The sequence below is a fragment of the Xiphias gladius genome, chromosome 19 (assembly GCF_016859285.1).
Source record: "Xiphias gladius isolate SHS-SW01 ecotype Sanya breed wild chromosome 19, ASM1685928v1, whole genome shotgun sequence".
NCBI lineage: Eukaryota > Metazoa > Chordata > Actinopteri > Istiophoriformes > Xiphiidae > Xiphias > Xiphias gladius.
Genome location: NC_053418.1, coordinates 25,706,367 through 25,778,455, shown reverse-complemented (window position 1 = coordinate 25,778,455; position 72,089 = coordinate 25,706,367). Strand labels below are relative to the sequence as shown.

Here is a 72,089-nt window from a genome sequence, read left to right as displayed (position 1 = left end):
GTTAATACTATTCTTCCTGTTGACATGAATGTCTAAACCCATTCTCATAGCAGTCCATCCATCATTTGTCGTGACCTTTCATTCAAAACCACAAATATCAACCTTATTGTGGTGCGAGTATCATCAGTATTCATCTTCTTGGGAACCATGAAAGTCTGTACCAAAATGTTCTGCTAATCCATCTTGTTGATGTTTAGATATTTTACTGGATATTTGTACACTTTGACCTGCTTGTAGCACTAGAGAAAAGTTCAGCGGATCATTAAAGTCAGCATTCCTCTTCCTCCGGGCACCAAAGACATCTGCAACAAAATGAATGGCGTCCATCCAATAGTTGTTAAGATATTTCACTCAATACTAAAAATGTCAATCTTTGGTAGTAGTAGAGGTAAAATCATTAAGATTCCTCGTCTTGGGACCAATGTCTGTAAATGTCTGTATAAAATTTCATTTCAATCCAATCAATAGTTATTGAGATACTTAAGTCTGGACCAAAGTGGTGGACCGACCAACTGATGAAATGGCTAATAAGCACATGATGACCTTCCTGGTTTAGTACCACAGCTATTTATCTGCAGACAAGACCTTTTCTGTCTACACTCAGTCTCCATTAATGTTTGTGTATGAAGACAGCCAGAAGGCTTTCAGCCAGCCATATCTGATGTAAGATATTAACCTCTGTTTTTGCTCATCTTTCACTCCCTTTATTTATCCCTGCAGGCTTAAGGCATGTGAGTGCTACAATATACACTACTGGGCAAAAGTTTTAGAATACCCTCATTTCTCCAGTTTGTAATGAAATTTCAGCAGTTTGATCCCAGCGAATAACCTTAAATGGAACAAAGGCATGGTTGGAACAAACTGTGTTACTACATTTTCTGATGCATTATTAGGACAACACTGCACTGCAGGAAGTAGTACTGTACATTGGTATCAGAATGTTGAGAAAAAGGCAGGGGACAAAGGAAGACAGACTGGTTGGTCAGGGTTCATCCTACAGAAAGATAATAATCCGATACATCAGAAGAAAAGAACCAGACGGTGGCTTCACATGATGGAAGACCAGCACAGTCTCCAGACCTAAACCCCATGGAGCTGGTTTGGGATGAACTGGGCAGATGGTGGAAGCAAAGCAACCTACAAGTGCAACAAATTCGTGGGAACTTCTGCAACAGTGTTGGGACGAACTTTCGGAATAATATTTGAAATGGAAGAACAAGTGTGTATGGCTGTGGAATAAGTCACAAATTTAGGATTTCATCTAAATTCTAATCCCCTTTAAAAAAAAAAAAAAAAAGAAAATCTTTATTATTTGTCTGTTCTATGCTTTAATTTCGAGACACTGAGACATTACACTAAAACTTTTGACCACTAGTGTATGTGTGTATATTCTAGGATTCTGTCTATTTGTAAAAAAAAAAAAAAAATTAAATTAAATTGAAAAAAAAGAGTCTCCACAGTAATGATCATGGAGGAGGCGGCACAGTCGTGCAGTGGTTAGCACTGTCGCCTCACTGTCGCCTCTGGGCCTTACTGTGTGGAGTTTGCATATTCTCCCTGTGCCTGCGTGGGTTTCACATAGACATACAGGTTAGGTTAATCGGCGACGCGAAATTGCCCGTAGGTGTGAATGTGAGCGTGACTGGTTGTTTTTCTCTATGTGTAAGCCCTGTGATAGACTGGCGACCTGTCCAGGGTGTACCCATGGAGGTGGATCACTAATGGTACTGTAGCACTCTACTAGGAGCAACTAAGTCTGGTGATTACTGTTCATAATGATGATAATGGCCATGGAATATGAACATTTTAGCGGAGTCTTTCGCTGCCTCTCTTATAACCCTTCATCAGTCGGTGAACTTGTGAAGGACTTCTTGACTAAAGATAGGTCCACTACCCAGTACACATAGATAACAATATTTCTCAGGATATCTAAAATGATCGAAAGGCAACCAGTAGACATACTCCCTCTTGTTTAGATGTTCACATGCATTAAGATTTCAGCAGATAAAACCCAAACTACCTGCATGGTTAGATAAAGTGGGTAATATGTTTTTTGTGATTCGGATAAACTGACCTTTTAAACTATGAACCATTCTTGATCATCAATATTGATCTTCTTCCTGCTGAGCAGACAGACGGTCACGTGGCACTTAGGCAACAAACTCATCACAGCTGGACTGAGGAGTTTGGCTGCAAAATGAGACAACTGTTACCGACAAATAGTAACGTCTGCTAGGAAAACAGCAAAAATACCAGCTGAAACTAATGCTGCTAGGCCCGTGGTTGGCCTGGGTTTAAGATTAGAAGAACTTCCATGTTTTATAAGCTTTAGGTAAAAATATTCAAAAGATGTATGGCGTTTTCAGTTCTATTCTTAAATTATCTCTCCAGGGCAGGATTAAACTGTCACTCCACGGATTTATCCACACGCTGTCTGTAATGGTTGTTAAATGTGTAGCCCCTCAACCCTGAAGTCGTAGGGACACATAGCGTAAGGGTTAAGTTTTCAAAATGACAAATGACATCAACACTCTTTGTTCCTAAAAACCTCCCAGCTCTTAAGAATAAATCAACTGAAGCTTGCTCAGTTGATTGTGTTGATGATAATCCCCCTGATTCTCCTCACATTGTACAAATTCATAGAGCGAAGAAGACTAGAGAGAGGCTATTAAAGGTAGTCTTTTAAAACCTAATAGAGTAGGACTGCAGATCCGAAGAGGCGCAGCTATAAAGAGCGCTGAATCCATAAACAGGTTAAGTAGGAGGAGGAGACAAAGGGAATACATATGACAAGAAGCCCTGTGTAACCATCCAGTTGAAGGAATACAGTATGATACGCTGAGGGAGAAGCCGCTGGTGAAAGAATGAAACCCACAGCACATGGAGCGTATAGTGTGAAATTGACTGCAGACTCATTGCGCAAGCTTCCCCTGTAACTGAAGCCAGACACGTAGGTAATTCAATCAAGGGTACACACAGCCATAGACACTTGTCTCTCCTGCTAATGTTAAGAGGGAGCCAGAGTTACCGCACACACACACACGCCAGAGACTGATGTCAGTGACAGTAAGTTCCTTAAACAGGCAAAAATAATAGTAGGAATAACTAGAGCTGTACAAAACTACTTTTCACATTGGGAACATTTTGCAGAATCCTACATTTCCATGAACTGAAACCTGAACCTTCTATTGGGTGTTAATTGAATAGGTCTTTATTCAATTACTGTGTTTAATCCCTCACTCACAGTCTGAACTCTGGTAGCCATTAAGAGGCATTGCAGTGTTTACGAATGTAAGTAAGCATTTTTACTCAAGTACTGTACCTAGCAGTTTAGAGGAACTTGTACTTTGCTTGAGTATTTCCATTTTTTTGCTACTTTACACTTCTACTTCGCTACATTTCTGAGGCAAATATTGTACTTTTTACTCCACGCCATGTATCTGCAAGCAACTGTAGTTACTAGTCTCTTTGCAGATTAAGATGTCACATACAATACATATGATTATTATTGTAGATTAAACTGCCTAACAGAGTACAAAGCCGTCAAAATTATGCCACCTTCACCAGCTACAGCATTAAAATGCTCCTTACCATTTGAAAGAGGGAGGAAAAGCACAAACTACAGGAGAGAGAAGACACAAAGTTAATGACATGCAGTAGCGTTAAGCCTCCTCTTAAACGTGGAGAGGGGGGTCTGCCTCCTGGAACCCAAACTGGGAGCTGGTTCCACAACGGAGGAGCGTGTTAATTGAAGGCTCTGCCTCCCGTTCTACTTCTGAAGACTCTAGGAACCACTAGTGAGCCTGCATTCTGGGGGCGCAGTGTTCTAGTGGGGTAATAGGTACTATGAGCTCTTTGAGATATGATGGTGCCTGACTATTAAGGGCTTTGTAGGTGAGGAGGAGGATTTTAAATTCTATTCTGGATTAAGTAGGATTTTGAATACAGGACTTTACTTGTAATAGAGTATTTTTAATCTATTGTGTTGGTACTTTTGCGTAAGTGAAGGGACTGAATACTCCTTCCACCACTGGTTAATGGGTTACACTGATTCAGGATCTTTCCCTGTGTCTCTGCTATGTAGAGTTCTTTACATGCAACACTTTGAACCACATTTTCTCAAATAGTGTAGTATTTACATTTTCTTTCTACTTTTACGCCACTATATTTGTGAGCAATATACTGTATTTTTTACCCGACAACATTAATCTAACACCTTACATTTAGTATTAAGATTTTACATATAATAGAACAAAGGAGCTAATAAAACATTCAGCAGATAGATTGCACTGCCACAGCAGCCAAATCATACTTGAATCGCAAAACAAAAGATGAGGATGAGAAAACAACAAAACGACAACATAAAATAAATAACACTTTACTAGAAACTGAACTGACACTAAAATAACTGTATATATAATATATACAGTGACATCTTCACACGGTTGGTGCAAATCTAGTATATACTGCATATTGTCTTGTATTGCTATAGCAAGGGGCTTTATTGCAATTAGATAGACGAGGTATAGGAAAACAGTGAATCTATATTTACCCATATTTATGTACAGATGTGTGAAATACAGGAATGTATGCAGATGTAAAAGACCAACACTACGATACTGGATAATTTGGATAAAAATAAACAAAATCTCATTGTTATGGTTATGATTTGAAAGTCCAAACAGAATATAAAATACAAAACAGCTATGCATGAAAATCTGATGCATTGGTATAGATTAAACTCCCGTAAGTAATATAACAGTTAAATTAGCTCCACCTCGACCAAATACAGAATTAAAGTAGCCTACTTCCTATTTGTTAATGCATCATTAGTAATGATCAAATAATACAATACCAACAGGCCCCATTCTGCATGAGTACTTTTGACTTTTGATAATTCTGTTTTATTGAAAACACTTATGCACTTTTACTAGGCTAAAATTTTGAATGCAGGACAGAAACAGAGATCAAACAAACGTGATTAGAAGAATCACAGCCATGTTTTTAATTTTTTTGATTTTTTTGTGCTTATAGTTTGTTGTCCTGTTTATCTTCTAGTTTATCACTTGACCAGATAATACATTTTTGGTCATCATTATCGTACATTTTTTGAGGTTGTGCTGATCAGTGGTGGACGACATTCAGACACACTTTAGTGTTCAGCGAGCTTTGCTTCTCCTTGTGCATTCAAAGAAACATGTTCTCATCTTAATATCACGAATACTGGGAAAGATGTAATGATCAAAAACAAAATTATAGAACCTCTCTGTAATTCTGCTGTTCACCAGCTTTCACAACCACATGCCTGTGGGTTGTTGAAAATATGTGTTTGCGGCTGCTGCAATGACCAGTGTAATTTCAGCCACTTTACTCCTACTAAGGAGACTCCTGGAAATGGCATATCATCTGAGCTGCATACATGTGCTGTTTGCAACAAGTGATCTCGGTACTGGGTCTGCAAATACCCGAGCCTGTTGTCTGACATATAAGGATGTGGAAACTATGTGTGTTTCCTGCGCTGATTGTAACGGCACAGCTCAAGTCCATATTATCATAATAACGGCTTGATTGGATGTGCGCACATCCTGCACTCAAGCCATTGTTTTTTTGTTTTTTTTTAGCTGACGCAATTCATCTCCAGACTAAAAAAGAGATTTCAGTTTTTCAATTTTTACTACATTTGCAAAAATCTAAAAACACCTCTGATGCTCACTAATTAACATGTTGAATCCTGTTTGTTTAATCCATAAAAAAAACAGTGTTAAAAAGATAAATTGTAGTTTCACAGGGGGTTATGTGCCGGACTATTTCTACCAGTCTCCACTGGTTACCTGGGAACTGTTCCTGGCCATGAAATAATATAAGTCCTCGGATCTAACTCTCGCCAAGGAACTGAGTAAGCCTCAAAATATTCTGCCATTTTTAAAATTTCTTTGTTGTTTCTCGCCTAAATTATTGGCTACACTTCCCCCACGATATCCACTGGTACTGCTCCGTTTCGTCTGTACCTGTAAGCTTTCAGAAAACACGCAAAAATACAGATGAAATTAACGCAGAATACGGTCACAAGGCTTTGTCTGTATCGGTATCTAAGGTTGAGCATAAATGTGCCGTAAATCTGTGTCTTTACCAAAACTATGAAGTGTGAAGAAGTGTCTCTTAGTTACGATACTGTTCTTTCGTTAACTTTACAAGACAAAATCAAAAATAGGTGGAAAGAGACAAAAAGAATGGAGGTGCAACTTAAAATGGTGATTGGCCCCATGAAGCTCCGTGTCCTGGGCTAATGGAGGTAGTTTTAACTCTACTTTTAACAATTTTTGTGGTCCAAGGCTGGATCAGATCCTGGCAGTGTGCCCTTCTGCAAGGTCCCTGAGCCTGCCCAAGCATGTGACAAATGTTTAAGTCACCTATTTAAGCTTTATTCAGCGATACTCTTGGCTTCCTGAACCTCTGGTTTCAAACAGTGTCGGGTGCGTGGATCCCAGTATACCTGCCCACAAGTGTAGTTAAAGTCTGGATTTCACAGCATTCGGATTGCTCACTTCCTGTTACTTTTTAAAGTATGACGGCAGTCGTTTCACCCTGGGGTTGTTTTTCTGAGGTGGCGTTCTGTGATTTGTGTCAATGTTTTGTTTAAATGATCAATTATTTTCTTACAATATATACCAACAGATTTAAAAAAAATGTACCATTTAGCAATTTCCAGTGAGATTTCAAGCAATTAAGTTCCTTACTATTGCAGAAACACTGCTGTTGGCAGGCCTCAAGTGTGAGCGAGAAACTGGCGGGGGCAAAGAGTCCTCTGGAGGCTGGAAAAATGTTGCAATTTTCAGTTGAAATTTACGGCATTCTTCATTAAATTTACATGCAAAGCAGCAACGCGTAAAAAAAAAAAAAAATAAATAATCAGTAGACAAATTCAGCTTTATTGACAAGAACAGTAGTGCTGATACAAGGCAGGAGCTTGGGGGAAGCTCAAAAGAGTGCATAACTCAGATACAAAAAACCGTCAGAGTAGCTTTTTACTGAATTTGTAGTCTAGATAATCCCTTTAGTTGTTTCTTTAAAAGATGGAAGGAATAAAAAGTTTAGTTTAAAAATGGAATAGACTGAAGTCCCCCTGATGAGAGCCTAATATGTAAACCATTTTTTTTAATTTTAACTTCATATACAGTACAAAACATGCATCCCATGTTATTCCACAACTATCAGTCTTACAATGTACACTGATTGCGCAAAATTAAAATTGAAAACATAATAAAAACAAATAATACACAAACTGTATACATCCGTCACAGACGCTACACGCAAGACATACTCGACTATTCCTATATCTCCGACACTGAAAAACTTCTTGTCAAGCTACCATTAATTTACACACCAAATAGTACTGTCCTCTGACTACTGGGCTATTTTCAAAACAGCCTGAGGTAAGCTTTAGCACATGAGACATTGCTCAATTTCAAAGGCTAAAAAAAATAAAATGTGACATAATGCCATTAATTTTTGAATATGAACTGTCACAAACAAGACAAATGAAACTTTTTTATAAAAGCCAATGTTGCATGTTGTTCCTTCAAAAATTTTTTGTTGTAAACAAATTCATCAACAAAGTGCCAAAGTACCACTGATCCCTTTAGCTGACCAAATTTCTCTTGATCCATTGACTGCCATGTTCAACCATTAAGTAGTGCAACACAACTCCAACAAATGCAATGAACACAACGACAGAAAAAAGGCAAAAAACCCAAAAGGCAAGAAAGGGCAGAAAGACCACTCAGTGTTCCCTTTTCTGCTTCCGGCCAACGTCTACTTCGTCCAGCCCAGTGGCCGATCTGGACTGCTGCAGTTCTCGGAGCTGAGAGTGTGTTCGAGGCTGCTGCTTCTTGAGCTTCTCCAGGTGAATGTCAATGGGGTCGAGTTCGGGCTCAGCGGCGGGGACGGGCAGGTAGCCGCCATCCCGCGGCAGGCACATACACCAGCCGGCGCCAGCCAGGTCCAGGTCGCTGTACTCAAACTCAGCCTTCTTCAGCTTGAAGTCCACCATGTCAGCCGACTCGCTCATGTCCACCAGCAGGTTCCAGAAGACGCAGCTCAGGATGATGCCCAGCAGCTGCAGGGAGACATGGGTACTTCTTCATACAAATACAGTCAATACATCTAGAGTCAATTTTTGCCTAAGAAATGTCCCAAAAAAAAAAAAAGAACGATAAATGACTTAAATGATTTTTCAATTATCACAATTTGTCATCACTTAATTTTTCTGTCACTGGGTAATTTATTAACCAATTAAACATTTCAGCACCATCACTCAGTCATCCAGACAACAAGTAGGTGCAGGAATAACTGCAGTTCAGGCACCTCTAGTTCTGGAAGTAAAAATCTCCTTCATCTCTCCATACACAGTGTCAGGTGACTCATAATTAAAGCCCTTATATGGCTTGGTTGGACATGAAACTCCGGAGTGAGTCATAAGTACAAAAAAAAAATAAAAAATAAAAAAAATCAACAACTGCGTTAGAAAATATCTGGTTCTTTATTAAAAAGTACAAAGTACAACTTATGTGCATTAAAAAAAAAAAATGATTAACTTCAACACCCAGTGTGCATTTCAGCAAGAAACATCCAACCACTGAGGTTAAAATTCTGACATATGCCATAAAGCTGTGTGGAAGCCATAGATGACACTGTTGAGAAAACTGAAAACACAATCTGCAGCTTGAATCAATTACTTTTGAACTCTGGGTCAATTTTGGATGAATTCAGCAATGAGAGCACTGCGTTTTATTCACAAGGGAAGAAAGAAACCTATGGGATTTGTAAATCGGAATTTGTAGTTACTTCTCTATGAGGGGGCCGCAACAAGTCTAAATTTGTGATTTCAATTTGTGGACATTGCGATGTATAGTAGACAATTTCAGATTACTCACAAGGTATAAAGTAAACAAACTGTCAAAAAATGAGTCAGTGAAGCCGTTTTTTGAAAAGACACCACAATCAATTTAGTTTGTGCTAACAATCACAGAGCACTAGATCTGATGGGAATTACTTTTATTAATTTTTATGTTTAGGCAGTATTGTTAAGAAGACAATTAAAATGTGATTTAGCTTTAAGAGTCTCTCACAGTAAGGGGGGAGTTTGCATTTCAAATATCAAGGCTGATGTGGAAAGGTGCATTTGTTTGGAAGGAGTTTTTAAGCACAGTTTAGTTTCAGTTTCAATTACCTGTGGCAGCCCAATGGCACAGCAGAGTGCAATGGTTATTCCAATGTTGTCACTCATCCAGAGGTTGACTGCATGGATGCAGCCTCGCACATGGATCACCTCATGCAGGGTTTCACGCTGATACACAGACCAGAGGAAGACAACAAGAGGAAAGTTTTCAATTTTGAACTCGAACTTAACAGCCTCAACGTGACGAATAAAAAAGCGTCTTCTGACATCTTTGCTGCTAAAACAGACTGGGACCAAATCAGCTGTCAAGGTGCCAAGAATTACCGGTGTCAGAGAGGAACTCTGATAGTCTGAAAATGTTAACTGCCAGAGAATATCAGTTTGAATACTGCCTGACAGGGGAGTGTCTAAGTACCGTTTGAGACTAACTGACAAGCTGCATATATGAGGGATTTACATTCTGTTTCAATGTAGGGATGCACCAGTCTGGCTTTTTTCAGTCCCGATACCGATATCTGGCTTTGGGTGTCGGCCAATACCGAGTGGGGATCCGATACCAGTGTTTAATTGATTAGCTGTATGCCTCATGGTGTGGAAGAGACTGGGATCATTCTTTTACGTGTAAGGCAATGTCAGGTTTGACTTAAACATTGTTTTCCTAACTTTGTAAAACAGAATGTAACAAATAAGTACATATAAATAAATTTACTGAATTGGTATTTATTATTAAAATAATAAATAATCGTGCACCAGCAACATTAAAACAAACTTCAAAATGAATGGGAATTACAATTCAAGTGTAAACTTTTTAACTCAGCAACAAACTGGTCAGGAATTAAACTTCCAGTATAAAATAATACAACTGCATCAATTGAGAACAAAATGTAAAGATTAAATCACAATTGTCACAAACTAGTGTAAAGAAACTTGATAAATTAAATCACAGTTCACACACGTAGTGTGTAAAGATCTAACCTGGTAAAAACAAAACATTCAAAATTACCAGGCATCAAAATTCTGCTGACCCTTTGTTTTTATGCAATGTTAGCTCTCCTCCTAGCAAAATGTACGGGTCTACCAGCGCACTGCTGACGCATGACATAGTACGTGCGAGTAAACATAGAACAACGTACAATTGAATTGAATAGATTGGCCCCATATATCGGCCCTATTGTCACTGATAACTGATTCAGCCGTTTGAGTAAGTATCAGACCGTTATCTGATATCAGTACCGGATCGGTGCATCTATACTCTAATGTCATGATTAACTTTTACAAGTGAAAGGCTTCAGAGGGGAGTACTCTCTTCTCCTTGGACTGGCTGATTCTCAGGAAAACCTTCCCTAAAAAGCTAGTCTGGAAGTGTGGGAAAAGAGGGCACCGTCTTGTATTTGGGCAAATATGATAAGTGAATTCCTTTCCCTATATTGTAACAACAGTCTCTTTGTGTTAAGCAAGAATATTTTGCCCATTTGATTTCCATTATTTAATATAATGATAATGAAAAATACACTGATTTAAAGTTATTTTGTACTGATCAACATACACTGCTATTTGGATTTTGTTTTCTCAACATTTTTACACTTTTTATAGAATTTTGCATCAATTTGATGAAAGTGCCTTGATTTGTATACACATTTCCATCTGGTTATTTGATATATAAAAGGGGTTATGGATTAAAATTCTAGAAAATGTGTCAATCTCAAAATAAGATACATATCCAAGGATCATAACTTCAGCATAAGTCAATGTGATTGAATAAAACCACAGTTAAACATAATAATAGTGAAGATTTGATGAAAGAATAAACACGAAGTTCACTCATGTTGCGCAACAAGACATTATCCACTCCGTGGGTGTAACATGTCAACAAATGAACAGCTTTCTAATTAGGTCTAAAAATGTAATCATAGCCTTCACTGCATGATGCATCTGTGCTGTATTGATAGTCTGAGATACAAAAGCCAATGGACAAAATTTGTCTACAATAACCAGGAGTTCCTCTTACCTGTTGATCCAGAGTCTTGTAACCACAGAGAGTGTTGATGACCTCTCCCACCTGTGCAAAAAAAGAAAAAAAAAAAATCAAGATTTGGAGAGCAAGAGACAAGATTTTAACTGATCTAAGAGACAACAACATGGGAAAATTTGTGAAAGTCATGTCCCTCACAGGGCTGTGTACCTGTCCCCTGCCAGCCAGGGCGTGAACTTAAGTGTTTTCAAAATGCTTCAGCCCTAACAGGTAGGAACTGATAACAGCAGAGACCTAGCCAATGTTCAGCTTTTCTAATTAACTCCTCCATCTCTGGTGTGTGTGAGAGTATTGGATGATTCTGTAGTAAATTTCTCTGGCACAGCTCCACTGCTTCCAGAGCCAGCATCAGTGCTTTCAGCCGAGGGTTGGGAGTGCTACCATATGAAGGGTGGAGGGGGCCACAAGGGACCAGCATTTCATTTCAAGAGAAAATATCTCCCAAAGGATGTATACCTTTGAATCGCAGCACTGCTCCTGTTAGCTGGACGAGGCACTTCTCTCACAGAGAGTTATGTCTCTATAGTGTAGATAATAGGTGTCCCTTCTTACTGTGATAAAGTGGGAGGCGTCACTAACTCAGTGGGTAATTTCTGGATCTGAACCATCTATCAGGAGGGATTATCTGACAGGACGGATGTCTGCAGCAGGCCCATGTAACATCACCGATACTCTTTCTGGGTCACATGGTATCAATACTTGCTAATTAACTGGCTTAATTTGTTACTAAGAAATGGTACTCATCTTAAAGTAGAAATCAAAGGTCTGTGCGAACAGAGAGAGATACAAATTTTATCCATTTACAGTCTACGTAGTGCATATTTTCAGTCTGATTCTAGCCGTCCAAGCAACCAAATATGCACTAATTTCATGGAAAAAGAAGTTAAAACAAATGCGTGTTGAGCTTGTGTACAACTCTTTGTATCGAAGCAGTTCCCCAATAAATAAAAAAAAACGAGTGAAGCAAAAAAATACTCCCCCCAGCAATGTTACAGTTTGGCCAGTTTAACCCCGATGCTATATGAGGTCCAGCTATAGTCTCTATTAACTATGCCAGTAATCAGTTAGTTCTTGGTGGGCATTTTGTGAAAACAAAGAAGACAAATAAACACACAATGTGCAGTAATGTGAGGCATAGCCTGCTGTCAGTGCCTGGAATTTGATTGCCCAATTCGGGTTCATGGAGTCCTAAAAACCATCCAATCAGTGAGTTGCCTTTCAATCCTCTTGCTTTATTTGTAATAAGTCAGTGTGAACATGAACTAGACTAGACCTGAACTAAAATGCATGTGAGGACTTTTTGCTCCATGTGTGTTACCGGCACTCACCTTGCGGCGAACACAACAGGTGTATGGAACCCCACAGGCTAGTGGACCGGTACCATTGCAGAAATGGTACTGGTTGACCCCCCAGTCTTTGTACTCATCACCGCCACAACATGAAAACTGGAAAACAAAACAGTAAGAAGACAAGGCAATTACAAACCAAGCTATGAAAACACAGGCTCATCAGATCTCTTAAAATGAAACAACCCACTGAGTTACATCTTCTGCTGTGCAATCCACACCTGTTTCACCGGAGTCCCCCCTAACCCAGACAGAGAGAATAATTATCTTTCTGTACATCCAGTTCCTATAGAAAACTAAAGTCGATGTGGAGATGTCTGCAGTGGAAAACGGGTGTTCATGGGAAGACTGCAGAGATTCCGACAATCAATTAAAGGCTTTCATTTGAAAGTACTTCATAGAGAAAAATTCAATCACAATATATTGAGACCTTTCCTAAACGATGAAAGACACCTCTATCTTTGTGATCGCCTGACTGCGGCTGCACGCTGTTATACCAGGCACCAAACTAGCTTGGCAGATAAGACATTTTTACAAGCAGGAGAATGCAGGATTTATTGCCCTCGCTATTGATGCAGGTGATGAAAAAAAGGGAAGGATCCGTTGATAGAAAGCTTACAAGCTTTTTTTCAAACTATTTTCTGAGCTCACGATCAATGCTTAAATATCCATTACAGCCGTTTGTTTTGAAGTTAAATATATATAGACAATAAACCTGCACAGTTTATACTTCAGTAGAATGAGTGATCACACTGTAGGTCTGGTTAGTCTACTTGACAGATCAGGAAGTTCTCTCAGAGAAACTGCCATAACAATATAAAGTTTGAAAACAGCCAATAACTCCACAGTACTTGTCTTGTTGGATAGCTTCAGTACATTATGAAAAAATAATGTACCAAAAGGGTTTTAAGGGGCAGTCATTTGTGTGCTTGTAGGTTTTTCTTTTAATGGGCACCATACCACAACAGAGAGAGCTTCTGGGAAAACACTATAAATATATATATATATATATATATATATATATATATATATATATATATATATATATGAATGAATGATATCAGATCATACCATCATTTTTCAATACCTGCATACAAGTTTTAAAGATTAGTACTACCCTCAAATGTAATAAAAGTATCTGTAATACATCCAAATACATTTCCTCTCTGCCAATATCTTCTAGATAAAATATTCAATAACCTTCTGTTGCACGTAGTCCAAGATGTTTTTGAAGTCCAGATCATCGTAGTAGTGTTTAATTCCTTCTCGTATGCTGCTCTGAAACAAGGCAGATGTCTACATGAAAGGGAGAAATGCAGAAACCCAGAGAAGATTTGGTCAATGTTATTTGCACTGACAAAGATGATTATAGTCAGAAAGTACTGTGACTGGAGGCTATCATTAGGTGTAGTATATAGGAACGTACAGGCTGTGTAAACAAGTGACACAAAGACATTTACCTTCTTCTCAAAGATGAGAGCCGTGGTGAGCGCGATTGCCTGGAGAAGCAGCAACACACAGAGAACACAGAGGAACTGTGGAGGAAGAAGGCAGGAGTCATACAGCATTTCCATGGTATGTCATTCGCATTGTGCACCAACACACTAAGAGAACTAATTAACATCGTAATTTACCAAAATGTGCCTCTAAAACTGACATTGACTCAGCTGCGTAATTTAACAACTCCTTCTCAATGTTTCAAAGACAGTAAACATAAAATAATAAAAAATTAGAGATGTCCCAAGCAATACTAAAGATTGATTATAGGGGCGATCCAGGAGTATTTAAATGGATCATCCATCCATCGATCCCTCCACTAGCTATATCTGCTTATCCTTCAGAGTGTCGCAGGGGGCTAGAGCATGTCCCAGCTGACAATAGGTGAGAGGCGGGGTTCACCCTGGACAGGTCGCCAGTCAATCACAGGGCTGACATATTGAGACAGACAACCATTCACACTCACACTCACACCTACAGACATTTTTGAGTTGCCAATTAACCTAGTCAGCATGTTTTAATGAATCCGTTTCCGCTAAAATAACCCTGCTCAACCGGCCAATGCTTTCTTTACTGTACTCTAATGTCTACTCTAGTGCTGCAAAGCGGCTTGACATCTGGGCTCCACTGTGCATCATTTCACTGCATATGCAAGTGAAAATTAGTGTGTCTACCTAAAAATATTTGGGTGCTGCAGTGCAAGTAACTCATTTCCTGGATTGGCAAAATACATGGATTTGATGACGTAATACAGACACTAACACTTATTAGCAAAGACCAGTGTACAAAACATTCGGGTAACCGCTTTCAACCAGTATTTGAGAAAGAGAAAAGACTTCAAGTATGAGGACTAACCGGTGGGTTTGGCAGATATTGGTAACTTGCCCCCTCCAATAAAGAGCAGCCCACAGCCGCTTCCCTATGCTTTTCTATTGGCACCGCCTTCTCCAAGCAGTGGGTAAAATGTTCCCGAATGTAGTAGTGTATTAATGGTAATTCCATGAGGACCTTTATGACAGACAAACATGAAACTGGGCTGTTGTCTGGTTTGTGTGCGCTCTGCAAACTGGTGTTAAAGCGTGGCCAAAGATAATTTATTAGGGAAGATCCCCGACTCTGTAAAATCTTGAGTAAACTTGAGTGTTTCTGTCGTCCCAACAAAACAGACAAAGTAAGTCTTTTCTAAAAAAACCATGATCTGATCGGGTCACATCAATTCCAGTTTCCAACTTTCATTCAAACCATATGAATAATTTAAGCTTTTTAACTTTATAGTTTTGATATAGGGACTTCAGTATTTATATCATATAGCTCATAAAACCTAAGGTGTGCCAGATATAGCAGGTTACACCTGTTATTTCAGAGTGTTGCGCAGAGAATTCAAGAGAAAAAAAAAGTGCTCTTATTTGTGGAATATTTGCCGAGATGTTTTAACTAGCCCACCAGTGATGAGAGAAGCAAATAGCAGCACATGAAGGAACATAATCTATGTTTTCCAATGAGTAACATTAACTTTATGGCTTCCCCAGTGTGAAATGAGCTCCTCATCCTCTTCATCAGGGCATCACCAAAGACATCACTGATTTCGTTTTTATGTCTAACTTTTAATTCCCTTTTTCAGTTCACATAATTTAGCTAAACCTAATGAGACAGTTGCATAGCAACCACGATAATATATCCCTGCTCAATTTGAGCTCATTTGCTGTTATTGGCCATACCAACATCTTTGCATTTGAGCACAAAAAAAAAAAGGCTTCCGAAGCAATCACTGGTTTAAATATTTGATGAAATGCTGTTGTTGTGCAAACTCTAAAGGCATCGTTTTCTCTTAGGTTTGACGTGTGCATCAATTAATATACAGTATTTACTGTACATATAGAAAAGTATATGTTTAAATGCATATACTGTATCATTGTAGGGGTTCCACTAAATGTATAATTGTCTGATGTATTCCCCATTACCTACCTGATTTTGTTACTCAGTTGAAAAATACTCAAAATTAAACCAGAGCTACAATGTTACCCTTAAAAAAACAAAAAAAAACAAACACAGATACACTCAGTTGGCAGTTTATTCGGTTAAACTAGCTTAAAATAGTGCAGTCCAATACTACAGTCCTGCAATAAATCCTACATTCACGAAGGTTATGATGTTCAGTTGGAACTGTTTTAGCGATGAAGCTGATTCACCTTTATCATCATTTTGCGGTACTGTTGAATTGTTTTGCATTATACAGAAAGGTGTTTCTATTATTTTGTCCACCCCATTTATATCATTGAGGGTAGGCTAAATAACAGAAACACCTCTCTGAAGAACGCAATACAGTTCAGCAGCCCCGCAAACTACATCCTCCAAAACAATCACTTCAATCAACACCTCTCCAAAACAATTCCAATAAAAGCTGTACATTATAACCTTCAAGAGGAATTTACTGCAGGACTGTTGGAATAGACTGCATTAGTTTTAGCTAAAGGTACCTAATAAACTGCAAACTGAGTGTATATCATGTTCAACAAACTTCTAAACCTGCAGTCATTCGCAACCTTTCCTCCTCCTCCATCATCCCTACCATGTGCAGCAGGGTCTTGTTGTCCCTGAGGGATCCAACCATTCCCACCACCGACACTGTGAACATCACCAGGCCCAGCAGGATGAGCACCACAGCGGGAGCCAGGAAAAGGCCCTCCAGGGTTCGATTCTTCTGCCTTTCCACTTCAGCATACACCCCCACACACAGCACACAAAGACCCATCAGCTGGGGGGAGGGGGAAGAGGGTTAATGAAATAAACAGCTTGACAATCCTCAGAATGGAAAAAAATAGTGACACTTTCTGAACTACATATTCATTATACATTCATACATCTCTTGGGATGTAGTATTTGTTTGGAGACAGTGCCTGATATTACAGGCACCTTTAACTTTATATCATTTTAAACTCAATACTGTTCAGTTGATTTGATATACACTGGCTTCATAAAGTATTCAGACTTTTTTTAATAGACTTTTTGCACACTTTGTGTATTGTGCATGCTTTCTTTTACTACTTGTGTACGAATTTTGAATTATGATGCCGTTTTGATCAGATCTCTCATGAAAATGAGATTTCAATCTCAAGAGAGATTTTTGGGTTATTAAATGCCACATAAAAATATACCAGTTGTTAGTTAATTGAAATGAATAGACATGTAGATGGTAAGCATCTCTACTTTACTATAAGCCTTACCAGCCAAACAGTGGTTTGATCTAGCAGTTTTAAGGGTTGAAACAAAGTGGGGGTTTTTTTCACAGAAGTCAATACGTACTTAATATGGGCACTGAAATTCTCCATTTAAATTCAGACTAATGAAAATCTTTAAAGTGGATTTGTTATTACTTAAGGCAGGATAAGGCTCTGGTCCACATAAACTGCAACCGTATCCACTTACTGGAATTATGCAGTCAATGAAGCAGAGTGGACAAGTACTCCCTCGTGGCAGGTGACTCAGACAGGATAAGACCAAAATGCCTAACTGGATGTGCCACAAACCTGTGATGGCATCATCACAGTATGCAACAAGCCAAAAACAAATGGTGGCACCAGAGAATATGATTATAATGACAGTGAGGTTGTTTTATCAGTACTACTGAAATGTAAGAGCAATGTTTTAAAAAAGGAAATTAAACAGTGATTAGCCACTGTCATACATTTCCTTAAATGTAAGTCTAGCTTAATTGTTGCCACTTGACTTTTTTTGGTTTAACACCACCAATCCTATGACATCAGTACAACAGCTGGCCCGCTTTCAGTTTTTTCTTCATTCTTTGATTGAATGAATCAAAGAGGGAGACATTTTCATAACTTTTACTTAAGTACCGACACAACAACATATATTTTTTTCAGCAAAAAGTACCTCAAGTATCAAACGTAAAAGTACTTGTTCAGCAGAAAAATAGCAATTGTGAGTGTTTCAATATAATATATTACACTATTGGATTGTTCAAGGTGATGCATTTATGCTTAAGTTACATTTTTCCGTTGGTTAGCTAGCTAGGATGGAGCTAGTTTAGATGAGTGATTCTCTACCTAGGCATCTGCCACATAAGATAAAGGGTCATAAGATAAAACTGGAGAGTTTTGAGATGATTGATGGGTTTGGAGAGAAGAAAAAAAAAGTTCTGCTACACAAATTTACTGTCATTTTTGGAATTTTCTCAGATTTTTTGCGTTTCTAGTGAAATATTACATAATTTTACCTCTTTGGCTCTTGAACAGTTATTTCAACAAAACAATCTGAAAAGTATAGAGAGAAGATCGCGCCTTAGTATAACTGCGAGCTACTCGTGGACATGTGAATTGTGAGACGGGGCCAAAACCACACACTGCTTATTTGTAAGGGGTCACAAGCCGAGAAGGTTGGGAATCACTGGCTTAATCTTTAACAGTGTATTGTATTGCTTATCACATTTTTTAATTTAAAATTTTAATCAGCAGAGTAACAAGTATCTATAGTTGTCAGATAAACATAGTGGAGTAAAAAGTATAATATTTCCCTGAAATGTAATCGACTACGACTACTACAAGGAAAAAAATTGAAAAACTCAACTAAAGCACAACTACCTCCAAATTGTACTTACGTACGGAACTTGGGTAAATGTACATAGTTACTTTCCACCATTGCATCTAGCTGGTCAGTGTGCGGCATCACAGTGCCTCACAGTGGATTACTGTCATAAAGCTTACTACATTAAAATGATTAGAAAGACTAATTATGTCCCTTTGTGCACACTGAACACTGTAAAATATGTTTAGACACATGTTGACAAATTAGTCAGATAGTGTGTCACAACCCTGTTTATATTTAAATAACGCAAGTGCTACAAAAAGAAGTAACAGACAGTGTTTACTTCATTGGTCCATCTACTTTGACTCCATTCAATGCCCAAAAGCACTGGCAGGTACCTCTCGCTTGGTTCCCACTTCCAGTGTTGCCCTTTCTACCTTCACTTCTGCCGTAATGAAAATAATGACCAACAGACTGTATGACAGGGATCTGATATCATCATGAAAAAACACAAGAATTGCTAACATTATGTCAGACATCATAGGACACTGGAAAGACAGTATACCTTACAGTCTAAGGGTTTGTTAGCTACATCCCGATGGGTTCTGATGGCTTAACAGTGACACTGGACAAAGGCACAGGAGCCCAAGCAAAAGCCTGACCACTATACCGTATCTGTTCGAGCCTCCATTGGATGGATCTGAAACTAGCCATCATTCTTTTGTAATACTCCAATAAAATTCTAAATCTAAATTAGTAGTAGTGAGCTTGTTACTTGTAGTATAATATGAAAGAAAAAAAAAGAAAAAAAATCAAACAGACCCATTCATATTCCCCTTGATGATGCAGAGTAGTTCCCACTGGACACCTGCAGCTTTATTCCTGTCATTAGGATCCCACTTAAATGACATTAACCAAACTTAACTTTACAGCAGCAAAGATAGCTTCAATTAAGTCTACATAGTTAGTTTGGGTCTAAAAGAGCTTCTGTCTGCTGAGCTGAGCCGGGCCACACTGGCCTAAATCACAGCAGCAGGGGGGAGAGAGGGGAGAGATGGATCAGATGAAAGGGACTGTGGAGTGCTAATGGAATCAAACTACTGATGTTCAGGAGTCATATAACATGTCAATAATGTGCTTTAGGGCAGATATACAGGAGATATATTTTACAAACACATAGAGATTGGTGGTGGTGCAAATTGAACATTATTCTGACAGTGTACTTGGAGATGAAAGTGGTGTAGAGGTGAAATGGAGGAGGCATGAAACCAGACAAAACACTGAGCTCAAGATGACTCATCTTTACTCTTTACTGGTCTGGCAAGAAATTCACTTATCTGTCCAGCATTTAAAGTGGCTGCTGGATCAAAAATTATTCCAGCCACTTCAAAAAACAAAATATGACCAAAGTTCAGCAGACGAGTAGATTTATTAAACTGCCACAATTCTGGTAGCACAGACAAACTCTGCAGCCAAAACCAAAGTTTACATTCATTAACTAATTTCATTACCCTGTGTTTTCTTAGATAAGTGTAGCTTAATAAAAGAAAACTATGTTATGATGTTGGGGGAATACTGAACTACCAGCTTGTTGTCATCCTTGCTTGAATATATGCCTGACCTTGGTCATCACATTCAAAATGGCCTGGACACACCTTTGTTTATTTTAATAAAACCTAAATTAGAATTTCAAATCTAGGTCAGGATTAAACGAACATATAGATCTATATCTATATCTATCTATCTATCTATCTATCTCTAGCGATCAATCTCTATCTATATATAGAACTAGATATACATATATATATACATAGATCTACATACACAGATATAGATCTATCTATCTATATAGAGAGCTCTATATCTATATATCTATATCTATGTATATGTATATCTATATCTATCTATAGATATAGATCTATAGAAAATATGAAAATAAAATTTACTGTATGTATAAGATTCATTTTACTAAAAATATAAACCTGAATTTGTTGATTGACCAACAAAGGAGTCTTTTAGTCTGCTTGTATTTTCTGTCGGTAAAACTATAAATTAACATTATCATCCCTTTAACTGCATCCAACGCCCTGCACCACCGTGCTGTTTGTTAGCCGGCGATCGCTGTGTATTGTTTCAAATCGAAATGCAATTATTCATATCCCAGTATATTGTTTTTAAAAAATTAGGTTGCCCACAGTTCTTGTTATAGGAGCAGATTATATTTAGGAGGGTGCATGGTGTCTGAAGCGGTAATGTCTATCTTGTAAGCTAACCATTCACCAGCTAACTAGTACCCAGAGAATTCCACATCAAATCCCATTAAAGATCTAGCAACTAACTTAAATTGCTCAACAACAAATACACAAAGTTGTAATCCTGATTTATAACTTGTTTGTAGTCGATACAGTCTTCTGGTAAATACGTAATGTGTTCTATCCAATAAACGGTGATTAATTTCAATAAAAATCTAAGGTATACCTAGTCTCCCACTGTGACGCTATTTAGGTGGAAGTTCGCTGGAGTGTGAGGCGAGTCAGTGATTAAAATTAAAATTGCAATTAAAAGGAGTCGGGGCGGTTGTTTGGGGTATATGCCGAATAGTACAGTAGATCGTACAGATCTGCAATATGCCTGAAGTTATATTCTACAAAGTGTGTATGTGCCTGGAGCAAATGGTGCATTTAAACGCATTTATTTTGAATGGAGTTTAGAGAGATGTCTCATTGATGCTATTGGGTGGTTCGCGTGCAACTACTAGATTTAGCAGACACTGTTGCAACTCAGACGAATTTACAATGGCGCGTACAATGTTGATGTCAATAAATGGACAAGAATCTTACCGAGAAAACCATTGAGTAGATATTTAAGGTGAATTTGATGAAGTAGTAGAAGTGGTTGGTTTTCCTCAATTCAGAATAGGACGGCATGGCTGCTTGCGTTAGTGAAGCTAGCTAAAGAGCTAGCTAGCTATCCTTCGTTTGGTTCAAGCGATATCAAAATAATACTAAGAAATAACAAAATATTATTAATTAAATGCAAAATGCTTTTAAGAGAGCTACCTACAATTTAAATACGTAGCAGCTCTCATTTCTCACATACTATTGTGGGCAGCCACCGAAACAAAATCACTTCCGTGCGACCGGCCATTCCACGCTTTGTTTTGACTACATTCTTAAAGGGGCAGAACAGACAACCTAATTATTCAATTGGATTAAGCTGCTACAGTACATTTGTAACATTATATAATGTTAATATTGTGTTTGGTTTAAACCTTTATGCTTGTTATATTTATTTATATGTTATAGTTTTATATTTATTGTTTATGAAAAAAATTAAACTATAAAAATACAAACCAATTTCACCATTTAAAAGCAGCCTGTATTGTGACATTAAGAAAAGAAGTGCAATAGCCTATCATTCTAGCAAAACAGCTGTGGAACTTGGCAAGAGAGAGAGGATAAACATATGTCTATACAAAGTAAAACGCAGTTTGTTTTTGAAAAAATTAAACAAGATAAAACTATAAAGTTCCCTCTAAAGAAATTGGGTCAGATTGGTAACAAAATAAAAGGTTACAGGAAAACACAATAGAATGTGCATAAGAATACATCCAGTGAGGTTTGCTAAAAGTAATGCAGTTCTTGTTACATTACTTTTCTCTTAATGTGAACTGAATGTAAAAAGGGCTATCCAAAAATCCTCGACCATGATATGTACATTAATCAAATAACTCAAATGAAAGAAAAACATGCTTTTAAAAAACTACAAGTTACTGAGAGTATTTGTAATGTACTTCCAGACTCAGTGCACAGTTAATCCCAACACTTGCTTCCATATGCCTCAGTTGCGTTTAACACTTGTTGGATATATTTGGCACTCTATGACATTACTGATGCATTCACGAACAGGTTTACACACTTGTTAGATCACCCGAGTGATTATCAGCGCATCTTTTTCTTCTTCTGAGATTCCCAGCTTTTGAAGATTGTTTGTGTTCTTATTTGTTATTACAGTCTAGTTTCAGTTTCTGGTAATTTACTCAGTCCTGGACTGAGGTACGTTTGCAAAGCTGTGGTGCATTGTTTCAAATTTCAGGTAATGTGCAACCTCATCCACTGTGCACACTCATACATTTAATCAATTACTCGTTACATTTAATCAATTACTGAAGTCCTTCAACCAACATTATCCCCTTTCTGTGCAAACACTCACACTTACTGTGTTTCCTTGAGCAAGACACGGCCGTTCTGTGGCTGACCCTGACCTCTGAGGAGGAGTCAAAACGAGAATTTCTCTGCTGGGATCAATAGAATATTGTGTCATCGTGCACTGCCCTGGAATGGAAGGGTAGCTTATCTCTGATGCATGCTGAGATCGCATCCTTTCCTACATTACAATGAACAGGAATAAGTGGGCAAAAAGGGAATGAATGATCATGCACTGCTCAGATCCACGTTACCGAACCTTATCTGTCCAGCGTTTCACTACATTCATTGATCATTGCAGGAACTGAATCTATCACCCCTGTGCACATTCTGAGGGTCATTAGGGTGCCACTAGTTCAAAAGCATTACACAGAGTCTCACGTCCTGCACAAATGATTGGGTTTAAACTGGTGAGGCATGGAAGGTTTCCTACCACCCTCTACAACAATTCTTGGAGTGAGGATATTTGTCGGCAGCTTGATCAGGAGGAAGTTAGGGCAAGCATCAATGAGGCACACATACCAGAATGATAAGGTTTTATCAAGTGTGTATTTAGGTGATACAGAAATTCCTCTAATCAAGGAAAATTTTCTATTACAGGAGTAAATCTAGCTACAGAAAGCCAATCAATCTAAAGGTCAGAATAACATTTGGATTTCAGAAACATTTTCATGTCTCTGAGTCTCTCAGGATCATTGGCCAGACTGGGAGACGGTTTGCATGGACTGTATTGGCCTTAAATTTAGAAACCCGGCTCATTTCTTGTGTTAAATCATCTAAATCCAGCAATTGCTCTGCCAGCCTCCTTTCCACTCTCCAAACCACATGCACAGTACACACACAGAGCCACTGCCTTTCGTCATCACCTTCTGTGAGCAACATAATTTTCACCAAAATGTGATTTAAAAATGCCATTATGCTAATGTATGCACTTAAGCAGTTTTATAGAATGATGCATTAGTGCTCCAATTTGACAAAACATTCATGTTATTCTTCTATTTTATTTAGTAGATCCCTTTATTCCTGTTGCAGAAAGAAATGTGAATGTGATCAGTTGTATAAAACCATTTTGGGATTATGCAACCCCTTTGATGACTCCTTTCTTTCATGACATTATTGTTATTGGCAGTTTGATTTTGGACCCAAAAGGCAGAACACAAATAAGGAATCTGTTAGCAGTTCAAAGGCTATTTTATTGTAGACTTGTGGAGATGATAGATGAGGTGGCTGAGCCAGAGTAGTCAAAGGAGAAAGGCAGGCAATGGGAGCAGATGGCAGAGCAGAGCAGGTAGCGGAGGTGGTGATCCAAACTGGAACAATAGAAGAAAACTGAGCTGGACATGGAGGCCAAACAGGAACAGCTGCAAAGATGAACCTGAGGCACAGGCAAACACAGCTTTAACAGGGTTCAGGCAAACACAAGGTAAACACTGGCAAAAACTATAATTTTGGCTGCAGCATTTGTACCACATAGGTAAACTGAACGATCTGTCGAAGACTGGAGGGTATAAATAAAATAAATACTCAAGTGGACTGGCAGGAGAAGGAACTGGATAGCCACACCCCCCCCATCCACATCCATGTCTGAGCAGCACTACCTCACCGACCACTCTTTCTGATCCATAGCCATCTGGAGGCTCTTTCAATAGTCTCTGGGCTGGACCTGATGGCTCTCTTCTTTGCAGCCCTCATGATGCCCAGCAGCATGAATGCTCTGATGTGTGCAGTCAGCAAGGCTTCTACATCCCACCTTTAGTGACCTCTCCATTCCGGCCACTGACATTGCTCTTACAGCTTGTGATATCTGACCCCCTCCCTCTTGATGATCATCAGCTTTGATCAGCTGCTTTTAGGCCTCTGACAACAGGATCTCAGCTATGTCGGTGTGATGGTGTCAGGGAGAGCAAGCTGGCCACCCAGGTCCGTATGCAGCTGCCGGTTTGTCGCTGTAGTTTGGGGCTGCGCACCAGCCCACATGAAAGCAATGTGCTTGAAACATAGTTGGAAGTACTTGCTGCTCTTTTTGGCGAAAGGCGCCATTATGCTCCAATCAAAGTGCTTGTCCGACGGTAGAGTAGTGAAAACTTCTCGCCCCACAACTTTAAAGCGTCAGAATTAGGGGAGAAAGTAGGCGGGTTTGTAATTTTCTCCCAGGATCTCTTTTTTTCATTCATTACCCAACCATTTTTGTCATCCTTTGTGTGCATAAAATGCCTTCGAGAAAAGGCTGTCTGAAAGTGTGCCGTTATCTCCATGTTTAAAAGGTAATCACACCTTGCCCGTCTCTTTGACAGGTGTCTTTTTACCCGCTTTAAAGTGCGGCTGTTTGGAATAGCTATAAATACCTTTTCCCTCTGGTTTGGTGGGACAAAACTTTGTGCAAACTCTTTACTGCAATTTCCTCTGACTCTTCCTTCAGCACACAAGTGATGACAGCATTCTTCCAGGGCCTACAGGCTGTTCCAAGATTCCTCAGCAGCAGCAACAAGGGTATGGTGGTATTCAACTCTTGCTCCATACATGGAGGCTGAAAGGACTGTTTAGCATGTTGCACACGGACTAAATCATTGAATTTGATGAATAGCACATTGCAGTGCACTTTCCCACCTACTCCAAGCTCTAATTATGTAGCTTTCTGCTACATAATTAATAGAAAATTGTCTTGGATTGAAGGAATTTCTGCTTAAAAGCCAACCGTATCACATAAACACACACTTGATAAAACCTTGTCATCCTGGTATGTGTGCCTAATTGATGCTTGCCCTCACGTCCTCTTGATCTAGCTGCTGACAACTATCCTCACCCCAAAACTTGTTCTAGAGAGTAGTCAGAATCCTTCCTTGCCTCACCAGGGGTGTCCTGAGTTCTTTGTTTCAGCTGATATTCAGCAACTGCCACTGCTTCTTGTGCTCTCCAGTTGTACCTCGTTCAAAAATCTATGCCTGCAGCCAACAATTTGGGTTTGGTGGACTCCTGGTACTGCAGAAAGTGTACTTGTAGAAAGCTGCAATATGTTGCTCTGCACTGATTTTGTAGTAACTGTGAAGTCTCCATAAAGGCACTAATTGGGGGATGCCATACACTGCTCAGATAGGCCCTCTACACTCTTTCTCAGGTCCCTCGATGATGAAAGTTGAAAGACAAATGAAGGAGGAGCATTGTTCCTGTATTGAAAATAGAGCTAGTTGATTCTAGTATTATAGTATGGCATTGTTTCTTCTTTTAGTATGATAAGGAAAATGTAAAAGTGTGTGTAGTTATTTTTTTATAGTCCTCGTTTAGATGCTTAGCTTACTATAGAAAAACATACTTGGAAAAGCAATAGGGGTTAGATTTATTTTGATTTATTTTATATATTTTGTTCATATTTTTTAAAACTTTCCCTTTTACACGAGAACAAGAATTTTGGGGATGAGGACTAACCGGTGAGTTTGGCAAGCATTACGCTATCTCTAACAAGTTTGGCTGTGTTGCTGGAGTAACTGCTGTTGGAGTGTTCTAATTTCTTTAGGTTCAGAAATGTTATGTGAAATAACAGAGTATATTATGAAAGGTGAAGTCTGGAGTACAGTTGTTCAGTTGTAGTTGCTGAGACTGCAGCTTAGCTGTATGTGCTGATCCAGCATGTGGATTAAATATGCCTGATTTAAGCCACTATGTGGAACATTACTATTCCACACACTGTGGCTTTAAAACGTGAGGGCACATAATCAAACCTATCTTACCCTTACCATCCACATGCTGTATTCGGTGGAGTAGATCTGGGATTCTCACTATGTTTCGGTGGCTGGGTGTTTGCACATGCATTTTGACATAAAGCACACCGAATTTACTTGTGTTGAAATTTGCTGTACAAATACAGTTGACTTGCACTGCCTATCTGGCAGCTTAATAAAATAGCGACCATATATCTGCATGATGCCATTCTGACATACTGTACTACTATTAAGTGTGTTGTGACAGCATGTAAGTTGACTTTCTTACCAGAACAATCAAAGGCCTTCTGATTCTTATAGTTCCTAAGAGTCGTCAACATGAGCATATCCCCTCTTCCGGGGAGAAGGGTGATAATTTTCCATGTTCATATATGTGTCCCTTTTCCTACCTCTCTGTCGCCACTTTTTTGCTTTCTCTCTCCTCTCCTGATTCTCTCCATCTCATTTCTTTTTCCCACCCTTCTCTCATCTTCTTTATCTGCTTTTCTTTTTCTCCCCTCTTCAATGTTCTGTCTCCTCCCTCTGTCATGTCTTTCTCTGTCTTTCCTCTCCTGTCTTTCATCTTCCTCCCAAGCCAAAATGATTTGAAAGTGAAAATGAACGTGAACGGTAAAATTAGTGTATTATCCACACTGTTCGTTGCAAACATCCAACACAGTTTACACATTGACCCTCTGGTTTAACTTTGACCTACTGTATCTGCACAGGCAAACAGTTTTCCTTTGCAATGACACATTTCAGGCGGGCTTGCTTCCAGGTTGACCTCCAAATATGGTGGTTAAGACAATCAGGCTAGACTGTTGGTTTGTATGCAATCTGTCAGGTCACCTGACTGCTCAACTTTCTTGCTCCGTCAGACTGATTACCATAATAACCAGGACAGATGCATGGGTTTGGTTATTATTAAATTATCTGTACACAGGGGCACCCTGGTGGCCTAGTGCTCAAAGTGCCACCATGAATGGTAACATCGCGAGTTCAGGTCCGACTTACCTCTCATCTCTCTACTATCTGCTATAATAAAGACATAAAACGTCTAAAAAAGTGATGAAGGAGAAGAGAAAGTTAATTGTACATGCATGACAAGAGGACAGGGGACCAACTGAACTCTCATATGCACAAAGTTTCATGCTATTTCCCGGACTCCAACACAGCATTCTGAGGATGTTTTCAACGCATCTACTTTAATGAATAAGGAGTACAGTTAAAACCTCCAGCAGTGACTTTGCCTCCTAATATCATACTAACAAAATCTCTGAGGTACTGTCCAACTATGTTTTGGCAGGGGGTTAATCATTATTTAGTGTGGTTAGTATCATGCTTTTTCATTTTTTCCTTGAGGATTCATACCATCTGGCACTTCTGATCAGGAGCAGGACACCTGGCTTTGTCAGTGGCTCACAAAATTCCTTTCAGTACTTAATCCCTCGGGCCCCGGAAACGTTTCTGTCTGGGCTGATGGAACTGCACTACTTGAATCACACAGTCATGACTGTGGCCAAGGGCTTGAGTGAATTTAAGAGTTGGACGATGGAGATGATGACCAGAAGGGAAAAGGACTGCAGGAGGCAGATTTGTATTTGCGGAGCAATTCGCCAAGATGTATTATTTCTTGAAATAAAGAATAAAAAAAAACAATCAAAGCCAACAAACAAAACAATATACAATCGTTAGGTATCTGATGAGAGCTACAAAATAAGTATTTCATCCAGAATAATGTTCATATAAACACAAAATATACTGTTTACATCCTGATGTTTTTCAGTGTTGGAATACACAGCTGAATGAATGACAGCCATTTTAAAGCAATTAGCATTGTGACCTATGACAACAAAGATGCAGCTGTCATAATTTGCCCTTTTACCAGCTCTATACAGTATTATTCTGCTTTTGCTTTGGCTGCCTGGTGTTATTGTAGTCACCTCAGACTCACACAATGCCCCCTTCCATCATAACAGTTAGTGGTAAGAAGGGATGATCGTTCGGTTCGCCATGAAGGGATGCTCATTGCCAGTCACAGTACAGCACTGATGACGGCTTCAGGAAGCTAGAGAGAAGCTAGCTTTTCTTTAACTTTTAAAAAATAGATATGACTCATATTTTTTTTGACACCCGATGACAGAAGGAGCAAAAAGGCTTTCAGTTTTCAACAGCCCATGCTGATTAGACTGGATTACCAGCCAGGAGAGGTGAAGGAAACAACCTGCCATAATAATCAACCTCATTTGCATCACCTGAGACTAACGTGTATTTATTTCTGTCGGCTGTGATTGAGCTAGCAAACCATCTTAAATTACACAGAGTCACTGGCAAATTTGAAACTGATTAGTATTCATTTTGACTGATTGTGTCATAATGTTATGATTTTAAGTTCCATGTGTGCTTTGATTCAACCCATCTTAAATCACTTAATGTATTGGTAAGCACATAGTTGGCTAATTTTAAAATAAAATGCCATGTAAGTTTATTTCACATATCATAAATAGGCCAAAGTTCTACTTTTAATGTGATTATTTTTCGGTGTAAATTTTAATTTAAATTGCGAAAATAATACTTTGATTCATGTACTGAATCACAGATCATACCCACACATATGAGATATCAACCTGATGGAATGATTTCGGTTGAATTATGTCAAACGTTCTAGTGTGTTTTTCCTGAGTACCTGCTTCCTGCATTTGTTACCTGTTGCCTGTTCCTGCTCGTTTGCCTGCCTGCCTGTCCAGGCAAGGTATCTCCAGGTATCTTCCCCTGCCTCTGAGTCTGCATTCGGGTCCACCCTGCCTTTGCTGTCACCAGTAACCCTGACCAGGATTGATCTGACCTTAGTGTAATTTGGTTTCAATCACGTTGTCCTTCTTGCGAAGATGGCTGCGTTAGCAGTTAATATACTTGACAAATGAGGTATTGTAAGTGGTGTATTGATTTAGTGAGGAGAAGATGCACGTCTTGTATGGCTACACGGGAGAGGAGAGGATGGTCAAACAATGAAAATGTCAGAGTGCCTTCAAGTTATTTTACAGGAAAAATGATAACATGATGGTAATCACTTAGTATTTCTAACATGTCTAAAACATAGAAGATGCAGTGTCTAAAAAGCAGCAGGGCGGGACATTTTTTTGACTTTTCAACCACAGCCCCAGTGTTCGGTTTATTGATTCTGGGCTACTGTAGAAACATGCCGGTGCAACATGGAAGAGGACCTGATCCCTATGTAGATATGAAGGGCTCATTCTAAGCTAACGAAAAAAAAACAATTCTTAGTTTCGGGTGATTAAACACTAATGAAAACATAATCATAATATTAAATTCCATTTCTGCAAATACACCTCCCTAAATCCTACACAATGGTCCCTTAAAACATGTAGACACACAAAAAGATATGCTCATAAAGTTTTGATTAAATTTTATACGATACAGGTAATCAACTGTGTTCATTGAGAGCCTAATTTAATTATGTGTGGAGAATTCAGTGCAGTCTGTTAGCAAATGTAAAGGACTCTGTGTCTGTGAACCAATGTGCCACGGTGCATGGACTGCATACAGGTTACTGTGACTGATCTGGTGATTTCATGGCTACAGTTGTGAAGTGTAATTGTGATTCAGTTTGAATCGGGGTGTAATAAGGGGGAATATGTTACTACTGTGTGTGCTAGAGACTGCCTTTTTCCCCTCTTTTACCTCTCCTTCCAGCACTTTGTTCTCCAAAGTGGAGCTCTGACAGTTGTGACGAAAAGGACAGTCCAAAGTGGATCGAAGCCTCTCCCAAGAGAAAAGCAATGTCCTTGAGCAGGGGGAGCGGAATTGCCGCAACTGGACACCATCTATAGTTGAATTATTGTTGGACAAGATCATAATTTTGGTTAGTGTGTTGCGGGGGATCATTTGGGAACTGTTGACCTGTGTCGGACAAATTTCAGTTGGCACTATGTGAAAAGTAGAGAAATTCACAGGAGGGAGGGGAACATCCAAAAGCCACCCTTTGGCTAAACGTTATTGTGTTCATTCAGCTTTTACTCTCTGGTCTTTTAGTGTTGTCAAGGCTCCTGTGGCAAGCCTGGAAGTAGTGCTCTTAATGATCTCATTCATCCTCTCCCACTGCTCTTCTGGGCAAACCCCTGCAAATGCAGACATGAAAAATGTAGGCAGAAACATGGTCTGATAAAATGTATAAAACTCAGTATTGTAAACAATAAAAGAGTGCAGTCTCCTGAGGAGAATATCATGGACTGCCCTACTCCTATAAAGTATTCCTCTTGTAGTGTTCCACTTCTGCTTAAGGTGCCAACATATATAATTAAGAACGTCTTTGTATTGTGTTTTTTCTGACAAGTCAAGTAATAATCATGGAATAATTACATTACTGGGTTCTGGAGAGTATTATAATAACACAAAGTCCAGAATATGAGACCAAGAGAGGGGACTAGTCCATGCTTTTGTGTCTTCTAGGCTGGATTACTGTAATTCCTTATTATCAGGCTGTCCCAACAAGTCTCTAAATACTGATCCATAATGCCGCAGCCCGAACACTGACAGGAACTGGCAAAAAAGATCATAACTTGTTCCCCCAGGGAGGCTCCCTGTAAAATCCTCCTCCTCACCTACAAAAGCCCTTAATGGTCAGGTATCATCATAATTTAAAGAGCTCATAGTCCCCTATTACCCCACTAGAACACTGCGTTCTCAAAAACAGGCTTACTAGTGGTTCCTACAGTGTCTAAACATAGAATGTGAGAGCAGAGCCTTCAGCTACCAGGCTCCTCTGCTGTGTATTATTATTATTATTAATGTAGGTTAATGATTAATTATGATTAATAATCTGATTAATATATAAGTAATGTCCGAATTTGTTCATTCATTTTCCTGCTGGTGTGCTGTTTGTTGTTGCCAATAAAGGAACTGTGAGCAAATTCAATCGGATAACAGCTATTTAGGCACGATAATCCTCTTGACTTCCCCCTGCGGTCTGACTCGGACGGAATGAATAACGTACCTGAGCTCATCCTTAGTCATAATTACAGTGGCTGCCTATTGGACGGGTGTGCATCGGCTCGCTCCATAAGCTGCTTCGTCGCCGCTCAGTTTGAGCAGAGGAGCCGGAGAAGAGCAGAGAGGAGGGGAGAGGAAGGAGCAGAGCTCGCTCCCGTGTGTGACCAGTTAGAGGAACACAGACTCGCTCTTCCGATGCAGTGTGCGTAAAAGGAGCGTTTTCGTTTTTACGCACGGGTAAAGGTTCTCACGATAAGTAGATTGTTATTTAAATTCCCACTTAAATACTTATACTGAATCCCTCATTGTGTAAGTTCCACGACAGTGACGTTTTCAAGTCACCATTCCGCAGACTACAGTTGTGTTCACTGTCATGTGAACGTACAGCGGTGACGCTTTCCGAAACTTTCGACAGTTGTCTCAGTATTTGGGGATCTTTAACTTTAACTTTGTTGTGTAATGACTTAAGTTTATATCCAGTGGTTTGGTGTGACTTTCGGTTTTACACAGCAAAATGGATCCTTTATTCAGTTCCACCGATGTGCCAAACTGGACCACGAGCTCCAACGTAACCAATAACGGGACAGTAGATCGGAACCAGTTTGTGCAGCCCGTCTGGAGCATCGTCCTCTGGGCCATTGCGTACAGTTGTATAGTTATTGTGTCCGTAGTAGGTAATGTCACAGTGATCTGGATTATTATGGCGCATAAACGCATGAGGACCGTCACCAACTATTTTCTGCTGAACCTGGCGTTTGCCGAAGCCTCCATGTCCGCCTTCAACACGGTGATCAACTTCACCTACGCCGTGCACAATGTGTGGTACTTCGGACTGGTCTACTGCCGCTTCCACAACTTCTTTCCAATCGCGGCTGTCTTTGCCAGCATCTACTCAATGACTGCCATCGCTCTGGACAGGTAAGCTGCGGCTTCTCGTGTGTATCTGTTGTAAAGGTACATGAGAAATGACAAAATCACTGGCACTGCAATGAAGTGTATTCTAAAACCTTTGGACCATCCAATCTAACCCGTCACATTTACTATAAAATTAGTGTCAAGGAATTTAAGCATTTCTTAAGAGCGCACAATAAAATCATTATTAATTGTTGATTGATCAATTATTTTTTGTCATTTTTCTCCTAAATCATCAATAGAAGAATACAAAAAGTGCCGTTGAATTCCCTATTTCCCACTCCGAAGTAATATTTTAGAAAAAACTGCAGAGAACTAAGAGGATTTTTGGCGAATCCTTAGTTCGCTAGAGGTAATGGGGAACAGGCTGTGATATGACTTTGCCTCCTTGGTTGAAAATTATTGAGGCTCTCTGCATGAAAAAGAAATTTAAAAACAAATCCAAAAATTATTAAGAAACGTATATTTTGTTTGTTTTTTTATAACTGTAAGTTCATGTAACAGTGCCCCCATATACTTGCAGTAATGTGGCGCTCTCTTTTCTCTGTCATCATCAGAGGAACCCCTCTTATATCCATATGTTGAGGGAAGATATGTGTAGCTCAGTGAGCGGAACAACCCACCAACGCAGTCGTGGTTAAAAAAAAAAGGAAAGAAAGAAAGAAAGAAAAGAAACAAAAAAGCCTTTGTACACACTGTAGGCTACAGTGTGGTAGGTTTTATCTTCTCATGCCATACTGTATACTGTAGTGACGCTGCTGAGAAAATATGGGGTTTGGGAGATTTATACCTCAGGACTCTCTTCCTCTCAGTGAACATTAATGTGTGTAGGAGCCCTATTCATCAATGGGAGGGCTCCTTATGACATTCAGGCTGAATTGAAATTAGATGCATAAAAAGCCCTGTCTGGTGGTTTTGTGTGTGTGTGTGTGTGTGTGTGTGTGTGTGTGTGTGTGTGTGTGTGTGTGTGTGTGTGTGTGTGTGTGTGTGTGTGTGTGTTTGTGAGTGTGTCTATGTGTGCATCCGTGTGTTTGACTCAGACCGCCGCATCCTACTGTAACTACACATAAAGCTGTATCCATCCCGCCTGCGGCTATCGCATCTGCACTGTACTTCCAGTTCTCAGGGGGTAAATGCTTGTAATTCCTCTGCATTTCCTCTCTTCCAGTAAGAGATTAATGAATTTGACCTTTTCTCATATTAGGTTAAGCCGTTACGGCTAGTGGAAGTGAGAATGAAATGAAGATAACAACGGGCCACACACGCCATATGCACTTAGTCTGCTCCTTCGTAGTTTGTCATTCAGCCCAATTTGCCATTCAGGAGGTGTAAAACTCCTGTTGTTTTCCTCTGACCCCTGTCCATGCTACACAAAGGTGTTATTAAAAACAGTGTAGAGAAGCATTAAATTTACACTGATGCCATCATAATTTTGTGGCCGTGGTAGGAAAAGCTATTTCTGAGTTTTTGAAAGTATCGAGGATAATAGTGTGTGTGTGTGTGTGTGTGTGGGTTACTGTCTTGCAGCTGATAAGACATTTTTCATCTCCATCTTTGCTGCAATCATTCCTGTGGTGCTCTTGCATTGAACCACCCGTAGATCACCTGTACAGTTGAGTGCTGATGCCAGTGTGCTGGGTCTGACGCTGATTGTACTGAGGTAATTGAGAAAAACACATTTTATAGAAATATACTGTATACCTCAGCGCTATCAACACTAATATGGTTCCTTTAGAAACAATATTTTGTATTATTTCTTATCCTTTTGGCATTCTGTTGATGAAAATGTTTTTCTATGAGTGACACTACTTGCTTATAATCCTTGATAAATGCACTGGAGGAAAGATTAAAATGGATGGAATAATAAAAGCTAAAAGTTTCTTTATGGTTTCAATAATTAAGACGGTAATTTCCCTTCAGTATTTGGGTGATTATGACGCATTGGCCTGAGGAGCCGGTTGCACTAGCTTTTCATTCTAAGCTCAAACTTAGTTATAGCCTAAGTTTTTTAAGAAGTGGAGATTTGCACTACATTCAAGCTGGTTAATTAGAGCTAAAAGCTAACATCATCGTGTAAGGCTAATAAGGAAAATGCTGATGTTTAGCAGTTAATGTTTATCATGTTAGCAGGATAGCAGTAAAAGTCTATGACCTAAAAAATGTTGACCTGATAATGGTCTATATGGAAAGTGAATGGATTACTAAAGCTGTTACAGTTTTTACTGGGGAGAATGTATGTCCTAAATGTAATGGCAGTCCATCCAGTGGTTTTTGAGACATTTCACTAAAACTATAAATATCAACCTCACGGCGGTGCTAGAGGAAAACTCAGAGGATCATCGAAGTAAGTAGGATTCACCATCTGGGGACCATGAACAGTTGTACAGAGCTTTCTGCATGTTTGGTCCATAGATGTTGAGATATTTAAAAGGATAAATCCAAATTCTTACAGGTTGGTGGCATTAGAAAACATCAGCGGATCACCAAAGTCATTAAGATTCATCTCCTGGGCCCCATGAACATCTGTGCCAAATGTTATGACAATCCTTCCAGTAGTTTTTTAAAATATTTCACACACAAAAAAAAGAAAAAAAAGAAAAAGAAAATCCATCATTTGTGATGCTCAAGGAAATATCAGGGGATCACCAAAGTCAACATCCTCTGCAGACCATGAATGTCTGTTTTAAATTTTAGTCCACGTCAATTTATACACCCGTTTGTAGAGATATTTTAGTTTGGAGCACAATGGTGCACCACTCATTTGACAGACCAACTTCGGCATCTATATTTATATTTTGCTCAAGCTCAAACATTTTCAACTGACGGGGATGTGTCTTTGCAACAGTTGGCACCAGGTAATTTTGTGTCCACTTTCCACTGAGTTTTTTATGCATTCACAGTGCCTCTAAAATTCACTTTGTATTCTGTCCTTTGTGTTGCTGGCCGTTATGTTACAGCTTGTGGTGCTGCAGTGACATTCTGTTTACAGTTTATGGCTTTTGATTGGATGAGGCTAAAGATGTTTCTTAGCCACTGATATACGCATTAATTCATTCTTTACAACCTAAAACGTTAATCCCGCACCTGAGAAAATGAAGTCATTTACAAACACACTCAGTGGTAGATTTATAGCTGGTGCAACCCCATCTAGGAATTTTTCCTGCAGTTTTGTGGGTCTCCTTAGGTGAACCACTTTCCTTTGGTTCACAGTCATGCAACTAAAATGAAATGTAATCCCAATGTGTGAATAACCTTATTTATATACAGAATATATTGCTCCTGCAATAGAATAGTCACCTATGGAGGATATTTCTAAGCCTTTTGCCAGGTGGATCCAGATATAGTCTCCAGCTCCCAGGGATTAGGGAGTATATAAAATGGATTGATGGATATTGTGTTATAGTGACAATGTATCAATGTGCTCAGTGCAGTGTGAAGGGTGTGACTGAAATTCATTGTCTCATTTAGATAATTTCTGTTCCATTTAGTTCCAGTCTTTTGTGTTTCTGCCACTAATAGCTGCTCTTGGTCCTTCGTACGAATCAATGATGATCACTTTCCCTTATGTTCAGTCTTTAGCAATGCTTGAACTGATCAATTCATAGTTTGCTTTGTGGAGAAAGTTTGAAATCACAGACGCTGATCATTCACAATGAGCTTGCTGGGCAGCATAAGTGTGCATTTTGAAGTGCCCATATGTGTAAAGCAACTCTCGATTAGGATGATTGGACATCAAATTAGCTTAATGGGATCTAATTTTGAAAAAAGCAATGTTTGGACCAACTAAAAGTTACTTGATGAAAAAGAGTTGACAGCACTGCTACTCAGTGCAACTAGAGGTCCCTCTCCCATATCAATCAATTTTCAGCGGTGAAATTATGGGGACCAGGAGATGAATATCCTGTAGTTTAATTGTAAGATTTTCATTAGTTTTCCTGCAGTGTGAAAAGGCAGCAACGTTCCTGGATAAGACAGTGACTTGTGATGTGCACGACCATCATGGTGACTCTGCTATTACACTGCAGATAAAAGTGACCCTTAAATGAAAATGACAGGGTAAAAATCAGCCAAAAAGGTAAATACTAATAATAATGAAAGAAAGAAAATATCAGATTATAGCTCTTCTGTGAAGATATTTCTGTGAAGCTAACATGCCAGCAGAATTGGTGGCTCCTGTTATTTTGTTTTGAAGGCGCTTTGGTGGAGTTTAAATGTGTAAAGGGTTGCAGTTTTGACAGTACATAAAAGTTATTGCAATGCATACAACTACTGACATTTGTCTGATTTTACAAATTCTAAAAAGACAGCACCAGTGAAACACACTGACATAATCACAGCTACAGAAAGCAGCTCCACACAGAGCCTGGCAGCATGCTGTGGAGAAGTCTGCTCAATATGACAGCAGGAAAAAAATACTCAGCAGACGATCAAAAAAGTCTAGCCCTAAAATTGAAACTTTCAAAAATAATAATCCTTAAGATTTTCATGAAACATTCCGACCCATGAGTACAAAGTAGCCATTACTACATTATTACATGAGTACTCGGTAGTTATTACTACATGATTACATTCATTTCAATCTCAACTACACACCTGTAAAGTTTTGTGACTGCATCTTCTATGGTTGTGTCGAGGTGACAAAATCTGTCCACAGACTGACAGACAGATGTATAACCAAAGTATTCAAAAGCGCCTCTGTCTCTGTTAGTTCCCGTCACAGTGGGTGTCTGCAGGACCACATTTTGCCATGGTGACACTCACACTGTCGCCACCCAACTCCATCAACACTTTGGGAAGGAATTTAAATGGTTCTTTCTGGTCCCTGGAGTGGCTAAAGTTTAAACTGTAGATCAGCCCAAGCAGGACTGCACACCCGTTTGCCACATCTCTCAGAGCCTGCAACTATACACAGGTGGATCTGTGGGCTCTGCCAATGTCATATAATGTAGATTTCCAAGACCAATTCTCTCCTTGCACCAGGATCAATATCCTAAAAATGAGAGAGAAACATTGTATTAATTATTATCTGTTTATGATTGACGATCACTTGTCAGACCATAGCAACACATACCCATAAACAATTTCCCAAAGCCCAAGGAGATGTCTCCACATGTCTTGTTTTGTCCAATCAACAATCTGAAACCCAAAGATGTTTACAATGAAAAAAAAACAGAAAAGCAGCAAATCCTCATTTTTGAAAAGTGGGAATAAAGCCATGTTTGTCATTTTTGTTCAAAAATGACTTGAATTATATTATAAAAATTATTGCCCAGTACTTTTGCCAATTTACTAATCCAATTAATCTCCGAATCTTTACAGGCCTAATTAGAACATTGGCAAACCTGAACTTGCATTGTCAGCTTTGGCTGAAAATTAACGACCAAAAAAGTGGGCAGGCTGATACACCAGTAAAATTCCCAGAATAGAAATTCAAAAGATATGTTTGTCCTGATTGAGAAACAGTAAAACCATTACATAGAGGACTGAGAAGTTCATTCTTACATTGTAAAATGTCCCAGGCAGTCCTGTCTTGGTCACAGTTCATTTTTTAAAAAGTATAATAATAACAAAAATAATAATACACGCTTTAAAAGGGGTCCTTTATTAGAAAATGGTACCCAAATTTCCATACCCACAGTAGCCTTAATAGGCTGTGACCCCTTGACACAGAATATGTTTTCGTTTTTAGAATATTTCACTTGAATATGAAAATTTGACTTTGAGGCCTGAATTATACATTATTAATTATTAGAATGCAAAGATTAGAAAAAAATTCAAAACACGAACATCTTTTTTTTTTTTTGCATAATCTTTTTTTTCTCGTTTCCTGCCTTAGTAATAATCTTGTGACCCCTTAGATTTGTGTTGCGCCCCCTTCTGGGGTTCCTGTCTGCCAAGTTGGGAACTCTGGGCAAGAATACACTTATTGTCAACTGGAATATCTGATTCTTTGGCTCCATCTCTATTGAAATGCATAAAAAATGCTGTAGATGGGGCAGACTGAAAGAAAAGTGGATACACCAAAAGGAAATTTTCAGTGTTTTGTAATTCTTGCAGTAGGCTGAGTGTCACACATTGATGATATATATTAGTGCTCAAAGATGGATTGCTCCTTCAAGGGCACTTCAGTGGTAGTTGTTTAGAGAATAAAGAGCGTTACTTATTCACCAAGGAAATCGCTCTGCAAGCTTTGTGACCAACGGCCTGCATCTCTCATTTCTGAGCTACTACACATTGCCCCTCACTCAACTGAGGAGCTAATTCAGTAACAGATCAAAGAATAACTGGCTGAGACTGGACCAGGTTAGTTGAACTTTCCCAGTGGTGGACAATTTATATCCACCTACTGTAGCTGAACAACGCAGCCAGCTTGTCCCAGTCAGACTAGGTCACTGCAGCAGATGACTTAATGCATGTCATATCAACAACAGCTTATGGTAGCCTCCTCTCCAGCTTTCTCACCTCCTTTCTCCAATTGCCACTTCCCCCTATCCCTCCTCCATCTGCTGTCCCCAGAGGGATCATTATGGGAAGTTGCCTGGCCTCTGCCACCATTCCCTGCTTCTTTCTGTGATTCATGCTCTGTGCATGAAAAGTGGTAAGAAGGTGTTTTCTAACTACAAAAGGATAATGTGACACAATAGAAGCAGCCAATAGGGTGTCATGGATGTGACAAAAAAGGACAATGTCGATGGGTACATACTGTAAATTCACCTCAGATCTTGCTGGCTTCGATTTCCTAATCATACCATGTAAATTTCTACTGTGAGTGAAAATTTCCTTTGTAGCTTTAAGGTTTTTCTCATTTAACCCTGACTGAAGCATTTCCCAAACCACAAGCACATTTATTTTATTTTGCTTGATATTATTTCATTTATTTACAGTTCTTACAAAACCACACCTATTCTATATCATGTTAAAGGAGCACTCCACGGATTTTAGACACTGAGTTCAGTCTCCCCGTCATGAGAAATACAACTCTGCGAAAACTGTTGGATGTGTCTTGTGGCACTAGACTTAGTTGTCCAAAGATTGATGGTTGTTTATTCATTTATCTATCACTGACCTTCACCTAGATCAATGTCAATGTGCTTGGGCTAGCTCAACAGCTAACTTGCATCCATAGTTCTGACACAACTCAAAACTGAATATTGCTACGAAGCATTAGTACATAGTAAAATTACAGCGAAAACAGGACAGAAAAGAAACAGATTGACAGAAAAGAAACTGATTGAATAACCCTGATGATGTCATCAGGGTTATTATGACATAAAACATGTAATGTAAAACAGTAAGAGTCGAAAGCCAGGCTACTAGCTCTGCAGGCTGTACTTAGGCACAAGTCTGCTTTGAGCTAAGTTCTAACACAAACATGCTAACATGTTCACAAAGACAATGCTAACAAGCAGATGTCAAGCAGTTATAATGTTCACTATGTTCATCATCTTCCTTTGGCATGTTAGCATGCTAACATTTGCTAATTGACAATAACCACGAGTACAGTTGAGGTTTATGTTGACAGTTGAAACATTTCGCTCTAAACCATATATGTGAAGCTCATCATGGCCTAGAGGAAAAGTAAAAAGATCCCCAGAGTCATTAGGAGTCTTCCTCTGTGGTTCAAGAATGTCAGTACAACATGTGATATTAATCCATCCAGTAGTTATTGAGATATTTCAGTGTGGACAAGAAAAAAAAGAATTGTAAACTCAAAATATGCAAACCAGCAAAAAAAAAAAAAAAAAAAAAATTCAAAAAATTCAAAAATGATTATATTTTTTTTTTTTTAATTTTTTTTTTTTAATAAGAGCTTCTGACACTTATCATCAACACACACTGGTCCTATGATATAGCAATGAAGAGTATGGACAACTGGTATCAGTAAACGCAAATATTCAGGGGTGTGGTCTTTAATGATTATGTATATATGAAGCATTTGGAGTTGTTCTACCCTGAGCTATGGAGGCAGCAAATACATCGCTTGTGAAGTCAGCACTACCAACATGAATTCAAGGAGACACGTTTAGTAAATAATGAATAATATAATTTTGCATCACCATACATGCTAAAATGAAACTGTATTAATGATGATACAACAAGTTTACTAACTGAAATGTCAAAATGCCTTGTGCCGTGAAACAGAAAGTTAAGTTTACTGGCAAAAACAGATTGGCAAGATAGTGACCTGTCCAGTATAATTAAAATAATATATGTAACAGAAGCAATTTCAATTCTAACATTCACATTATGCTTCTCAAGATGTAATAGTGTGGCATGACGATGAAATCGGTGTTTCAGAGATGCTTCAATAAATCCACCTCCATCAGAGTCAATGTCAGACATTTAGATGATTTTGAACAGCTGCCTCAGAGACATGCCACCTCAGAGTGAATAAACAACACTCCAATCAACACTTGTCATTTCCTGTCACTGAAAAATCTACTAGAGCTTGAGAAATGGCTTCAAGGCTGGATGTGCCTTGCTTAAGGGCACATCTTGGTGGCTGTTGTTATTACTGATGTGTTATCTTTCATCCAGTGTTCTTATTTAATCTTATTTTGGCTGGTTAAATACAGTTTTAATTGTTTATAAAAAATTAAGTCATAAGTATGGTGGCTCTGCTCAGTGTTCTGCAACTTAAAAAAAAAAAATGCAAATAGACACGTGCACCATTTTGAAAAAAAACCCTGCAAAGAGAAAAAAAACCCCAACCAAATACAGAAATGCTGCATGTCACACAGACGACAATGGAAATGGCTTATTAAGCAATTGTTTCCAGGGGACACTAAAAAGTGATGAACATACCAAGACACACGTGGGACACATTATTTGTTTCCATGGTTTGATGAGCATGAGGTCACTGAGATCAAATATCTGCCAATAATATTAATTATTCTTTTGTTTTAGTTAGATATTATTCGCGGTTAACCTAGTGAGTTCTTCATCTTTTTGTCATAATTATTAGTAGTAGTAGTTGTAGTATTGGTATAAGTATTGCTATTATTTTGCATCATTCACCAACACATACTGCATCTACCACTGGTTCAGGCTGACCTCAACAAGCAAGCCCATCTTCCACCACCAAGATCACTTCTTTCTGCACACATACACGCACACAAAGGCGGTGTGAGGTGATGCTGCGGTGAGCAGGTGGATATTGGTTTTGCACAGGACACAGGAGAGTATGCTGGTTATTAATGAGACAGAGGGCTGAAGAACTCCTATGTATGCATGTGGACAATAATAGAGACAAGTGACAATCCTTCAAATTACCCAACACACACAGAGAGAAAGAGAGAGAAATAGAGAGAGAGAGACCCCCAGGCTCTGCCACCTTCACCCAGCCTATCTCCTCCCAACAGCTGATGGAAGTTTTACATAACATTCTGCAAAACAACAACAGCCCCCCGAGAGACCAATAAACCAGAGGAAACAAAGTCATGATCAAATTACCAAAGTCTACTTTCAAATGCAATTTGAAAACAAAAAGAAACAAAAAAAGAAAAAATCAACGGCAGGCTTGAAGGCAGGCAATTTCATCTGTCGATTTAGCTGCTTCCTTCTTAATCACTTATTTCTCTTCAGGAAGCTATTGAAGCAGACTCATGGTGTTTATATCGAACCATTGCATTGCCATGTGGATAATTGGAGATGTATTTCACCCATACAATCTCGCACAGGCTGCCCATGCTGCCCGACGCTTTGTGAGAGGTATCCTATTCAGAGGAATCAAATATTTCCCACAGACAGATATTTGAAATCTAACATTTCAAAGGTTGTTTTTTAAAAGATGTAAAAATGAAAGGGAGGGGAACATAGGGAAGCAGAGCTCTGTGCCCACAAATCCATAAAAATGAAATACCTCTCAGCTGTAGCAGTGGCTAATGGCAAATTAAAATGCAGAGACTGGCTTTTTTATGTGAATAGAAGCAGTGGTCTTATTTAGTTACTCTGGATGACTTAGAGTATAGACAGTTCTCTATTCGCAGGCAGAAGAGTTAATCAAACTGAAACAAATAGGATGAAATATTGAAAATTGGAGTAATAGGGTTTGAATGTGCAAAGCAGACATCAGTTGCAAAGTGCTTGCAAATAATGCCTTGTATTTGTTACAGTTAAGGTAAAACTTTTATGACTGGCATTCAAATTGGGCTCCCACTGCTACCCTGACTAATTAGTAGCTGTTTTCATCTTTTTGAGCGTGACTCCATGTTAATTGATGGTGCATCCAACATTTTATATGCCAACACTTCAACATGTGGACAGAAGAAGCCAGGAATCGAACCGCCAACCCTGCGATTACCTCTTGAGACCCAGCTGCCACCATAACCACAGTTCCGTTAGGGTTGGGTTCAGATAGCGGGTTCCATTTTCTCCTCGTTCTTTCCTCTTAGGAGAGAGTATTGTGCAAAACTTTCAGGTAACATTAGAAGACTCTTTTTAGTCAGTGTTGATGTTCTTTGGTCAGTGTTGATGCAAATTAAATTACTGGCAGAAGATTAGATCAGCCAAAGCTGAAGAACATTTCCGAAGGGAAAGAAACATAACACCACTGTATGACTGTTAAGTTTTGTTTTTGTATTCTGTAAATGCTGTGTGAAGGCAACTGGACTTGCTAGCAGTTCTTGAAGACGTCTTCCCCCTTATCTGAAAGGCTTGTTCAGTTGTGGTCATGCCTTCGCATAGCACTTACAGAATACCATGACCTGGATGACGGAGAAACTTCAGAGACATGGTGTTTTTGGAGTTCACCAAACAACAGAGTGGTGACTCTTCTCTGGAGAAATAATGTAGGTGATTTAGACTAAATCACCCAGTTAAATTTTTATAATTATTTTAAAGCAGTTGTTTGACCTTTTGGGAAATTCGCTGGTTGCCTGGCAGGAACAAATTGTCCAGCACATAACCCCCAATCAAATGGTTAGTGTCGTTTTTTACACTTTGGTTTTTGTAGAGATAAATCAAACAATATATAACATCTTAATCAGTGATCTTCAGAGGAGTGTGAAGAGGAGTTTCCTTTGGACTGAGCCTGTTTCCCCATTTTCAGTCTTTATGCTAAGCTAAACTAGTCTGCAGCTGCCGACTTTAGCTTCATATTTACTACACAGGGATAAGAGTGGTATCAAGCTTCTGATTTAATCTGCAGTGTTTGTGGCTTCTCAGCCAACATTAGTTGATTCATGGCCTAAATTGAATCTTTGAGGTTTATTTATTTATAACTAAAGTTGCCTGTAAATATTAAAATCTAAATCTCATTAGATTCACCAACATATTTGAAAAGATTCAGATTTGATAAGCAGATTGGTACTGTATTTGGATTTTATCAAATTCAATTCAATCGAACCCCAACCCTGGTTTCAATCAACACACATTTTGCAGTTGTTGTCATATGCAAAGTAGTTGCACATGAGCATAAATTTAGTAGGAAATAAAGTTATAGTTCTGACTTTCCTTAAGTAAATTTCTTGTCCGAATAACATCTCTCTAAATGACATTATATTCCATGTGTAGCCCTGTTGAGAGTCTTTTATCGTTCATAATAAACAGAAGTCTTCAATCAGGAAAGGTTAAGTGCACATTTTAATGACTAAACTTCTGCTGTTCTCTGGTCTGGTGTCAGGGATGCAATCAATCAGTACAGTGCTTGTATGCCAGCAGGGGTGGTGATGATTTGGGCTGTCAAGTGAGCAGACCGCTGTCCTCTGCACGTTTGTCTTTATTTCTGACATCAACAGCCTGACCATGATTCACCTACGTGAAGAAAAGCCACATGGCTACCGGCGCTGTTTTAAGCGGAGCCAAAGCAAAGCCTACAGTCAGTTGGAGACTGTGATCTCCCATTTTCAGCAGACCACTGGGAGTGTTTGATTTCAAAGGCCTCCTCCTGTCTCTGATATAATTAGTCCATTTAGCAGAGTCATTGGGGTTATTAGTGGGATTAAGCCCTTTAATTACACCTCTTTGGCTCAGGATGGCGTTTTACTGGAGAGCTTTGCTTAAAAGGGAGCCAAAAAATAATAACACTGATGTTAGTGCTCTGTAGTCATTAATATACAGTATACAGTACTTGTTCCCAGACCATATACAGTCTGTATATACAATATAAAATAGTTTGTATAATAATATTGGAGTTCAGGGTTTTTGATATATGAAGTCTATTAATGAAAAATACACTTCACTGGATAATGATGATTTTATCAATGTGAAAGAATTACTAGAATTCAACTTCACAGCAGTCACTCTTTGTATTAAAGCTCTAGTGTAGGTGTCTCTCCAGGGAGCATCGTTTTATGATCCCAATTATACAGATTTATACAGGAGATGAAAATGATTTTTTACCAGTTTGACTTTTGGCAAATCAAAGCTAACTCTGTGGTTCGACCCGTGAACTTCCAAAAAGAAGATGCCTTTCAAATGTTTCACATGCTCCTGCGTGGGCGACTGTGTGTGAATATTCACATCCTGCAGTTTGTTTTTCAGTGTGTAGTTTCATTTGCCCTTAAGGAACTCTATTTTAAGTTTATGACACAACTTGGCATTTTTTTATTCTGTGCCTACATCAAGGACCTAAATAACGTTTGATCGCACACTGAATAATGAACCTTTTTTTGTACAGCTCTTCATCCTCTCCTCCAGTCTTCAAACAATGAACCATCACACACACATATACAAATCTAATTTATTAGGTTGGAGGTTATTTACAGTGTGTGGTTGTAAAGACAGTATAGTCTTTGTTCTCAGCAGATTGCTGAGCAATGTAAGTGTTGTAATCTGGTTACTTTTTTTTGTTACAGTGACTGTAACAGATTTGAATCATAACAAATCATAACAAAACCTACAGATGTGAGCACACTCATATTTCCTTTGGCAACCCTGTTTCCTAGAAATCCTGTTTATTTAGCTCAGCGATTCACTGACTCCCTACATCTATCGCTCACTGGGACATTTTTTTGTATCTATATAACAATTATTCATGTCGGCCTGAGAATGATGGCTCACATTATTCCCCAAGGCTTTGTCAGCATCACTGAATCTTCTCTCCTTCCCCCCCTCTGCAGGTACGTAGCAATCATCCACCCTCTGCAGCAGCGCATGTCAGCCACAGAGACCAAAGTGGTGGTGGGTGTGATCTGGGTGCTGGCTCTGCTCCTGGCCTTCCCTCAGTACTACTACTCCAACATGGACCATCTACCCAGTCGGGTGGTGTGCTTTATCGACTGGCCAGAATACACCATTTATGACTTCAAAAAGATGTGAGTCTCTCTGTGGAACAGCTATTCTAACGGTCAACAAGCGCTGATAATTACTTTTGAGTTGACAGCAAATATGGGAGGATGCTGTTTGTATTCAGTGTAAATGAGAGAGTGCGGCAAAAAAGGCACACACTTTTTGTAGTCAACAAATTGAAGGCACATCATAGGGAATTTGTGTTCTTTCCCCTCTGAATGGCAAACGCTTTGAGTTGGACAGGAGAAAAGGACGATTAGATTTGATTGAGGCCTTACTCCACCATTCATTTTTCATTTGTAGTTCTACTACTACAACTAATAAGATGAAGAAACCAACAGTGGCTTTCAGGAATGATTTACCTAGTGCTTAACAGAGCAAAAAATATCTACACAAAAAACCAGGACAACTATAGACAAATGCGTGTAAATCAATCATTAAAAGGGACAAACAATATGTTTTTAAAAATCTGTTAAAAAGTTATTTTTAAAGAATAAAAAGAAAGTCATGGCAGGTTCAAACACACTTCTTATTATTCAAAATAGAAAGTCTTTCAGGACTCGGGCAAACCCCCCATGTAACAGCACAGCAGAATATGATTTATATATGCATAAAAGTCTCATGTGAATAGAGACCTCTATACCAACCAGGCCTGTTTTAGCTGTTCCATCAAACCACAATAGATTGAGGAGGTGCAGTGTGTTTCGGAGGAATTGCCCCATGTTTACCTGCGTTATTGACTTCAACTTCTCTAACAGTCAGCCATCCGACAAATTTGCCCTGAATCTATAAATGAAAGAGCATGTTCATTCATCCCCTTAAGTAGCCAAATGCAGACCAGATTTTATATTGTTAGTCCTTTGAGTAGCAGCAGATGTAGAGAGTTCAGCCAGAGGGCTGTACAGAATGCAAATTTCTAAACAATGACCAACGTTTAGGGGATTCATGAGGGGTCAAAGTCTGATCTTCTACTGTATATTCAATAGCTCTTTTTCTCCCTTAGCTTACAGCTCTGTCTTGTGCTCTCCAGTGGGTCATTTATGAGAAACATCTCAGAAAGTTAAACCTAGTGCAGCACATTATATGTTCGTAATGTACGCCTCAAAAGCAGAGACTTTTGAGACAGAATCCAGATATCGCAGATCTTTTTTAAGATCCTGAAATGTATAAATATGCAAATATTGTTAATTTAAAAAGGTGAATGATATGACACAAGATGTCTCCTTCTTCAATGAAAAGTCCATTTTCTGCATGTGTTCACTGGAGGTTTCAGGTTTCCACATCTCTCTTGTCTCATTTGCATATTGGACCACGATTGGCTTCCAAACAAGTTGTGATGTCACAGAATCCTGTCCCCACATACGTGTGTTAAATGGAGATTTGGGTTGAGCACAGAGAAGCTTTCCCCCTTGGACAGATGAACGTGCAGACAGCCTTCTGGTGTCGAACTCTGCACAAACATCTTTCTGCACAGTGACGCTCCGACATCCAAGCGAAGTGACAATAAGCAAAACACATTTTTGAGCGGAGGATGACTTAGACAAAACTTAGTATTATTTTACCCATGGGCAGGTTCAAGTACTCTTTGCATAAAATTATAAACGCTGAGTGCCATAAAGGTTTGACAACATGCTTGCCAGACATCATTTAAATTGTTGTGATGCAGCAGGGTAACAACAAGCACGAAGAAGGATTTTAAGGCACAATGTGGCCCTGGTAAGGCAGCTCAGTGACAGTCAGGGTTGACTAGTCACCTCTCCTCCAGATATCATCTTTCCTTGGGCTGCTAAAATAGAACCAAAGGCCTTTAATATCATACCAGTGACTAAACATTGATATGAATCATTTTAACACCCTGTATTTATGCATTGCCTGCGCAGAGGAAATAGCAAAAGAAGCGTACCCATTTAATCTCCTTTCGCCCCATGATCTACAATCCAAGGAAAGGCAAGGAAATGTATTGTGCAAATGCATGTGTTAATTTTCCCCTTGAACACATTGAGACTTTGCTGTGCTGGACAAACTTCTGAAGCTGTTTGTCAGCTTTCTGAAGCTGCTTTTCAAAACAGGATAAATGCAGCATGCCTGGAAGTGATTTATTTATACTTCACACCACCCCAGTAACCTCCAATTTCTTCCATTTGGCTTTTGTGTAATCCCACTGGCATCAATGGCCGCCACACAGGAGGCACAAACACAGGTACACTCACACAAATGCACACACAATAGTAGTTCAGCAAACACAGAAAATCACCCACGCAATGACGCACATATGCAGCCACTCAGACACACAGTAACACAGCTCTGATCACAGCTCTGCTGATGGCAAACCTCTCAGTTCATGAGCAACAGTTTTTAGTCTGCTCTGCTGCCAGCCTGCTATTGCCTTCCCCTTTTCCTGCCTCTGTCGCATTTCTCCATGGAAATATAGTTTGTTATGAACAACGCAACAGCAATTTCTTTGTTCATGATGTGACGCCTGCTGCACATATTACTTTTTTAATGAAACTCTAATCACTGACACATGAGCTGAGTGAGAACGCAGTGTTCCTTCAGCTCAGCTGCTAAAGCTGTAAATGACACATCTGAGTGAGGCTGACCCAGGGTCAGGTCCCACACGCCTAACTTTGCCGGCATTTCCCCATCGCAGACGTCGCTGTCTACTCGCTGTCTGATCGCCAGATCTGCTGCCCTCCTACAGTCAGTTGGAGGGCAGCATTAGTAAGCAAGGTCTCATAGGAGAGTATTAATAGATAACACTGTTTGTGAGTGCATGTTTACATAGATAACTGTTCAACCCCACCACACAAACCCCACCCCCATTACACACTCTTACCTACACAGAAAGAGCTACAGGCTTACACACAGTGAGGAGAAAAATAGAGGAGCAGAAGCATGTGTCACTGTCATGGATTACTAAGACTGATGTAACAAACTTTGAAATGACATAATCACGAGTGCCAAGTCACTTAAGGCCCGAGTGTTTTTATAGCTGCAGAGTTGCTGGGCCTTTTCGAGGCAAGAAGACGTGCAAAAAACTGCTATGCGATGGGAAGCTCTTTGTTAGACAAGCATGTGAGACAATGAGAAGCAGTAACAATTAATCACCCATCCACAGTCCCACTGTGAAGTACAACGGCTAATTCCAGACAACACAATGCACATTTCAAGCCTGTTTAGTAACTAAGAGCATTCACTGAAGCAATGTACCTGAGTACAGTTTTGATGTACTTGTTCTTTACGTGAGTATTTTCATTTTATGATCAATTATACTTCTGCTTATTGTTATAGCTCAAACTACCCAAAGGTAGTTCCATTGGACAAAGATAAAATGATGCTTGCATGTTATTGCACACATAATGATACTCCAAATATGATAAATATAACACTGAATGGTGTAATGAGTACAATGCACATTGAGTATTTCTGATCTTAATACTTCTTCCACCCCTGGTATGGCGTGTGACAGCAGACCTTCACAAAGGATAAAGGCCAATTCATGGTTTCCGAGTGGGATGTGTCAGGTTGAAAAGGTCATCTTAGCTGGTGAATCCTGATTTCCATCTGCAACAGCACATTGGTAGACCCAGATTATGGAATACTCTTGTAGGTTCAAGCTGAACATATGGAAGAGGCGTTGATGGCTTGGGTGCCGCCCAAGGTCCATTGATCCCTTGATCAGCCTCTTGATTCTAGAACCAATCCTTAACACGAGACCAGACTTTCTACGTTAAAAGCAACCAACCTCATTCATGTGTATCCTCAAGGGGTTGGGTGCTTTTAAAACTTCCTGTCATAGTGCAAGAATAATCCAGGAATGATTCGAGGAGCATTCAGGTGGATGAAAATTAATGACTAGGCGACCGAGGTCTTAATATCCATGGAACTCAAACATAGGTCCCTTGTTTAGTCACTGTCATTATGTCCGGCAGCTGGTTCAATTGTGTTTTCATTGACCGACTATAACCTCTGACTGTTAATGTGGGCCCTCCAACCTAACCTTTAACCTTCACTCTAAAATAAACCTTGATCTATTTTCTAATTTGAGCAGTTAACCAATACATTTAGGAGAACCTTCCTCATCTTTTTATCCTTGTGAGAATACCTGCTTCTCATAAGAAAAGAAATATAAGAACACCTCAAAATAGACTGATACTACTCTGAAGAAAGATACACACATGCACCACGTGGATACACATAGTATACCGTGTTAGACACACACTCAAACATACACAGAGGAAATCACAGACTGAGCACACCTTGTGCTCTTTGATCTCTCTCAACTAAACTGAGCTTTGCACGACATGAGCCTGTGATTACTCCCAGTAAGCCAGTGTGGAGCGAGGCGTCCTGTTACCACTGGTATTCTTTCGTCTCCGCTGGCAGACAAAGTCAAAAGAACAGCTGCCCTTCCTCCCAACACACACATTTATAATTATGTCTACCGGTACAAACACCCACATGTTTAAAAATGCAAGTGCATGCACAATTTGATAATGCATACAAACATGCATTTGCTTCTCATAATCTGCACTTTAATGCTAATTTAGAGTAGATGTTGATACAGTTCATTTTATGATATGGTATTGAACTGAGCCTGAGCTCAGCCACCCCTGTTTGGTGCCATGCATTAATTATTTGCTTGGCTTGTTGGCATTTGTATTCACGCTCACAATAGCTCATAGAACACACGCACCCACAACCATGAAATATAGTTTTTTGAAGCATCTTTGTCTGGTTGGGGAAGAGAAGAGGCAGCAGCCCCAGAAATTAAAACAACATAGGTTACTGCTTATTATTTGTAAGAGCGTCTCTGGCCTCCACTGAGAGTGGTTTTATTGATTTAGCTTGTATGACAGCAGAGTGACATTGTACAGCTTCTTTTCCGTAAAGCGCCATCCATCAGTGGGATCTAAGGGCCTGCTCGGGCCCTCTAAGGAGACAGGTTCTTTTAGGGAGTCACTCTGCTCTTACTTCAGCTACAGTTGGTTCACTTTAAATGAGGGAACTTTGAAAATTGTTTGCATAGAACTGGTGGTTTCCTGAAGTGTAGCAGGACCAGCGTATTCTTTAGTATTCTTAAGTCCTGGCCATGACCCACTCCTGGGTTATGGGAGACTTCAAGTAGGGTCACCAATAAAAAGTGACTGAATTTAACTGAGTACATTTACTCATGTAATGTACTTAAGTACACATTTGATGTATTTGTACTATACTTGAGAATTTCCATTTCATACCACTTTATACCTGTACCCCACTGCAATTCAGAGATTTGCATTTCAGAATTTTGTACTTTTTTATACTCCACTATATTTATTTGAAGATATAGTTACTAGTTACTTCTGCAAGAATTTTCATATAAAACATATGTTAAGAATATTATGCATTGTTAGAGATCAGTATAGAACCGTATAGAAAGTAGTTGAAAATTCTAATATACACTCATAATTTTATAAGAATTTCCTGGGAATATCTATGTAATATAGTACAAGTTATAGGGAAAGTATAAACAATGTTTTGAGACAGTAATTTGTTTTAAAGGTATTAAGAATGTACATTTTTACACAGGTAAAACTTTATTGACTCACTATAAGACTGGGTAAACACTAACAATTGACTGGAATTAATCAAATCAGAATACTGTGTCCATTTTCCTTATAACTGGTAAGAAATTGCATAGTTTCTTCTGGGAAACCTCCGATTAATTTACAGTTCCATATCAGTTCCGTTCTAGGGAATAACAGGAGTGTAATGGGGTATTTTTACCATTCTGTTACATTACTAAATGTCTATCAGTGGAACAGAGGTAAAACAGCATTTTGTGGAGACTCTTGACGGAGTCCATGGACATACTACAATACTTTGGCCCGGCTATGGGCTGTTAGATAAGCCTACTCAAAATGCTCATCAAACATCTCCTTTACCTAGAATGAATATTAGAAAAGTCTAATAACAATTATCTGGGGTGCTGGCTAAGGCCTTACCCTGAAAAAAAATAAAAATAGAGGACATTTACAGGCTGTTGATCACATCTGTTGACTTGATATTACAAAAGAGAATAACTCTTCTCAGGCTTTAAGATTCAGGCAAAGAGAATGTTTAACATTTTATTGAAACAATAAAAGGAGCATGCATTACCAGTCTGAGACAGACTTTTCACTCCTAGCAGCTCCCTGCAACAAAATTCTGCTCGGTGACTGCAATATTGATACATAAAAAAACATTCCTGCTGCCAGAACAATAAATACATTATACCCAAAGCACTGCAATATACAACAGGAAATATGTATTCTGGTTTTTAGATTCTTTTCATGGATTGTAGCTGATGGTGTCTGCAAGCAGGAGCATAGTAAATGTCTTCACACTTTTGAAAATGTATGTGTCAAGAAACAGAGACACATTTTATCATCTCAAACTGAGCAACAGTAAGAAATTGAAGCCACAAAAATGTCTTCAGTCTCAGAAATATCACAAGACACTGGCTTCCTTCAGTTTTTTTTCTGCTTCAGAAATACACACACAGCAAATCCTACCACCAGATGAAAAACACAGCTGAAAGTGTGCAATATACCAAACCATGTTAAAAAAACTTCTGTGAGGTCTGGAAATAACAGTTTTAAACCCTGTTCTATATTTGTTTCCGCTGTCAGAATTCAATACCTTTATCCAGATGTTTACTTCTGCTTTAAATACTGGACATATTTTCCAAACTATGAAGTTATAATCAAAATACCTCTACACTTTCAGCAGCCTTGGGCTTGTGGAAAGGCAAAAAGATATGTGACAACAAAACTGTACGCCTTGTGGATTAAAATGAACATTTCAAATACTTAAATAGCGTTATCAATTATGGTAACTGAAAATAACGTAACTGAAAATAACGTTGTTTATAGGCACTGCTTTTTTTCTAACAAACTTTTGGGTACACCTCAGGGGTAGTCTGTTGTTTTCAAAAGCTCATTTACATTTTTCTTGTAGCTCAGCTGTTACAGAAACTTGACCTCTCTTGACTTCTGATCAATACCACACTTTAGCTGCTGGATTCATTTTTTACGGCACCATTGTTTAATCAATCCTGACAAACGGTGTTCTTTCTTTTATGCTGGATCTGGTACCAACCATCCTGCCACCTACAAAGCCACTTTAATCATGCAAATCAGTAGGATCAGTAAATCAATCCATCAACTTTCTCTGCATGATTTACACTTCTGCTTCATGATTCACTGTCTGGAGGAGTCAGGAGGAATGAGCACTTCACAAAGAGTATATGGCATTTAGATGGACATGGCATCTGCTGTCATGAGTGTGTCATATTCAGCATTACTGTTATGTGTAGTGTCTTTGGTTATGAGGATACAGTATGCAGAGACGTGGCTGTTCAGCATGGTTGAGACGCAGTGGGAGACTGTGGACCTCTTTGTCTCTCAGAGAATTAGCCGTGACAACATCTTTACCGGCAGCCTGATCATGGTAAATCACACCAACACGTCTGAGTTTTTCAAGGGGGGAAAAAAAAACATCTGAGAGCTGAGAAATAACACACAAAAGCTTTAGCAAGAGAAGAGCCAAGAATGGAATATGGGGCCCCATGCCTTTACGTCTTCTTTTTAACATTCCCCAGTCTGGAAAGTCATCACATTCTTCTCATTTTTACAAGACCAAAATATATTAGCCAGCCCTCCATTTCTCCTCCTGTAGGCTGTTGTGTTACCTAAGACATTTATCTTAGGCAGTGCTGATGAATTACAATTGTTGCCTACCTGTTCCCGTTTATATTAAGCCCGTTCCCACTTTATTTATTTTTTCACGTAAGGGTATTAGTAAGCTGTTACAGCCAATTTCACACCTCTCTGACAATAAATCCAATGAAGGATGCCAAAGAGAGAGCGAAAGATAAAGTGAATCTGGTTACTTCTGCTTTTCTCGCCAAAATTAAATTGTATTCAGCAAATAACAGGTGTGATACAAAGTTTATTGTCTATCTTGAGAAACACACTCAAGCCACTCACCCACGCAAACACACACATAGACAAAAGGATTTACTTAAGAGTTTTCCTCTAAGCTCATTACTCCTGTGGTCACTTGTGTGCATACAAATCACTTTTCTGCTAGTAAGTGGATTGTGGCAGCTACCGTTTTCTCTGAATTGATTTTCCTCAACCTTATGGTAAACACTCTGTGGCTTGTGTGGCCTGCTGCTTTAGTTAACACTTTAAGTAGTGTTTCATCACACCACTGTGGCAAAATGCTTGACTTCTTGATTTAATTAAAGACAAGATAGGTTTTTTACCGCATTTCTCCTTTCCACTCGTGAAAAAAAGAGTGTGTAAAAACACGCAGGTGTGACTAATAACAATGTTGGATGTAGCGGTGCCGCCGAGCACAGCCACGACCGTAGCTGTGTCCCAATTACATAATAATTTTAAACAAGTTTTGAATATGTGGTGGAAAGGTGAAAAAAACTATACTCAAAAAAGTCAGACTACATACTAAAAATGCTTGATTTTTGACTGCGCTTTTCAATGCAAAAAGGAAATGAAAAGCTGGTCACAGCTGAAAATGATTAAAATAAATAGCAGAATTTGATGAGACATCGAATGAAAGATGTTGGAAATCTTTGTAAAGACATGATTTCTCTTTGTGAAGTTTACCTGGCATATAATATAATATATACCTGTGTATTACTGTCCGTAACCACCGTTACTATTATTGGGATCAAATCTCTACACACCTTGAAATAATGTGTCTACAAACTGTAGGACTCTCAGTTCCCTTCAGACCTCAGTAATGATCAAGCCCCTGCACAGCCATGGTCCAACCAAACGGGTGTATTCACTTAGTCTAGCTAGTATAGCTGATTAGACTTCTTCTCAGGTCTGTGTGGGTGGGTAAAGCCTGCGATATCTGTCTCAGTCTGCTGCAAGCACTGTTGCACCTGTGAAGCCCGAGTCGCGTTGCACAGCGAGGGTCCTTTTGGCATCCTCATAAAATAAGTGGCTGGAAGTTTGATGATGTAGGGACCACATGTGGGGCTATCAAGTAAAATAGCTTGTGAGCTCAGACCTATAAAGCAAAAAAGTTTTCTAAATCTCATAAATAAAGTTTCAACAGCATATGAGATCCTTCAAGGCTACAGACTAAACCTGTTGGAGCGCAGATATCAGGCATTCATACAATTTCCCCCCTTGATTGGGTAATACACCATCTTTGCTGTGTATGTGTGTGTACATGTTTGTGTGTGTGTCAGAGTGTGGTCGTTTTTACTCTGATGAAAGCTCCAGTACTGCTGGGCATTCAGTGGGATTAACATAATTGTAGTTAATTGCCAAGGAAATGGCCTGTGAGGCTAATCTGCAGCAATCGCAGAGGGGAACACAGATCCTCCCTCTGTGGATGCTGGAGTCAGGGGGTCATCCCTTTCTGAACACAGTTAAACACAATATACACTCACTCTACACAGCCCAGAGTGACATAATCCAATTCTGTATGTTTTCATAGACATTAATGCACACACACACGCATATATACACAGACCACAACACACACTTGTTCCTACATATAAACATATTAACATGCATATTACTGCACACACATTTTACAGGGAGTTAACAAGATCAAACACTGTGTCTGTGATAGATTAGCAAATCATTAGCTAGATATTGAAAATGCCATATTTAATTATTTCATAAAGGGTTTAAACTCACTGGACAGTTATGGGAACAGAGGTCTAAATGCTGCCCCTCACATCATAAATCGTGTTAAAAGCAAGACTATTTCTACATTCCTCTGTTAAACACACTAATGACGATTAACGTCAGCCCTCAATTCAAAGAAGTTACTTTTTATTTTACTACTAGTTGCGTCAGTGCTTAAGGGGTTAAGGGGAGTGTGGCAGGCTGGAAAAAAAAATTCACAAGCCTTCTATTGACTAGGAAATGCCCACTGCCTTAAAATAAACATTAAACTGTATTGCTGGGCACTGTATGAAGGACAGTGCATACATTTAGTGCTCACAATATCTATAAATCCTAACTTAAATCTTTTATAATCTATATTTTTATTTTATTTTTTAGCAATGGATAAAAGACCTACAGTATATGTAATTTGAAAGCTGTTACTCATAATAACAAACCCCCAGAGAATTATCACCTGATTCTACTGTTCCCCTCATCTCTTCAGAGCAGTTTACCATCTTTCAGCTAATTATTTTGGTTTTTCTGGCCACAACGTTACTGTTTTTGTTCACTCTCACGGCTCTCATTTATGTCGTCTCTACATGCAGCAGGCAGCTATTTTCAGGAAAAATCTCTAAAAACCCACTGTACACTATCTGCCCAGCAGCAAACGACAGCCTGACGAAGTTAGTGACCCGCTGGTGAACATAGTGGAGCATTAAGCAGCTAGAGAACCAGATATTTCCCTTCGGAGTTGGTAAAGACTAAAAGAGCATCAATATTAAACTAAAATTCACAAGACAGCCAGGGACATTACTCCAAATAAATTCTAATACTGGTCGATGTTTGCTAGATGTGTTAAAAGGCAATTGTTTTCTAACATGTTTGCCATAACAACAAAATAAAGTGATAATCTGTCAATTACAGCTTATTATTATGCCCCCAAGTAGTAGGAAAAATCAATTGATGCAGGTTTAAATATTAGCACTTTTTAACACAAATTTTAAAGCATCATTTTACTTCATTGTCTCCTTCTTTTGTTATGTTATACCTAGCACTTAAATGGTCCTCCATAATCAGACTATTTTTCTCTAGGTCAGGAATGCTATTTAGCCAGGCTCCTATCTGGAGAGCATCTGCTTGACTGTAGTACTGCTGACCCCTCCTCTTTTTCTTGAGGGCATCTGCAAAAACATTGTAAACCCACGTTAAGGTTCATGTTAACATTACTTCATTTAAACCACAGAAAGTAAGAAAAAGGGAGCCAAACCCTAAACCTGACCATGGAGAGGGAGGAAGCTGTGGCGTAGAGTCTAAGTGGCTCCCAAACAAAGTGGATGATGGCCTGTCCAAGTCATCATCGTCAACTGCGTCATCGTTTTTTTTCTGCACAAAACAAGACAAAATAACATAATAATCTAACCGGACTAGGAAACTGGTTACCCGTATATGTGGCCAAGAAATCCGTTTTATCCAGGAGTAATTTACCTGGGGAACTCAGGTTTCTCTAAGCCAATACCCTGATTACAGAAAACTGAGTTTCTCATTTTAAATGACATTTAAGTAACCAGGTTACTGGAGAATTTCTGATTGTGTTTTTGTTCTTTAAAGCCTCTGCACACCTATTGCCTACATACACCAGGGTTTACTGCTGCCTAATAAAAGTGCTTCTCAGGACATTGTGGGCTTGTTGGTGGACATCTCCCTCAACCTTCTGTTGTTTTTAATGAACCTGTTAGGGTGGGATAACCCAGTTATCATTCTTGGATTGCAGGGGAGGCAGGGGTTCCGACAGCTCAGCCAATGTTTTTCTTATAGGCAACCCATTTCAGTGATTTATATGTGCTATGGCATGTATGTCTTGTTGTAGATACTATGTGTGTGTGGCCATCCTGATCTACTTCCTTCCTCTGCTGGTGATGGGCTGTGCTTATCTAGTGGTGGGACTGACCCTCTGGGCCAGTGAGATCCCTGGAGACTCTTCTGATCGCTACAAGGAGCAGCTGACCGCCAAACGCAAGGTAACATGCTCTTTAGATGGCAGGCCACAGCTTTTAGATTACTGGTCGGATTACTCCAACCTTGTCACATGCATTCTTCTACTCTGCAATGCTGAACAAGACATGGCTGCAATTTTCACGTAACTCTGCATTTTTTCTCCAGTGGTGAAATAATAAATAATCATCAAAGCAGCATGAACCTGAATCTCGGCCCTCTCTCCTTTTATCATCTCTTCTTTGGCAGTTTTCCAGCCCACCTGTTGTCTTTTCAGACCACTGTGGTCTCTTCCTCTCCTTTTTTCATCTTCGGTTCTTCTCCTCCACCTTCTCTACCTGTTTCTCACTTTTTGAGTCATCTTTCATTGCCCATGCTTGTCAGGTGTGTTCACAGATTCGGTGTTGCAGTTCCTTCGAGAATACTCTCCCAACATAGGCACTTGCAGATACTTACCTTTGTAACATTAACACATTATGTGAGAATCCTATGAAGCTTTTTTAACTAAGGTGTCTCTATACTGATGAGTGAGGCCCTGGAGGTCTGTTTGTGAACATTTATTCTGATTGTTTTTTTGTAGCATTGACTCCACTAACGCTATTTCATTCTGTTTTACTTTAGTTTATGTATTTAAGATTACTCTACTTTATGTTTTGGCTTTATTAATTTGTTTGTTTATTAATCTATTTTTAACCACACTAGCAGTGTGGTTCTATGGATGGTAACATGGGTTGGTCAGTTGGTCCACTACTATTCTCCAGACTGAAATGTCTCATTAACTATTTAATGGATTTCAATGCAATTTTGACATTCATGGTCTCCAGAGGATACATCCTAATGACTTTGCTGATAAGGTTGTTCTATATAGCAGAATGTCTCAAGAGATATTGGAAGGATAGTTATGAAATTTGGTACAGGCATTCATTTCTCCCTCAGGATGAAATGTATTAACTTTGTTGAATCCATTCACTTCTCATTTTGCAGTTCCTCCAAAACTGATGAACAGGGTAAATCTTAGAAAGAAGTCCGAAATCTTAGAAACAACATTTCAGAAAAAACAAGCTGGGAAAACACTGAAAGAGCCAAGCCACGAGTGTTTACTTTTTCGTTTAGTTGGTCTTCCGTATTGTTACACAAATTAGTTAAACCTGTTACCTGTGCAGGACACCGGTCCACCTTCTATTCTAATGAAGCAGCCTCATAGATGTGTCAATGTACATTATTTCATAAGTCACTGAGCACTGCCTGTTATTGACAATGCTAATGATGTGTCTTTGTTCATTAGATTTCCATTTTGACAGACGGAAAGTTCAAAGCAGCTGAGCTTTTTCTGGACGGACTTGTTGCCATTTGTTTGGCCAGCGGAGAGGCTTGTTAAAGGAAAGAAAAGATTAATGCTGAGTCCTCAGAGAGGGGAGACAATCAATGCAGTGCCGCATGTCTCATCCTCAAAAGATTACTAAAACAAGCAGATAACTGACAATACCCACTGTAACATTGTTTTTACTGATGGTTTTCCTGTACAGGAATTACATGTATTATACAATATTTATAAGGCAAGTGCATGTTATATTTTTTAGGACAGGTTCGTTGTACTGAGATGTCTTTTGACAATGAAGAACAATCTGTAACATCTCTTGCAATAGTTCGCCATTCTCCGACCATCTAGCCTTCCTCATGCAGTCTTAACTGGTCACGTCCAGAATGAAGTGGGGCAGCAAAGCATTAAAAATGAAGACAAAATGTTGCTGTCATCTGTCCAACAGGTGGTGAAGATGATGATCGTTGTGGTGTGTACGTTTGCCATTTGCTGGCTGCCCTTCCATGTTTACTTCCTGCTGTACCAGTACTTTCCTGAAATGTTTGAGGAAAAGTTCATCCAGCAGTTCTACCTGGCCATCATGTGGCTGGCCATGAGCTCCACCATGTACAACCCCATCATCTACTGCTGCCTCAACGACAGGTTAGTCAGCACCCACACAAACACACACACACACACACAAATATGTTAATGCATTATTCTGTTACAGCAAATTTTCAGTTATTCATAACTTTAGCCTTTGTTTGACTTTTTTTTTTTTCACTTTTAAGCCACTGTCTGTAAAATTCAACACAATGTTTCAGACTTAAAGCTTTCAAGTGACTCTAAGGGCATAATCTCTTCCTAACCTTTAACTCTGAAGAACACAGACACAGCAAGTTGCCGACCAGTGTTGGCTTCAATTCACGTTCAGTTCATCAAAATTAAAACACATCACACAAAACTCCAGTACACTATAGGGCTGTCACTTTTTATTCAAATTAGAATTACCATTCAAACATGGGACAAAATGATTTTACAATCTTTAATGACCAGTTGGAATTCCAAAATTCATGAGTCCAACAGGCTGTGCCATGTTCTCTTTAGCTTTTCTAAAATGCGTTGTCCATCTGGGTTGTATTTGAATTCATTCAAACATGAACTAATAGGTAACACAGTTGGATTCATACTTTAAAGCAACCATGATGATGTATTACTTTGAACATTGTTATATGTTATTTTGAATTCATTCAAACTTTATATTTTTTGAAAAAGTGACAGCCCTAGTAGGCCCTTCTGTTTCGGCTACCTTGCCTTCAGGCTTATGTGTGAGGGCTGTTTTTGGTTGCCTTCATATACAGTCCATCAATCTGTCATGTGACTTATAGGTCACTGCAGAAATATACACGAGAAATTTAATTGTCCATAAATACAAAACAATGGAAAACAACATTACTCTTTAAAAAATACAATATTTCAAGGCTGAATATCCATTTTCTGATTCCAAAGAAAAAAACACTTTTTAAACTCATGTTTTTCACAGTATATTTAAATCTCCTCTATCTCTACATACACATAGATTACATTTAGTGTTTTTATTAATTTACACTTTCGTCCTTTATTCATAACTTCATGGATTGAACTATCTTGGCATTTATTTATTATAGTTCCAATTGGGACCGCTCATTGGTGATCCCATTCTTATGTAAACTTAAAAGAAAAGATAATTAAAAGACAATTTTCCCATTTCTATGTAGTCACTAGGAAAAAACATGTGGATGTCCATTGTATTTTCTGTACCTAGACAGGATAAAGTAGTGCGAATATGTCCACTTTCTTTTTTGTTCTAGTTTTTTTAGAAAAAATGAAAAATTTTCAAAGAGGGGAAAAGCTTTTTTTTCTAGTTTAGCAGCAAACATATTGTCCTTTAGGACTGTTGCCAATGACATACACACACACTGGTAGACATCAACAAAAATGTCAATGAATTTAAAGATGGTTATTTGGCAAAATAAAGACAGATGGCCAACTCTTCTTATTGTTTGTAATCAATCATCTCATTGTCTCCCCATCGCGGCCACCTGTTAATTGTCTTTGTGCTGTCAGAGAAATGAGATTTAACACTTGGGTGTTTTTGCTTCTGAAATTCATGAAGTCCTAAAAATGAAAATATGTGGTGGACCACAGTGAGCTTAGGTTTAGTCATCATTCTGTACAGGATATCGACTGGCTTTTATCTCTATCAGTTCAGCCAATTTAAATTCAAATGCGTGACCGATGATGGCCCTCTCCTCTTATTTTCCATCAGTCTCTTCTCATCTCTCTCCTGCTCTCAGCATTTAACATGCCCCACCCTCCCCTTCTCTTTCTGGGTTTTGTATGTGTTTGTGTGTTTACTGAGGTAAGGTGTTTCCTGTCAGTTGCCAACCCCTTGTGATTTCTACATTTCAGATGCAAAATAATTATTTCTGTCATCTCTTATTTCTGTGATTTCTGTCATTTCTAAGCAACATTTCAGAGGATTTTTAGGATGTTGTTGCTGTTGGAAGGTAAAGCAGCTGCTATCATAACTGATATTTTTATAATATCAGTGTATCAAATGACAATATAAAAACAATGTGACAATGCCAAAAGGGACACTTGTAGTGACGAAACTACAGAGAATTATCACCTGAATCTGCAGCTCCCTTCGGTTCATCACCTTTTTCACTGAAAACAGCTGCCTGCCGCAATTGGAACAAGGTTGACGGTAGCAGTGCAAGTGAACCAAAACAGTTTACAGGGCTGTAAAACCAAAGTACTGAACTGAAGGGGAACTGCAGTTTCTGGGGATTATTTTATGTGGATTTGTTATTATGAACAACCCCTTTCTCATTAGCTACTTGTAGTCATATGATACATTGTTAAGATAAGAATTCTGTCATAAGTGCAGTTTTAAAGTGAGACATTTCATATACAAAATAGTAGATTTTCTTCCCCTGAATTCATAAGCAGTAAAAAGCACCCTGGGTCAATTCAAAATGCTGCTACATTAAACAGTCTTACTTGGTCTGTTATGGCCATTGGCTTATAGTGGTTAATGCTAGCAGCTTCAGATAGGTTTTGCTGTATATCTGACGCTACTGTGTCAGTTCACTGACCCTTCTCTACTTGTGCTACTGTTACGCTATGTTTTAGCATTTACAATTATCCGGTACTTGCCTCTTGAGGCCACAACTGCCACTGTTCAGCAAATGTAATATAGCCTCACTTGTACAGTCTTATGATTTTGCATTAAACTGAATATGCCAACTGAGTGAGTCACCATCTCCAACAATCCTAATGAGTTTCACAAATTTAGGGACGATTTAGTCAAGTCAACCAATGGATGTGTGTCTGATGTGTGTTACACATGGGATTGCATAGGAAACATGTACAGTAACCTGATGCCTTCAGATGACTGTAAGGGGAGTTCATCAGCATGAGAGGGGAGCCTTCATACATGCAAGCCCTTGTGGGTTACTGCTGTGGCAAGTTTTTTTTTTTTTGACACAGCAGTTAATTTGCACTTAAACCAAACTAAATAAGACTAATCTGTGCCTCTTTTCTTGCACAGGTTTCGTGCTGGTTTTAAACAAGCCTTCCGCTGTTGCCCCTGCATACCTCAAGGCTCTTACGAAGGCCTGGAACTCAAGTCCACTCGCTACCTTCAGACCCAAACCAGCGTTTACAAGGCCAGCCGGATGGAGATCACCGTGTCTACTGTTCTCCAGGTTGGGGACGACATGGAACAGCCCAAGGTCAAGGTAACAGCAGGTCCAGAGCCTGGTGTGTCTGCAGTCGGGGCCAGGCCACATAGCTCCTCCCTCGACCTGACCTCGAATGGGTCATCATCCTGGAGCGTCTCCAAAACGGTATCAGAGACTTCTAGTTTCTACTCCAGTAACAACATGCAGGAATAGACCTCAAACACAGATGGAATTTTGCTGGACAGCAGGGAGAGAGTGTGGGTTGACTGTTCACATCGCTGCTTTTGCCTGCCTGTCTTCATGCAAAAGTAAAAGTGTGAATGTGTGAGTTTGTCTGCAAGTGACTGAGTCTGAGTTATTGATGAATACATGTGCAGTATGTTCACTGAAACGTCATTTTGGTGATTTACAAGTAAGACTAAATCCCAGTTCACTGAGCACAGTTTTCACCCACTATATCTTTGTATAAAGTACTCACAGTTCGCACATTAGAAAGATTTGCTCTGTGGCAAAAAGTGATGAGGAGCACTTTGACGACATGAGCACATTCCAGTTCAAAAGCGAAACTGAAGCAGACGCTAGCACCTCCAAAATTCACAGCTTCTGATTGTCACACCAGCCTTCTCTTAGTGTAGAGAGAAGGTTCACACATCCTCAACCACACAAGCTGTGTGACTTCACACAGTCTATTTTAGAGAGGAGCTATAACATGAGACCAGCACGCTGTGAACACAGCAGCACCTCATTTTAACAGGGGTGTTCTCTGCGAAGAGACAGAGCTGGGAGACCTCCGCTTTTCAGGAAGTCCTTTACACCTCTGGTGAAGAGAACCTGGTTTTCAAAAGGAATTCTCTCCCCAGAAGATACATGTTGAAAACAGGCAGATGTGTGGTTTCAGTTGAAAGGCTCTCCCAGAAGAGGTGATGGAGACAGAAAACAACAAAGTAGAAACCCTGAACTTTGCATGTGTGAGTGTGTGCATGCGTACGCACGGATGTGTGTGTTTGTGTGTGTTTGTGTGTGTGTGTGTGTGTGTGTGTGTGTGTGTGTGTGTGTGTGTGTGTGTGTGTGTGTGTGAGAGCTGATCAGAATGCCAACACTATCTCCCCAAGCAGGAGTTCCTCAGCAATCCGATGTTCAAAATGAGTGCCAGTCTGGCTGAAGCAGTGCTCAAAGGATCCCCTGCAGACGCTGTTGAAAAGTTCTGGCAATCACCTGAAAGGCAAGCAGTCTCTGGCTCAGCTACAGTTTGGTTAAACATTGACTCTAACAGCTGGGAGCATCATCTCTGAAAGTGAGAGATGCTTCAAATACTGAAGAGGCAACAGCAGACCTCAAGTGAACAAAGGCATATTACTAAAAGATAAACTGCCCAATATGAGACCTGAATCCCAGATTCAGTCCTCCATGACACAATTAAAACCCAAACAACACTAGCAGGTAGCTCTCAGATTGAGCTGCAAAGAACAGCAGATGAAATGTTTCAGTTTCCTACAGAATCAGTTCAGTTTCACAACACTAATACCTGTCCCATCAGCTACCTGTCTGTCTAATCTGCTCCACCTGTATCAGACACATGACACTAGGTCATGATCTGAATACAAGGCACCACTTTCTAAATGTGAAATGTTTATGTAATACTCATTAGTTGCTCTGCCCTTCCACCTGGCAGTAACATGCACTCTGTGTCTTAACGTGATTTGACTGGATTACATCTATACCTCACATTAATGTGTCTTCAGCACACACTGTTTTATTTGTGTGCATTTTCTTGGTATTTTCACTCTTGTTAAAAAGTCACCTCTGATTTCCTCTGCAGGTGGTTTAGGTGATCAGTTCTTCAGTCCTGTCAGAGATTCACATTTTATATACGGTCGCTCCATCAAAATGTAATCCAGCTGTGCACGATGCATGTTAGTATCAGGTTTAAAGGGCTTCGTGGCTGTTTTAGCCTGGAATGTGCACAGGCAGCCCGTAAGAGTGTAACTCTGTAATGTGCAGTGATGTGCCTTGCTGCTTAGCATAGTATCTGTAAAAGGGAGCGGGGGAGCAGGGGATTTGAGTGCAAGCTTGTGTCACATCATTCTGTCAAACTGTCTCAATACTGTGGCAATAAGTTTTAATACTTTCAACAAACCTAACGTTATATCATGATAATCAAACGTCTCGTCACTTACTACATATTTCAAGTGTAGTTTTTTCAATTTCATAAAGAGAGATGAGTTCATTATTGGACGGCAGAATATTTTACTTCAAATATCCTGCCGTGATCTTAATAACTAAATGCGCACAATTTACATATTTGCTGTGTATAGAATAAACACACAGGCTTATCTGCTCTAAACAGTGAAGCTGTAATTTATCAGACACACATTCACACACAATGCAAAAAACAGAAAAAAATCCATATTAATAAGTCTCAGTGAAGTATTTCAGTCTAAAACTCCTGTTTTTCCTAAAACAAGAGAAACAAGTTTTGCCAGTTCCACTTGTTTTGCATTGGAAATCATTTCAATAGTCTCACATCATTATCAGATGTAATTTGTGAGACATATTTGAGACTCCCTCCTAGATTAAATCATATTGCCAGATGGACATTCTCTGCAGTGCGCATGCATAACACAAACACAACACATACAGAGAATGATCACCTGTTGACACCCATCATTCTACTTCCACTCACACACACACACACACACACACACACACACACACACACACACACACACACACACACACACACACACACACATACACACCACATAAAGTCTCCTGGTGCCTGGTCTATTCTTAGCACACAAAGCCTGTTGTTATAAATTCCAGTGTCAGCTGACATGAAACTGAAGATCAGATGTGAAGCAACATGACTTTATTGGAATTACAATGACGATCAGTATTACATCACTTTATTTACCAAGTACAAGGCTTACAAAACTTTGTCTTGGTGACCAAGGAAGAACGGGTACAACAGGAGGTCACATTCAGTGAAGAAAGAAAATGAAGGACATACAACAGACATTAGACAGCATAAAAAATCGACTTGTCATCGCCATAGTTGACTTTCCACTTTTTCATCGAGGCTTGAATACAAAAGTAATACATCCCACAGAGCTTTAGGCAGATTAATATCTTGGCCAAGTCATCAGTTCAGTGATGACTTGGTTGCAGGAGTTTTACTGCTGGACCTCAAGATCATAGATCTCTGGCTTTGATGCTGCATGCTAACAAGTTATCATACGCTATCTTGAGTGATAGCTTGGGCCTTCCATTTAAAAGTAAGTAGATTTAGAAAAGAGGACGTTTTACTACAAATACACCTATGCTTTGATAGTGGATATGCCCTGAATATTCATGAATTTTTGACATGACCTATCATTAACCAAACATATCACTTTAAGTTATACAGCCAGGTTCTTGTCAGAGAGAGAAATTAAACTTAAATATGTCATTATATATAAAATATGTAATCGTCAACTTGTAAAGCCAAACATTTTACTCCTAGGATGTTGAACACGGGTTGACAAAATGGTGAATACCAGTAGTCAATTGGGGCAGGCTTACTGGTTTTGATAACCCATTGTGGTAACGTACTATTTCCCATCTTTACCATTTGACATGGTACAACAGAGTATTATGGACTGTTAAGGAAAAAAAATAGAATAAATTCAAAATATTTCAACAATAAAGCTGAAAATGACAAGAAAGAAGTGATAATATTTCAAGAAAAAGTTGTAATAGTGAAAGATTCTACAAGACAAGGTTTCTGCTAATGACCTGAAGTTACAGGTTTCACCAATAAGCACCTTATTATCAGAGATTTAGGACAGTAGAATGAAAATGAAAGCAGTCGCATGATGTAAGCCAGACTTGTTTCTAAGCAGCAGCTGGAACAGTGCAGGGACTTGGTTTCCTTCAGACACCTAAGCCAAACAGTGTAGATATGGCATCAGAGAGTGATTAAAGCTCAGCGGGCTTTATGCAAATGACATGAAAGGCAATCAGAATCTGTCTGTCATATAGTATGCTGTACTTTACGTTATTTCTCTGCCATTTGCTGGTATGGTAGTATCACAGCAACCTGCATTCTTCTGTATGAGACAAAGTTTAGGGCAGAGGCTGTGTGCTGCTCTTTATTTGGAGTGGGAAAGTTAACGTGATGTGTATTATGCCAGACCAACCACAACGTCTTCATACTCGAAGTCCCATCTCTTGGAAAACCCGAACAAACTGTTTAAAAATCTTCCGATAAGACATAAAACTTACCTTAGTGTGGCTCATTGTGAGTTGTTTCTCGAAATACTACAACTTTCTTTGTCGACATACTGACTTTTTTCTCATAATTTTATGACTTCATTCTCAATATCTCTGATCTGGTCTCAGTTCTCCCTTTTAACAAGGGCTTTCTGTATGCAGTGTTAAACAACTGATTGGCCTGCCATAGACGTCGGGATAACAAAGGCTGCAAAAAACTTGTTTGCTCCAAATCCATATACCACATATCACAAATTTTGCCTCAGAGGGGCTCTACAATCTGTACAGTATTACCACACCCTCTGTCCTTAGACCCTCAAATTGGACGAGGAATAACTCCCCAAGTAAAACCCTTCAAGAGGAAAAAAGGAAGACAGGTCAGGAAGATCAACAGACCAAGGATCCCTGTATGATACATGTCATGTTTACAGAATAGAGCAAAATAGTAAATTTACAGTGTGTAAAATCGGGATGAAAAAAGAATGCTTCATTTCTCATCTGTATTTTGAGGAACAGGACTGGTCTGGATGACCTGTTATGGTGTCTAGAGATGTGTGGCCACAGCACTTGTATATGATGAATACAACAGTGTATGGTACGTGTCAAAGTGTCTACTGTAATTCAACAGCGTGTATGCTGTGTTCAAGTGTTGTCTTGGAGCCCAGTACAACTCTGCATAATGTATGCTAAAGTGTTAGCGACATCACAGCCAGTGGTTTAGTATGAATGATGGTGGCAGAAAATGTGTATTCATGTAGGATCCCACTATTTATAATAAGTAGCTGAATTTTTTTATGCAAAGGTTTTTGGGATCTTCAAAAAGTCAAACATTCAAAATCCAGTTAAACATCCAGTTTATTTAAAAGCATCAAAAAAATTGAAAACATAGTTTCTCCTGGCAACAGCAGGGACATCTAAGCGTTACTTTCCTTTGTGTTTGCTTTTTTTAAGCAGATGCATTCAAAGATGCAAATCAGCTATTCTATAGCAAAATGGCCTCCCACTGGATTGGTTTTGTAAGAGAGGTGGGAATCTCAGAATCATTATATTTCAACCACAGACGCCCAGAGAGACAGTGAGCGAGGAGAGAGTGAGAGCATTGCTGTTAATGTTTTTAGAAAATACTCATCTGTTTACACTGCAAACGAGACCTGCACCCATGATGCCGCCTGCCCTGCTTGGATCATTTGGAGTCAGTGAGCTGGATAGGAAAAGATTCGTTGTAGGCATGTATTGCTGCAAATAAATTAGCTCATACAGTAAGTGTACAAAAGAGATAATGAATTTTTTTGTGGTTGTGTTCCCTTATGAGGACCAACAGACCTCTTGAGGACAATGAGATTACGACCATCCTCTATTGTAGGGATTTTTTTGTTCTTCCTCGCCTGTGGGTGTGGGTGTGGGTTACAATCCGGCTGATGACGAGAGTATTATTTGTGTGAGATCTTGCATGTTGCAGAACCTCACAGAGTGAAGCAGGTACTATATTGTGGCATCCAGCACTTGATCCAGTATTTTAAATAACTATGCTAGATTACAGTGTAAATATCTTTTTGTTATGGTGTTGGGTGGTTGCTCCCAGTGCTGTGATTCTAGTTATTGCAATGGCTGTAGTTTTATATTGCTTTAGCTGTAATGTCTGCTGTTGCTTTGATTGTCACTGGCTGCTTAATCTTTACAGCATCTAAGATACAGTGGTAACTTAGTAACCAAGACAGAACTATAAAGCCAAACACTCCCACCAGGATGCTTACCAGGTACTTCTATCAGATATAACAGATGTTACCATTACGCCTCAGGAGTTAGGGAATAGCTTCACCACAACCCAGCCAGATCAGTCACGTCTATTCACTGCACCTGCTTGTTATTAGTGTTACACCATTAAAAATTAATGTGTCACTGCGCTCTCTCACGCTGTGGGCACAGGCAGTGGCTATGGCTACAGTTGGGGTCTGATTATGACTATTGCGTGACTACTGGTAATCTATGACAGTGGTTCCTCAACCTTTTTCACAGAACCCGTGCGACCCCTCATTACATGACTAGTGCCTAGAAGTTGTTAGCACATCATTTGAAGAGCAATTCCTCTTTCATTTGAGCAATTATTATAGACCTGAAGAGAAGAATTTGAAAACCAAACAAGCCAAACAAATTCATCGTGGGGACATATGACAGGCCTAAAATCATGTGATAATCAAAGTACCCATTGTAATGTTGCACCAACTGTCTGAGCCAGAGAGAGGAATGTAGGAGTAGAGCGAGCGACTATGGACGCACACTCCAAAAACCCATCTTATCATCTCATTATCTTTTCAGTCCCTTTTTTTTTATTTGACTGCAGTACGCTAATCGTAACCACCAAGCCAGGAATAATCCACACTGTCTTTCCTATATGTGGAGTATAGTCCCGCATCAGCCCATCACTTGGACGGGTCAAGTGGAGCGGGTGAACGAGAGGCGGGGGCTCTAAAGAATGTGTACTGTGCTCTGTAAATGAACATACAGCATGCTCTCACCCTCTCTTGCCTCTAGCAAACACAAAAACACACATACACACACACACACACACACACACGCACACACACGCACACACACACACACACACACACACACACACACACACACACACACACACACACACACTCTCTCTCTCTCTCTCTTACAGCCATCCCTGATGAGAGGTGTAGCGATGAAGACAAAAGATGCCAGCTTATTGCTGAGAAGAGGCGCCAGACAGACTACACAGCGGGGTGAATAGTCTCATCAGCACCATCTCTTCCTGTGTTTTCTATCCATCCCTCGCTCTCCAATCATGCTAATTACAGCTGAGAAGTGGAGAGGGCAGCCAGCCAAACACATGCAGAAGCACCTCACACACAAGGGCGAACACACGTAGGTGTGTGTGTGTGTGTGTGTGTGTGTGTGTGTGTGTGTGTGTGTGTGTGTGTGTGTGTGTGTGTGTGTGTGTGTGAAAGAGGGAACAGATTGCTGTACTTATCTGCTACGGTGAGCTAAGTAGTTTTGAGAGTGCCACACACAACATACAGTAGCTAGTCATTCAATTTCCTTACATTCACTGATGCATCACTCGCAGTGCATGTCACTGAGAAACGTATTATTTACAAGAATCTCTACACATATAGATAATGCTTCATCCAGAGTAAATTCACCATGTGAGCCAGTATATAGGGAGAAACAGCCTCTGCAATATACACTGATCAGCCCCAACAATAAATCAGTCACCGGTTTTTAATGTTGTGGCTGATCAGTGTATGATCAGTGTAAAAATGTGTGTTGCTGCAGTCAGGCTCAGTATTGTTGCTTTGTGAAAATACTACAGTACTCTGCGCTTTCCCTCATCTTGTACAAATGCCAACCTTTCCACTAGTCTCTTCTGTGAAACTATTTCTGAATGTGATATTTTGAGCTAAAAAGAGAGCTCACCCTGAACTGTGATATACAAAATATCTGTATCTGTTTTGTGTTGTAAAATGTATTAAACCATGGAAAGATGTACAGTACAGTAGCACAGCACGTGGGACTTTGGACTGTGTTTCCTTAAGGAAAAAGTGATTGGACTCTGAGGAACGATGCCGACTCTGTGCCATGAAGAGACATCTTCTCACAGTACTAGTGCCTGTTACCACACAAATGGTCCTATACCTCTCTGTTGCCCTGTTGTGGACTGTGTCTGAAAATTAAATGCCACTGCTTTTGCTGTACCTGCCAAATGGGTGACGGTGAGCTTCTAGTTGTTAGTTTATTCACATCCACATGCATTAGCCTTACTTTAGCCTTGCACTGGCATTTAGCAGCCAAGTTGGGTTTGCCATACTAAGGTTTTATTGATTTTCTCTTTTTTTTGTCCTGAGTTAATTAGAAAATTGAGTAAGTGTTTCCATATGTATTGAAGTAAATGTTTGGACAGTTTAGTTTTGGCTCTGTACTCCTGAGCATTCAATTACAGATAAAACTTTAAGTTAAAGGATGAGGCTGGCGATCTATATATTTTTCTTATCATCAACAAGTCCCTAGCCTAATAACCTGACTGAATTTACCTTTTTTCCATGTCATTCATTCAGCCTGACATTTTGTTTCTTTGTAACCTAATTTCTTGTTTGGAGAGTAGTTATTTCATTTGGTTTTGCCGTGACCAATCAGCGGCAAGTGGTGTATTTGTCCCATGGATGTTATTTGAAGTCAACACAGAAGCTGCGGTAGCGAATGCTAGGAGAAGCTAACTTAAACGTTTTTCACAACAACAACAAAAAAATACTACTTACAAAAACCCGTACAGCTGCATCAGTCTCTTCCACGTTTGTTGCCATTATTCTGAGGCTATTTTTTCATGGATATAGCTACTGTAGGTAGCTAGCAAACTATGTAGGAAGATGATGTTCCCATTCTTAATCCCACCTACTTCGCTCGGATTGGTTGACTGTATCTCCAACCAGCAGTAACAGCCATCAGCAGGCACAGCATTTCATATTTCAGGGGTCTGGAACCAGGATAAAAATAAATCTCATGAAAAGACCAACCAACAACAAAATTGATCCTGTTAACAAGTATTGTCTGTGTGGCCAAAGCCTAATATAGATTATACTGCTTGGTGACACTGGGTGCCACGTTTCTTCATTACAATGAAACCGCACACTGTAGTTGATTGTGACTCGATCCCACAGACACCATCCTGCTGCTAGAAATACTCACTAGATCACAAAATGAATATAGACCCCGACAAATACACTGTTTACTCCTGTTTGAGTAACACTGGCTACTACAATGCCAAGCTGTTTTAGGAAATTACTGAGCCTTTTCAAAGGATGAAACTGTTTATTTTGGACCAGTTTTTAAAAATTTCTAGTAGTAGGAACAATTGTAGTAGAAACAAATAGCCTTGGGGCTGACTGATTGACTAGTTAGGGAAGTCTGAAAGTATTGCAAGAATTATTAAAGCATCACTGATTTTCAGGATTTGTTGACAATGAAAAAAATATATCACAGCCTTATCCTTTAAAGTGCTGCCTCTCGGCTTTAATTTGAGGCTGATTACTGTAGATTCACATCCAGTCAACCGTGTAGAACTTGTAGTCATTTGAATGCATATCCCTCAAGAGCTACAATTCCTACTGTTCCCCCAAGATTTTTTTTTTAAATCCCTCAAATACCCTTAATGCTGAAAGTCAGTGTCAGTGTTTCATTTGAAGTCAAGTGTGCTGGAAAATACTTTAGAGCTAAGTGATATTGCTCAGTATGTGAAAAAATACAGTTCTGATCACATATGTGATTGAACAAATACTGTATGGATGGATAAATTATCTGACACAGACTTTTCAGATATAGCTATGTACTTTAGGCTAATCTGAGCTCTGTATTGAATTGGTGTTTTGCTTGCTTCTATAATGCGTACTAATTCCTGAATTAGGAATTAGGCTGAATAGCATTTTAAATATCTCTTTCTCCAACAGTTCAATAATGCTTTTGCCATTTGAAA

General features: G+C 39.3%; 2 protein-coding genes across 4 annotated transcripts; one reads left to right on the top strand and one right to left on the bottom strand.

The window, feature by feature from the left end:
• Positions 1-6,909: 6,909 nt before the first annotated feature.
• zgc:110329 (uncharacterized protein LOC550500 homolog) lies at positions 6,910-21,747 on the bottom strand. Of its 3 annotated transcripts, none has more exons than XM_040154290.1 (8): positions 21,695-21,747; positions 16,623-16,808; positions 14,017-14,091; positions 13,757-13,852; positions 12,539-12,655; positions 11,187-11,237; positions 9,230-9,346; positions 6,910-8,116 (listed from the first exon to the last, which is right to left on the bottom strand). In XM_040154290.1, the coding sequence occupies exons 1-8, from the start codon at positions 21,740-21,742 to the stop codon at positions 7,781-7,783; spliced, it is 1,026 nt and encodes a 341-aa protein (XP_040010224.1). In that variant the 5' UTR covers positions 21,743-21,747; the 3' UTR covers positions 6,910-7,780. The 3 variants fall into 3 exon arrangements, with proteins under 3 accessions (XP_040010224.1, XP_040010222.1, XP_040010223.1); XM_040154288.1 differs by having other exon boundaries at positions 21,436-21,739; XM_040154289.1 differs by having other exon boundaries at positions 13,757-13,834; positions 21,436-21,739.
• A 9,871-nt stretch (positions 21,748-31,618) lies between these two features.
• tacr1a (tachykinin receptor 1a) lies at positions 31,619-62,557 on the top strand. Its single transcript, XM_040155623.1, has 5 exons — positions 31,619-32,423; positions 45,479-45,673; positions 57,192-57,342; positions 59,083-59,279; positions 62,212-62,557. The coding sequence occupies exons 1-5, from the start codon at positions 32,020-32,022 to the stop codon at positions 62,555-62,557; spliced, it is 1,293 nt and encodes a 430-aa protein (XP_040011557.1). The 5' UTR covers positions 31,619-32,019.
• The last annotated feature ends 9,532 nt before the right edge of the window (positions 62,558-72,089 follow it).

Excerpts from the sequence above, each read along its gene's own strand:
- zgc:110329 (XM_040154288.1), bottom strand. The coding sequence starts at position 21,522 with ATGCCGTCCTATTCTGAATTGAGGAAAACCAACCACTTCTACTACTTC. Across the intron at positions 9,347-11,186 it reads ACAAGACTCTGGATCAACAG|CGTGAAACCCTGCATGAGGT; the intron begins GTAAGAGGAACT and ends TCTGTGTATCAG. Across the intron at positions 8,117-9,229 it reads GTGCCATTGGGCTGCCACAG|CTGCTGGGCATCATCCTGAG; the intron begins GTAATTGAAACT and ends GTCTCCCTGCAG.
- tacr1a (XM_040155623.1), top strand. The coding sequence starts at position 32,020 with ATGGATCCTTTATTCAGTTCCACCGATGTGCCAAACTGGACCACGAGC. Across the intron at positions 32,424-45,478 it reads ACTGCCATCGCTCTGGACAG|GTACGTAGCAATCATCCACC; the intron begins GTAAGCTGCGGC and ends CCCCCTCTGCAG. Across the intron at positions 57,343-59,082 it reads AGCTGACCGCCAAACGCAAG|GTGGTGAAGATGATGATCGT; the intron begins GTAACATGCTCT and ends TCTGTCCAACAG.